The following is a 72089-nucleotide window of genomic DNA, read 5'->3' on the forward strand; positions in this document are numbered from 1 at the left end:
TGCCACCCCGGCTCTTATACCTGATGGAGAATCCTGTAGCCATGGTTTATGAATGGGGCTTTTTAGTAATAGTTTAAGATGATACAAAACAGTTTGGTTTGTACTAAACGTCTAAACAAATGACTTGACAGGAAATAAATGTACGGACACTCCAGGCATGATATCCATATGGTCTACTGCTAGGGACTACCCGAGTTACACACAGAAATTAAGCCTAATGAACCTCTTTCTTTTTTCTTTTAACCAGTTTCCTTCAGCAAAATCCTCGATGAACTATGTGGTAAAGTAAACTTGTACAGAAATATTGCTTTAAGAAACTGTCAACCACAACACCTAACAGAAGAAATATATGCTAACAGAATGTATATTAGAAGAGTAGGGTTCAAATGCCCCCATTTTTTGCGCCTCCATCATGCCTCCACCTTTTAATTTCTAATAACAAATATTCTAAAATTTATATGTCAAAATGAAACCGTTGATCTACATTACTTTCTCTACATGCACATAAAAATATAACTTTTCGATTTTGGTTTTACATAAATTGATAAGTTGAAAAATCAATGTCCAGAATTTATCCACATGGGTGTATTTTTGCAAGTTCTTGATGCTAATCAAAACAAATCAAAATGTCACAATAACGAGTGCATAGAGAAAATGATATAGATCACATGTAACGGTTATATTTTGACATTTAAGTTTTCATTTTAAAGTTATTGTAGTTCTAAATGGAGGCATTTAAACCCTCCTCATATTAGAATAGTTACTCTTTTATTATAAAGTTCAAATTACAAGTATAAAATGCGATAAGAAAGAAAGGACCTCAAAGATAAAGGTGTGATCAGGGGATACATTCATTTCCTTAAGAGCTGTCAGGTAAGGATCAGGAAAGGGTTTCGATCTTTCACATTCTGATCCAATAATCACTACTTGAAAAAAATCTGAGAGGCCAAGCTTGGAAATCATCAACTCAGCATTGATTCTAGGTGCATTGGTCACTGCAGCCCGCTTTAGGCCTCGCTCACGGACCCACTTAATGACATCATAGAGCCCCTTCACTGGCTCCAAATTCTGTGATGCCAGACTTCAAATGAAAAAGAAAAGAAAAAGAAGAAGATAAAAACTACAAAGGCGAATATTTACTTTATAAAATTGAACGAGTCTGGTATGACTGGTATAATTTAAACATGGTGTTGGCCAACTATCCAGGTACCAGGTGCATGATAATAGCTGACCTAATTCGTACAAACATATGGTTTCTGAACATAACAGCCGAAGTACCAATTTTCTGTTCTTCTCTTTTTCCTTTTTTTGAACATGAAAAGTGAAAAGTCCTTTTGTTCTTAAGATGTAATTATGAAGTCATATGCCAAACTGGTATACCCTTAAAGGCCTCAAACCAACAGGTACTCAGTGGTACATGCCAGAACAGGACACAGTTACTGTGATATCAAGATTTGAGATTGATCTTGTTGGAAATTTGCATACACACGATAGCGGACGTCCTTTTTGTTGATGATCTCCAGACCTTTCTCTAGATCCCAATCAGGAAACAAGTTCTTAGCAGCTTCTTCATCACTCCTTCCCGCTATATTGTTGATGAAAAACTCTTCATCTATTGGCACCCCATTGTTATATCCAATCTAAAACATAATATTGTCTTTGTCAAACCATGTCTCTCTCTCGATTAAACACACATACACAGACACACACACGACAACCAAGCCTTTCGTCCCAAACAAGTTGGAATAGACTAGAAATGAAACCCAATCACAATCATAAAATAAAGGCACACACACACAAAAGGGTAAAAACAATCACCTATGTCGACAAGAGAAGTACAAGATATATACATTTATTCTGTGGTTTAATGTTACCAGACTTATGATTGCTATTGGTTCCATAGTGGTCTCTTAGAAAATTGAACAAAAACAAAGAAGAACTGTAAAACATTTATGTATTAATTCAATTATCTTGTCTAATATGCATCTTCATTAGATGCAACCAACAAAATACTTTTAGAAAGGAAAAGAATAACTGCGGTAATAATATGATTTTATTTGCAATGGAGTTGGTACTCCATCGAGGCTAAATTATAAAAAATAAGGAAGGAAAAAACTAATTGACATTAAAACTAGAAAAAAAATATTGAAAGTTTGTTTGATAATAATTTTGGCACCTCTGAAAGAACATCCTGATAAGCTATATGATGGAGAGGGTCTGAATCGCAAAGCGTGCCATCTATGTCAAAGAAAATAGCCTCAAGAGGTACGAGCTTAGTAAGAGATCTACAAGAAGAAAAAGAAAAAGAAATCTGACTCATCATTCCTTGCATTTTCATTATTAAAAACCAAGCCTATCTTGCATGTTCTCGCAAGAAAAGACCTGTTCAGTGTGCATGTTTCCTTATTGTAATGGCATGCATTTGAGTTTGTAAAGCTAACTTTTGAAAAATTGCAATTTATCATCAGTAGGAGTTGCAATTCACAAATCAGGGCAATAAAACTGGATTTACACTTGCAATGCAAATTTGATCAGTCACATTGTAAATACAGTTTAAGTGCACAAAAATTAGATTTTTATCAGGGTCACATTGTACTTTGGATTTGGATAATATTGATTTGAAATCCATAAGCTAGCAGATCTGCTAACAAGATCCATATAGCAGATGCACGTTGGTTATCGTCATCTATATTGTGGATTCATATTATAATTACTAATTCGTTTTCATAAATGGACAAACCTATTAACAACCCTTCTATACAAACTCTAACCAGGCGACAACTACCACTGGCCACTGTTGCTTCACCAAGGATAATTAGTTACATAGTTTTTTTTTTTTGAGAGAAACCCGTAGGTATTAGTTACATAGTTGAAGCTCGATAGCCACATAGTAGTATTGAAAAAAAAAAAATTAACAAATAAAACGAGACTGATCTGTTCAACGACACGATTACCTCTCATAAGACAATGATTACATCAAAGTAATTCCAAAAACCTAGCTTGAAGTCAATTACGCGAACAATAGATACACGAAATATTGAATATCCGAGAAGAAAATAGAAAAGGGAATTCCTGTGCCTACCATTTTGAATCGAAATCGAAATAATTTGAAGTGCAATCTGTACCTTTCAGGGGTTGGATCGCTCGCCATTGTTGTGCCAGATGTCTACTTTGTTTTTTTCTAATTGAATACTTTGTTTTCTCTGCTCTCCCCCACCGAGACTCCCGAGGAATGGGGGCTCTTTTACATTTCTGACCCCACAACGCCAGTTGACGTGGAACGCGAGAACTTACTAGCGGTATCGGATTCGGAGCCTTCACTATGTGTCACTGACAGATTCGGTCAGAAGTAGAGGTGTTAACAAATTTAGGATATAATCCAAGTGCAGGGACGAAAATATTCTTCAAGTTGGCACAACATGGTGGGCCTAAAAGTAAATGTTCTCTTCTTCTTCTTCTCTGTCCCAAACAATAATATAATTGTACACATCGGACTCTAAAATAAATAAATAAGTGAATGTGAAAATGTGCAACCTAAATTATATGTACCAATTTAACCACTTTGCAATCTAAATTCTGTAACAGTTTGCATAGAGCTCAAATTTACATTGCCTTGGAAAAATATAGGTACCAAAGATCTCTTCGCTGATTAATAACTATATGTCTATAGTAAATTAAGCAAATGCAAAATTAGACCTGATTTAATCAAATGTAAAATTAACCACCTTCTTTCTCAGCATTTCAGAGGGAAAAAAAACTTCGAGAATGGAATGGGAATGGGCGATGGAAATTGGAATTAAAGTTGAGCCTCCGAACATTTCATCAGAAAAAAAATACCCATAAATTTATTTTTCCGAGAATTTTAATGGAAACTCCTACCGAATATGTCTTAATAGTTTACTGACTAAAAAATTTAATGGTTTAAAATTGACTAGTTTTTATAAAATACGTAATAAATAGTAAAAAAATTTCAAAAAAATGTAAAATTTGATCTGCAAGCACATTTTATTGTGGAGATCACGGCCATTTTTTTTTAATACCCCCCCAAAAAAAAGAAAATTATAAAAATAACCTCCGATTTTTTTTTTTTTATATATGCCCCGACCGCTGGGCAGTGGGGCGGGCCAAAATTCAAACGAGCCGCCTCATGCTCGGGCAGGCCATGCCAACACCAAACCGCCCCAGAGCCGGGCGGTCCACCCCTATACCAAACTGCCCCAAGGCCGGGCGGTCCACCCCTATACCAAACTGCCCCAAGGCCGGGCGGTCCACCCCTATACCAAACCGCCCACATCCGGCCGTACTTAATCTTTTCCTCTCCACTCCATTCTATCACTTCTCTCCCGCCCACTCTATTCTATACACTCTGGCCTGCGATTTTACTGTTTGAGAGAGGCGAGTTATTTGGCAATTGAAGAGCGATTTTACTGTAGCAACATGTATTTTTTTTCTAGATTCTTTTAATTATTTACTAAATTAGTTATTACTGTTCCATTAACTGTAACTGTAACTGTTGCAATTACTGTACAATTACTGTGACGGTTGCTACCGTGTATTACTGTAACAACAAGTATTCTTTTTTCAAATTATTTTCTAATTAGATTATTGTATCTGTTATAATTTATGTACAATTACTTTAATCTTTATAAAATTATTTTTTAAATGTAGTTTGTTAAGGAAAAGATGTTAGTTGCACTGTATGTGGGCGGCAAGCTACAAAGGGGTGAATATGGCGTGCAGTACACAAAAGAGGCCGCATTTGGCTTCGAGGTTAATGAAAATACCACATTTCAGGAACTTAAGCAACTAATATACGAAAAGACTGCTGTAAACCCTAACAGGTATGAAATAGAATTGGCTACACGGATTGACAACTCACATGGGGTGGGGGCTAGACCTTACTTTGTGAGGTTTCCAATAACATATGCGAATTTGTGGAGAGTTGTGTACACTCAATTTGCGGCCAGTGTACACTCAATTTTCTTTTCCTCTTCTTTTGCGGCGGCGTGAGTCCCTTTTTTTTCACTTCTGCTGCTGCGCTACGGCATGAGGAGGTAGAGAGCGAGAGACATAGGAGTGGAGAGTGGAGCGAGAGACAGAGAGGAGGTGTCACGGGTGGGCTTGGGAGAGGAGTACTCGGTCACGGGTGGGCCTAGAGAGGAATGAGTGGAGTGGTCACGGGTGGGCTTGGGGGGGAGTAATTTAATTTTTATGGCCCGCCCAATGGGGGGGGGGTTTGGTTCAGCTTGGCCCGCCGAGGGGGGAGGCGGTTTGGTGTTGGCATGGCCCGCCTCATGCCCGGGTGGCTCGCTGTTAGTTTGTAATAATCTAGAAGTCAATAATACGATAAATTATCATAAAGCTTTGTTCATGAATTGAATGTTTATTTATATATCATTTTGTTGCCTTGAGTATTATTGAATTTATGGATCATTTCGAGTTCATGACTGAAATTGTGAAACTCCATAATATAGATAATATATACTCTTAAAAAGTCACTGACTAAGGTAATTAGCAGGAACACTAATTACCGCGATAAGGTTAGTATGTGGATTAAAAGATGGTTAAGTTTTACAAACCACCTGACACGAGATGTCATTTTAATCACATAGATATATGTTCTAGAAACATGGTATTTGACAGACCCCGAATGAAACATTAAATAGAATTGTGTTCGTGTCATTTATGTTTTCATTCAGTGTCACGTTCTACAGTATGAGGTATTTATCGTTCCCACTGAGAAATATGTATGTGTGATTGTTATCTACCGCTGTCCGTAAAAAGCAGTCATAACGGTAGCTTTTCCATATGTATAGCTTAGCTGAGGAAGTGATAGTTTACCAAGAATACTATTTGTCCCTCGTATCTCTATACGAGCTATAGCATCACTGGGCCCCTTGATAGAGTAAGATTATCTGCTAGCGGTATAATTACAAGAGTAATTATATTTGATAATCTGCTCAAGATCAAGAAAAGATTCAGTTAGCAAGGATGACACACATCTACCTTGAAACTAATCTGATAGCTATGAGACAGAAGAACAGACACAAGTAAATTGTTTACTGGATCGTGATATTGTACAGTACAGCATCATCTGTGTAATTGGATGGTCATGATGTGTTGCCAGACGCCACCCATGATTATAGAAGTTAAAACAGTTTTAACTCTATTTACCAACATAACACAGATCCTATTGGGTCACACCATATAGGAGCTACTCGGAGAATCTTACTGATTAATTATAAATTGATTATAATTAATATTAAGATGGTTATAATTAATTATACGTGTTATAATTAAATTATAAATGTTATGTAAAAATAACAAGCAAAAACATTGGTTAATTTATAAACGTGTGTGACACGTTGTATAAAAGTTAACCGGTTAATTTATAAATGTGCAGGACACGTTGTATAAATTACCGAAACAACAAACCGCAAGAAAAATATATATATAATTGTTCAGAATAATTATACGAATATTATTTGTGTTCGGGCCGAGGGCATTCGGGTCTTTTCAGATTCGTCCTTATCCGCATGACATGTCATTGATCCTATCCAGATGACATGTCATCAATCCTATCCACAAGGGCAAAATGGTCATTTCACACCTATGCCACCTTGCATGTGTAGAAACATGGAGAAGAGTGTGGAAGGGGTATTTTGGTCATTTCACATATAAAAGGATGAGGTGTCAATGGCATACCTTGTAAATAGGCCGAACTTGGAGGGCATTTTGGTCTTTTGCAACCGACCCTAAACACTATAAATAGGGGTGGAGGGGTAGAGAGAAATTAGCTAATTCATTCGTACCGGTTTCGTGTCGAAACGGATCGGTATTTTCTCTTTCTCGGTTTCTCTCCCAAATAGTGTTTCGGTTGAGAAAAGAAAGTTATACGTACTTGACGTATAATCTTGCGGGTTGTTGTGGAGTATATTTACGGGATCGATGAATAGTGTTTTACCGAATTTAGCGGTATGTCAGTTTTGCATATTGATGAAACTGAGCAACCAAAAATTCGTGTTTACGGGTTTTCGTCTTTTTTCCGTGAATAGTGTTTTTGCAGAATTCCGCGGTTTATGGTATTTCTAGCAGAAGAAATAAACCGCTCTCCGGTTAGTCCTGGTGGATAACCGATAGAGGTATCACACGTGTGATACTCCGAGTCGATTTCTTCCCTGGTGAGGCTCTACTCGCTCGGTCTGCATTCCAACTGTGATTTGGAATCAAGGTATAAATATGTTATATTAATCTATTTAATTTGTAAGTAGATTAAAGTTTTAGAAATCAATCATGGAGTAGATCTGTAAAAGGATTAAATTGGGTTTTGATGCCAAAGGAATACTGAAGGTGGACCGCCTTGGAAAGTTTCCTGACATACCCCGTTTAATCATGAGCTTAAGTTGGCTGTAGAAATTTTTGTTCTACGGTCATTCCGCAACTTAAGCCTAAAAGGGGTTTTGGTTAGCACCGCGAAACCCCAACACTCGCTTGAATTTTGGCCCGCCCCACAGCCCAGCGGTCGGGGCATATATAAAAAAAAATCGGAGGTTATTTGTATAATTTTCTTTTTTTTGGGGTATTAAAAAAATGGCCGTGGAGTTCATGTTGAACAGTTTGGATCGACTATTTGAACTTTGAAAATATAGAAAATGTTTGTGGTAACTTTGTTGTAACTCGATCCCTCCTCATATATGTGTGTCTATACACACACACACACACACACACACACACACATATATATACATATATATATATATATATATATATATATATATATATATATCATATGCTTTCGGTAGCACTCCTACCGAGTCAAATTTAAAAATCTCATGTGAAATTTCGAAATAAGTTGCATAGTAAATTGGTTATATAACATGTAGAATATTAATTTTTACTGTGTTTTTTATGATTTATAAAAGATGACAAAAATGACCTAAAATATTGCCAATTTTCTTTTATTTTTAATCCCTTTTTTTGCCATATTTCATAAATCATAAAAAAATAGTAAAAAATTTTCAACAATAGTAAAATTGAGATTGTACAAGTTCAATATGTAACCAATTTACTGAGATACCTAGTTCGAAGTTTCGAATGCGGTTTTATAAAATTTGGCTTGAAGTACTGCTGAAAGCATATTAGTCAATCTCTCTCTCTATATATATATGGCTTGAAGATTATGCCAATCCATTCTGCAAAAATTATCAAAAGCGATGCTAAATAAATTCCAAAAATACTGGGAAAAGCCGAACGGGATACTAACATTAGCTTGTGTTTTTGATCCTCGACACAAGTTAGAATGGGTGGATTTCTGTTTTGGTATTGCATATGGGGCAGGCACTGATTTGTACAAAGAAAGAATAGAATGTGTGGGGAAGTCTCTTAAAAAATGGTATGAAGATTATGCGACCACAACTGGCCAAGCGACAACTAGTATGTCATTGCAAGTGGAATGTCAAAACGAGAAACAAAAAAAGCTTGAGATCAATTTTCAGGAATTTCGTTCTCAAAACCATCGATCGCGACAAAAGAAATACGAGTTGGATAACTATCTGGAAGATGTCGTGCAATGGTGGATAAAAAATTCAGAATTGTATCTGACTTTGGCAAAGCTGGCAAGGGATTTCTTGACAGTTCAAGTGTCAACCGTTGCATCTGAGTCAGCTTTTAGTACAGCGGGTCGGTTGACAGATCACTTGCGGAGTTCTATGACACCAGAGACAATCGAGGCACTTATTTGCTTAAAAGATTGGTTTGCCTCTATTGATGAGAGCTCCAACTTGGACCAATTCCTTTCATTCATGCCGCATTCTTGATTGAAGTAAAGTGCAGCCACTGAATGCAAACTTAAGGACATTTTTGTCAATTGAAAAAGATTTACCACATGTCATGAGTATCACAAGGATCCCTTGTGATAATGGTGTCTTTTGTATACTTAAATTACATAAATTATTGTCCTTACATAAATCACATTTATTCTTTTTCGTTAGAAATAATTAACTTAAGTAAAAGTTTGCTCTTTTATAAAATGTTATAGGATCAGCGAGTGATATGATATTTTTGAAGTGCTGATTTGGAAAAAGAAAATCACCTGGCAATTGAAAAAGATGACGGTTTTAGCAACTTTAGTTTTTTACGCTTTTGTGGCTGACTTGCAAAAGTTCATGTTCTGCTTTGGCTTGGGATTTCGAATATTTTGTTGTCGTTTGTTGTTTTGGATCATCTTAGGTTAGAGAAGGTGATGTATATTAATTCTGTAATATTTGATCCGAGTTCAAATTGGACATGTTCGTAAGATCTTGGGTTTATGTTTGAAACTTTTAAAAACAAAATGATGATATGTTTGTTTTGGAATGTAACAAATCAATTTGATAGGAAAATCAGATGTGATGGTAGGAAAGAGAATGAAAAAGTTGACAAATTTTATTGACTTCATGGAACATTATTTTTTTTATATATAAATTATTTATAAATGATATAGAAAATTATATGGCATGTAATGAAATTCTGATCCCATAAAAAAAATTCGAATCATTATTCAGTTCAGTAAACCATTTTTTAAGCGCTTGGCCAGTTGTGTAATCTTCTCACACAAATAATTTTATCATTCGAATCAATGTTATCAGAACCGGACTGAACATCGACCCGCTAAAGCTTCAGTTCAACGGTTCACTGGTCGGACTGATGGTTCAACCGGTTCAATTGCTGTTTTTTTTAAAACATATATAACTTAGGGGGAGTTTCATGTATGTTCTCAAAAAACTTCAATATTACATATTTCTTCCTCAAAAGTTTTTAAACTAACAATGCTTAACTGGTTTTGTTAAGCATTGTTACAGGTGTTTCAAAGAGGCAAACTAATTGAGACTGTTATAGGTATTTCAAAGAGGCAAACGAGCATTGTTACAGGTGTTTATAAGAACCTAATTGAGACTGTTACAAACTAACAATGCTTAACTGGTTTTGTTACAGGTGTTTCAAAGAGGCATCAGATGCTATAACTGGTACCATGGCTAAGTGGCTATGAGATTCATCTTTCAAGCACATATATAGAGTTATTATTAGACACACACAAATGCACAATTATTGACAACTTCACCCTCATCTAAAATCTTTTTTTGGCCTGAGCATTTCATCAAACACCTTTGATGCATTCATCTATTGAATAAAATCATCTCAAAAATTCAAGCTTTTCAAGTGCATATTTTACAAATACGAATTAAATGATTAAATGAAATTACTTACAGTATTTGATGCAGATTCTTTGCTGATTTTGTTTCAAGCCTAGACTTTGAATGAGATTGAGCCACTGTGTAATACACCACAGTAGATATAAGAAATGTCACACCTCGAGACAACTCGCCACGTATTTCTACGTAATGCGCATTTGCATCACATACATTACCAATAATAAAATATAACATGGCACAATTGTATTCATTAATTGAGACAATATGAGTCTAAACAAATGGCAAAGACAAGCATGACAAGTAGCACATCTGCTACCATGCTTATTCAGTGTTTCAACAATTCAAAATAAAAACATAAAATCCTAAAATCAATCAAGTGAAATTTCTTTATTCCTTCCCATTTATTCTTCCATTACTCTTTCCTCATCTCTAATTCCTCTTCTGTGTTACCTGGAACCCACATAAAAGTGGAACGGGTGAGAGATTGAACATTCTCTCAGTGCGGGATTTAGTTCCAGTCCGGATGTTTGTAAAATCTTTCCTTTTGATCATATACTAAACAACTTTATTTAATCAACAACCAAAATGCAATCTATATTATCTTATCATGCAATAACTATCATTCATGTAAGCACTTGTTACTTTAAAATCTTATAAATCACTGACCATTACTTTGCTTGTCATACGTTATATCTCAAACCCAACCGCGACTAGCAGTCCCCGCGTATTGGTCCCGACCACGACTAGCAGTCTCCGTGTATCGGCCTTTCCAATATCGAACCTGACTGCGACTAGCAATCCCCGCATATCAGTCCCGACCGTGACTAGCAATCCCCACGTATCGGCCTTCCAAATATCGAACCCGACTTCGACTAGCATTCCCCGCATATCGGTCCCGACCACGACTAGCAATCCCCGTGTATCAACCTTTCCAACATCGAACCCGACTGCGACTAGCATTCCCCGCATATTGGTCCCGATCGTGACTAGTAGCCCCTGCGTATCGGCCTTTCCATTCATTCATCTCACAGCGATCGTTCGTTTTCTTATGCTAATGTTATACTCAATTGATATATTCTATTCATATCATATGTTCCAAACGAAATAATCATATTATTTATTCTCTAAACAAAGCCAAAGGGGTGGTTCGAATCAACATGCACAATTTCATAAGTAAAAATATAATGCACACAAAGAAATAAGTAAATAATTTTACAAAAAGTCCAAAAAACCCGCACCTATTAGTTTAATAGATTCTTGATCGTTACTTGCGTCTCCAAAATTCTTCTCAAAGCCGGATCTAAATATTTGAGCACATATTTTAATTAATAATATTTCATGTTGTGTTCTTATTTCTAAAGTTCCTTAATACGGCTTCATATCAGGACCAAGTTTTATTAATTCTAACTCCTAGACTTTAGTCAGTCTAATCATTTGGTATCTTGGAGGAATTAATCAAAAGAGGAAAATAAAGCGCATCTGAAGGTCAAACGAATCAAAAGCAATATTCGAAACTTTATTAGAGTTATATGTTACGGACTAATTCTAAATCGTTTAGTAAAATGAGTCCGAGACTTTAAATGTTACAGTCATAATATTATTTTAAATATTATTGCAAACAAATCTGAAATTTTCAGTTAGAGATGATATTTTAATATTATTTCATATAAATTCAAGAAGGGTCAACTAAAGAAAACATATATGAAATCTGAGTAAGGTGTATCATGAATCTAAAAATAAATATAATCATTTGTACACATCTATTACATTCTGACTGTATATGGAAATGAATTTAAAATGAGTAACTATGAATAAAGAAATATATCTTTTAATTTATTACTAAAGGTGTTTTCCAAATTGTCGAAAACAAACAACAAAAATTAAATCTACATAATTAAAAATGTAAACTTGATTATGAATATGTTGTTGAAAGAATAGGGTAACTAAACTTCAATAACCAAAACTTAACTTTTATATTATAAAATATGATGATAGAAACAAAAGAAATTTAACATCTTTTAAGAGAACAAATGAAATGCCCGAATTCTATTACATTCAAGTAAATTGAGAAGAGGAGTTTCAAATCAATAAACTATGCAAAATTCTCAGATTTTGATATAATTAATTAAAGAAATTCTTATATATAAATTAGATTTCAGATTATAATATGACTAAAGAAATTCTTACCAACAGTCTAAATTTTCGTATTTTAATTAAAGAAATTCTAAGCATAAATTTCTCAATCTAGGAACAATAATTTATTGTAACTAATATATCTACTTATCATATCCTAATCAATGAAACTTATAGAAAAAAATATCAAAGTTTATAGTACCTTAGTTGTAGAAATTTCCAACACCAAATCGGGGCTTCAATTTGATTTTTACAAGATTATGATTTATTTATTTTTGGAGTTCCCTTGATTGATTGTGAAGGGAGATAGAGAGAGGGAGAGATACGGCAGAGGAGGGGTTAATATATTCAATTAAAAGATGGGGTAGGTTTAGACTCGAATTTGATTAGGGAGGCGTCATCAGGGGTTACATACAAAAGATTTCAACATGGAGGTGGGTTTTTAATTTAGAGGGAGACGGTTTCACACTTCACAGGGGTGGCGCAATTTAATTTAGGAAAACTTTATAATTAAGGTATACACATAATTAGACTTTATTCTATCAATCATGTAAAGAAATTAATTAATTTTATTAATCATGATAAAAGATACTTCCCTCTTTTGATCACCAAATGTAATAAGATTAATAAATAATTTCTAACATTACCGATTAATTTGGATTTCAAATTAATTAACTGTGTCGTGGTTACTAATCAATTAAACTACTGAAATGAAATTTTAAAATAAGTCATACTTATATAAATTTTATATAGCATTACGTTATCTTCTTAAATTTCTTAGATTATTTTATATCAATAATGTTAAATAAATAAATTAAAAAAAAAATTTAACGTGACAGAATGTTACAAGAAATTAGGAGAAAACCAACTTGAAAGAGAAAGGAGAGCCCATTTCTCATTTGTTTACATCTCAGTGTGTGAAGAAAAATGCAGGAAATGAAAAACTTAGCGAAAATAGGAAGTCGCGTGAAATCAGAAGAGTGAGAGATGAAGATTTATCAAATTTAATTTGAACCGCGTTTTACACGGTCTGGTCCAGCGAAATTGTAATAATAACCGGCCGGTTCAATCGGTTTTAACCGTTTCAATTATATAGACGATAATTTAAAAGAACCGAACCGGGCAGGTGACCGGTTCCGGTTTTTTCCGGCTGAACTGGCCAGTCCGGTCCGGTTCTGATAACATTGATTCGAATCATTGTTCAGTAAATCATTTGATATAGGCGGCCTGGTCATGAGGCTTTGGTATTTGAACATTTCAGCGAAAGTCAAAGTTAAGCGAAACCAATAGTATTTCAGCAACTTCAGCTTTTGATCTTGACAGTGCAACATATGAAATATTCATATGTTGCACTCCGACAACGCTCTCCTCGCCGGATCTCATTAGAGACGAGGTAAGATTGTGTTAAAATGTACCGGATCTCCTCGCTGAATCTCGGTGGTGCACCACGCTCTCCTCGCCGGATTTCGACGGTGCACCACGCTCTTCTCACTGGATCTCGACGTTGCATCACGCTCTCCTCGCCGGATCTTGACAGTGCACTATGCTCTCCTCACTGGATCTCGACGTTGCACCACGCTCTCCTCGCTGGATCTCGACGGTGCACCATGCTCTTTTGTGGTCAGCGATGAAGGAACTTTGAGATTGCAGAGGAGAGCGGTGAGGCATCGACTGTCAGAAGTGATGGGGTGGGAGAGACGTGTTCTTTTTTTAAGCTACTTATTTTTTTAGATATGGATAAAATTTGTTAGATAACTGAGTTGGGGCGAGGGACTGTTAGGGGACTAGAAGTAGGGAATAATATCTTTACTCGAACTTTTAAATTAGAGGGTTAAATAATGAAGGTCCATTATATCAAATTAAATTTCCGTGCTACAAACGGCATCAATTGATAATATATATAATATTTTATTTTAAACTATAAAAAATTTAAGGCACAAGTACAATTTTTTTGGAAAGTAAATGCATGTCAAGTGAGAAGTGACCCATTCCATGATTTTGCCTCCGCCACTGTGTCAGAATATCTACATAATTCATTATAAAAAGTTGGTATTAAAAATTTGAGCACACAGTGACAGAGGTAGCGCCGTGCTTTTTAGTTTTTTACTCGCTACTAGGTACTTTTTTATCCTTAAAATTTTTTGTTTACACGAAATAAGAACTTGAACAGGGAAAGAGGGAGGAGACCACCGGAAAGCAAAATTATGGAGAGGTACGCTTTTACCAGTAGATTTGTATTCATCTTTCTTTTATTTTTGTTATCCTACAGAATCCAGATCCATCTACTCGAGATAATTGCTATACAAATACGTTTTTCAATTAGATTGTATGTTTTTATGATTCTTAATGCTTATGTTTAAACCTCGTTATACTCTTCTATAGTGAGATAATTGGAATTAAGCATGTACGTCTGTTAAAAGATAATCAAAACAAAAAACCATATACCAAAAATAGCCTTGAAATATCTTCTTTTCTACCAAAGGAGTGTACTGTTTCTCCTAACTCCCAAGTTTAAATCAACTAGCGGTAACTTTTCCTTTTGAACTTCAATAACAAGTAGAAGTTTCTCTGACTGAGATAATATGCACAGGGATCTGTTAAAAATAGCCCCACTTGGAGCAGTATTGTTTGATATTGATGGAACAATGTGCATTTCCGATCCTTGCCATCACGGCGCTTGGAGTGAAGTACTTCAGAAGGTAGCCTCCCTTTTTCTGTATCATAGTACAACTATTTGCAATTGTTGGAATTAATTATAGCAATCATGAAAAATTGAATAATTTACACAAGCAGCTACTGTTCTGGGTGTACTGAAACCTGTTAGAAGTGAAAATCATTTGTTTTAACAGAGAAAAATCTGATCAACAGGTAGGATTTAATGGTGGTGTACCAATAACAGTCGAATTTAGTATGAAAAACATGACGGGGAAGACGGATGAACAGAATGCTCTGTCACTCTTCCCTGACTGGGATCAAGATCAACTCAGCAAATTAATTCAAGAGAAGAAAGCTTTGTTTGAAAGGTAAATTTAAGCTTTTTAATTTGTTGATGATTAATAATTAGTTGACATCTTAAGCATGAATCAGGCCCTACATTTGATTTACGCAAAAAAATAAATCTGTGTTGGTTCAGAGGTTGCTTGGTACTGGACAGCTTGGTTTTGCTTTAGGAGATGTATTGGTTTATTTTTTCTATTGATTAGCAGTATATCATATATGACTAGTGCTGATTAGTCCAGTATCTCACTTGACATACTTAATCCGGTCCTTAATTGGCAAATAATAGTACTTTTGTCTAATTGAAAACAGATTGGCAAGAAAGCATCTAGAGGAAATAAATGGGCTACACAAGTTTTGCAAGTGGATCGAAGAAAAAGGACTAAAGCATGCTGTGGTGACAAATGCACCCAGATACAATGCTGAACTGATGATCTCCAGCTTGGGCCTTACTGATTTTTTCCCATTAATTGTGACTGGAAAAGAATGCGGGAGAGACAAGCCTTTTCCTGACCCGTATTTGAAAGCTCTTAGAGAACTCAATGCATCTCCGGATCACACACTTGTTTTTGAGGTTGGTTTCTTTACTAGGTTTTCCTTTTCCCGTGTTGTTTTTGATTGGGGCATTAATTGTTGCCTCCTCTTTTTCGCATGCTTAAACAAGTCGTCGACACACTGCCCAATTTTCTAATGTTTTTCCCTTTCTTGATACAACATTCGTTGTTCTTTTGTTATAATATGCTTCAGAACTAATATACTGGTATGTTCTCCTAGACTAATTGAGCACTTATGGCAATGACTTTAGTGACAGTCATTGGGCCATGGGACGGAAGGTAGTGTATTGAAAAGTGTGCTAAGCCATCCCTATAAATTGAAAATTTGTAATTTTGTCCATTGAATTTTATAATTTTTATATTCATTAATACTTTTAGCCTCTCTTATAAAATAAAATTAAACTACACTTGATTTTCTAGCCCCCTAATCTCAATTTTCTAGTTCCACCCTGATTGGGCCTTCTAATAATATTGGTTCTTTTAGGATTCGGTGGTCGGAGTCAAGGCAGGAGTGGCTGCTGGAATGCAAGTAATTGGAGTTGCAGCTGACGGCCAAGAGAAGCTTCTTATTGAAGCTGGAGCTACACTTTGGATCAGAGATTATCAGGATGAAAAGCTTTGGTTAGTGCTAGAAAAACTAGATACAAGGAAATGATAACATGCTTAAAAAATTGGGGATTTACTGCTTTTATTTCATGATTTCTTACACGAATTGTGCCATGCGCCCTTAATGTAAGATGCTACTGAAGTAAAAAAGAATAAATTACACTTAATTATCCTTAAGAGTATTACTTTATCTCGTTTTGGTCTTTCAATTTTTATAGTTCCTTGTTGATTCTAAAGTTCTTCAATTTACCCATATAGCCCTATTATTAGCATTTGTTAAAAAGACAAATAGAAATAATGATAAACATGCCGGCAACAAACAGGAATGCCGAATGTCCACCTAATAGACAATGTAGTGAAGAACAAATTTCAATCGTCGGATGGATGATGATGTGGCTGTGACTTGAGCAATGTCCATGTCATCTATATGGCATGTGCATTCCAGATGAACAAACTCGTGGCTGGGGGTAAAAATATTGTTATAAATATAATTATATTGAAGATTTAGATGGCGATATTAGCTTGCACGCTATCATGCATTCACTAATAAGCATAATTCCGATGATGTAACCATCCATGTCACAACTTAGATGCTTATAATGATACTGCAGATAAATTGGTAAATTTGTCAGTACTGAATGATTATTTCCAGATACCAGCTTGAACCAATTAGGTTTTCAATATCAGACTGCCAGTATCCCGGACACTTACAAATTAACAGATTGGCAATGAAGAATAAAGGAAATAAATGGGCTCCACAAGTTTTGCAATTGGATAACATAACATAAAGAGGCCTAAATCGCACCGGTGCTGCTGCAGTGACAAATGCATTTAGATAGAAACTGTGCGGTCCCATTTGGGTTTGGTAATCCTAAGAAGCAGATCCACGTAAGAAATTAAGACACCTGTGTAAATCCATTAGGCTTGTTGGGTCCAGCCATGAACAACCAAAAGAGAGCCTGGCCCAATTAATTAATTTCATAAATTCACAATGTGAATTTCCAGACATTTGGGGGCGTTCTGTTATTTCCCATAGTTAAATTATCTATTTTGAATTTTTGATGGATGAACATGAACTGAGTCGGTATCGGAAGCGATAATTGTCTCAATAAGATGATAAATAAATATTAGCGAATTAGACGGGGGACAGGCCTCATGCGTCATTTAAGACGTGCCATTTTCTGTGAAATAAATAGAAGAGAAAATTTATGGGACCATGTTTAGGGACGCTTAACAGGGACATCCAAATGCCAATCAATAAGCTGTGGTCGCTAAACGACAAGAGGCCAGACAAAGAATAGCGCAAACCTTTCAGTTGGTCCACCTTAGAAATTTGCATACACCTGTTGTACCAGTAACACTGCAGCAGACTAGCCCCTTATTAGATTAGTCGGTACTCAGTAGGCTAGGTCTAAGGAAGGAAATAATTGGTTAGTGTTGCCCATCCGCATGGCCCCAATGTTTTGGCAAGGTCTACCCTTTCTTGCTTTCTCCACGCTCCTCCGCTCCGGCATATCACACCACCGACCCTTGTCCCACCTCCCTCATCATTTCTATCGTTTCTACATCAAATTCTACGATTTCAATCAACAATTTTTCAAAATTATAATAACATTTCAGCTGAGAATGCATTTTCAAGAGCTTCAAAATTATAATAACATTTGAGCATCTCGTTTAAAATATTACAAATCCAAGTACTGAATGCTTCTGAAATCAACCACTAGACAGTGAATTGATTTTGGAATTTGTTGTCTGCCAAAATAAATACAAAACTTGATTTTTTTTAAATTGCGCACAGTGGAGTTGATATCAACCATATCAACGCCTGATTTTGACATTAAGACATGACCAAATTTTCAATTTCAAATTTTATTTTTGAATAGACCGTTTGCGCACCCTGGAGTTGATATCAACCGTTCATCTTGTTCTCCATATTAATGTATTTGGAGACCAAATTTTATATTTTTTGGAAATTTTTTACTATTTTTTTAGATTTATTGAAAATCGTTGTTTTTCAGAAAAATCTAGATCATAAAAACAACGATTTTTCAATAAATCTAATAAAATAGTAAAAAAATTCCGAAAAATATAAATTTTGGTCTCCAAACACATATTAATATAGAGAACAAGATGAACAGTTTGGATCGGTTATTTGGACTTTGAATCTGGTAATTTATAGTCCAATGTACAAAAATGCTTATGCATTGCAATGTATGGTAGCCTCTGTGTGTGTGTGTGTGTGTGTGTGTGTGTGTGTGTGTATAGAGGTGGGCTACGGTGAGTTGCGAAGTAAAACGCGTTTCTACTTCACACCGTATTTTTATTTTGAAATTTCAAACGACCGATCCGAACCATTAGATGTTTAATCCATATTGAAATGTGCTTGGAGACCAAATTTTACATTTTTTGGAATTTGTTTACTATTTATTAAGCATTTTTGAAAATTGTTGTTTTGCTGTGAACAATAAAAAACAGTAAAATTTTCTGGACCATCAGATCAGCGACTTTCAAAATTGCTTAATAAATAGTAAACAAATTCCAAAAAATGTAAAATTTGGTCTCCAAGCACATTTCAATATGGAGAACAAGATGAACGGTTTGGATCGACATTTTGAACTTTAAAATTGCAAAATATGAGTGTGAAGTAAAATAGTCGCTTTACTTCGCAACTCACCGTAGCCCACCTCTCTCTCTCTCTCTCTCTCTATATATATATATATACTCTCTCTCTCTCTCTCTCTATATATATATATATATATATAGAGAGAGAGAGATGGGCTATGGTGCATTGCAATGCATGGAGGGGTTTATGCATTGGACCATAAATCTAAAATTGAAAATTCAAATTACCGATCCAAACCGTTCATCTTGTTCTCCATATTAATATGTGCTTGGAGACCAAATTTTATATTTTTCTGAATTTTTTTACTATTTATTAAGTATTTTACAAAATTGTTGATCCAACGGTGGCTTAACAAAACAGTAAAAATCAGCAGCCACCGTTGGATCAACAATTTTGTAAAATACTTAATAAATAGTAAAAAAATTCAGAAAAATGTAAAATTTGGTCTCCAAGCACATATTAATATGGAGAACAAGATGAACGGTTTGGATCGGCCATTTGGATTTTGAATTTTAGATTTATGGTCCAATGCACAAACCCCTCCATGCATTGCAATGCACCATAGCCCATCTCTCTCTCTCTCTCTCTATATATATATATATAGAGTTAGGCTGGGGTGCTATGGATAGCATAGTGGCCTCTATGCTACAGCTCAATATTCGAGTTTTCAAAATCCAAACGGTCGATCCGAACCGTTCATCTTATTCTCCATATTAATATCTACTTGGAGACCAAATTTTATAATTTTCTGAATTTTTTTACTATTTATTAAGCCACTTTGAAAATCGCTAATCCAACGGTTTAACTGTTTTGTGCAGCCACCGTTGGATCAACAATTTTGTAAAATACTTAATAAATAGTAAAAAAATTCAGAAAAATGTAAAATTTGGTCTCCAAGCAGATATTAATATGGAGAATAAGATGAACGGTTCGGATCGACCATTTGGATTTTGAAAACTCGAATATTGAGCCGTAGCATAGAGGCCACTATGCTATCCATAGCACCCCAGCCTAACTCTATATATATATATATATATAGAGGTTGGCTAAGATCAAAGTGGTAGTTCCTGAGCTTTGGTGCTACCAATTTGTTTTTCAATTTTCAAAGTTCAAAACGTCGATCCGAACCATTCAAGTTGATCTCTATATTAAAATGTGCTTGGAGACCAAATTTTACATTTTTCTGATTTTTTTTACTATTTATTAAGCCACTTTGAAAATTGCTGATCCAATGGTGGCTTTTGATTTTACTGTTTTGTTAAGCTATCGTTGGATCAACAATTTTCAAAGTGGCTTAATAAATAATAAAAAAACTCAGAAAAATATAAAATTTGGTCTCCAAGCACATTTTTATATAGAGATTAACTTGAACAGTTCGGATTGACGTTTTGAATTGAAAATTGAAAAACGAATCGGTAGCACCAAAGCTCAGGAACTACCACTTTGATCTTAGCCAACCTCTATATATATATATATATATATATATATATATAAAGAGAGAGAGAGAGAGATGGGCTACGGTGAGTTGCGAAGTAAAGCGACTATTTTACTTCACGCTCATATTTTGCGATTTTAAGTTCAAAACGTCGATCCGAACCGTTCATCTTATCCTCCATATTGAAATGTGCTTGGAGACCAAATTTTACATTTTTTGGAATTTTCTTACTATTTATTAAGCAATTTTGAAAGTCGTTGATCTGATGGTCCAGAAAATTTTACTGTTTTTTACTGTTCATAGCAAAACAACAATTTTAAAAAATGCTTAATAAATAGTAAAAAAATTACAAAAAATGTAAAATTTGGTCTCCAAGCACATTTCAATATGGATTAAACATCTAATGGTTCGGATCGGTCGTTTGGACTTTCAAAATAAAAATACGGTGTGAAGTAGAAACGCGTTTTACTTCGCAACTCACCGTAACCCATCAATATATATGCTATGCATAGCATAGAGCCCCTCCATGTAACGCCTTGGATTTTGACTTTTCAAAATCCTAACGGTCGATCCGAACCGTTCATCTTGTTCTCCATATTAATATGTGTTTGGGGACCAAATTTTACATTTTTTGGAATTTTTTTACTATTTCTTTAGATTTATTGAAAATTGCTGTTTTTTTATGGTCTAGATTTGCTAAAAACAACAATTTTCAATAAATCTAAAGAAATAGTAAAAAAAATTTCAAAAAATGTAAAATTTGGTCCCCAAACACATATTAATATGGAGAACAAGATGAATGGTTCGGATCGACCGTTATGATTTTGAAAAGTCGAAATCTAAGACGTTGTATGGAGGGGCTCTATGCTATGCATAGCATGCTAGCATATTCCTATATATATATATATATATGAGGAGGGATCGAATTACACCCTTTTTTGGTGATACCGGATTACACTCTATGTTTACAAAATCCAAACAGTCCATCCAAACCGTTCAACATGATTGATATGATAAAATGTGCTTGCAAATCAAATTTTACATTTTTTTGAATTTTTTTACAATATATTAAGATGGGTACAAAAATTCAACGGTCTGAATATAGCGAATTTGTTAAATACTTAATAAATAGTAAAAAAATTCTAAAAAAATGTAAAATTTGATCTGCAAGCACATTTTAACATATCCATTATGTTGAACGGTTTGGATTGACTGTTTGGAATTTGAAAACTTTGAAAATGGAGAGTGTAATTTGGTGTCACCAAATAAGGGTGTAATTGGAGCCCTCCTTTTTATATATATATATATATATATATATATATATATATATATATATATATATATAGAGAGAGAGAGAGAGAGAGAGCGAGAGCGAGAAAGAGAGAGGGGTTGACTAATATCAAAATGTTTACACTACGGCTCCCATGCAACCAAGTCGTTTTCAGATTTTTAAAGTCCAAATGATCGCTCAAAATAGTTAGATGTGATCTCTATATTAAAATGTGGTTGGAGACCAAGTTTTACATTTTTTGGATTTTTTTTACTATTTATTAAGCCACTTTGAAAATCGCTGATCCAATGGTGGCTTCTGATTTTACTGTTTTGTTAAGTCACAGTTGAATTAGCGATTTTCAAAGTGACTTCATAAATAGTAAAAAAATTCTGAAAAATATAAAATTTGGTCTCCAAACACATTTTAATATAAGGATCACATCTAACGGTTTGGATCGATCATTTAGACTTTAAAAATCCAAAAATTACTTGGTTGCACAGGAGCTGTGGTGGAAACGTTTTGATATTAGCCAACTCCCCCCTCTCTCTCTATATATATATAAAAAGAGAGAGGGGGGGGGGGGGGGGGGGGAGGGGGCTACCATGCTTTGCAAATTAAAATTGGTGTTTTAATTTGCGCTCATATGTCTAGTTTCAAAGTTTAAATAGTCAATCCAAACTTCTCAACATGTTCTTCATATTGAAATGTGCTTGGAGACTAAATTTTACATTTTTTTAATTTTTTTGAATTTTTTTGAAGAACTAGACATATTAGTGCAAATTAAAACACTCATTAGCCTATATATATATAATATGCACGAAATGGATTGTCACGTTTTTCAATCATTCAAGAAGAATGAACCCCACCTGTGATTTGTCCCTTCTAGGGGTGGCAAAAAAGCTCGTAGTTCATGGCTCGATCGTGACTTGCACTTGACTCCCTCGCTAATAACTCGCTCGTTAACAGCTCCTCGTTATTGGACTGAGCTGTTAACGAGCTAGCTCTCTACTAGCTCGGTCTAGAATTAACGAGTTCAAGCTGGGGCCTAGCTTGCTCGCCAGCTCATGAGCTAGCTCGGCTAGACATTAATTTGTGAATGTGTGCATTTTATACTGTCTAACTCCGTTCAGCTAGATCCAAAAAGTTTGTAGAATTTATTTTCTTCTTAAAACAAGATCCAACCAGACCCATTGAGCTAGCTCGTCAACTCGCGAGCTAGCTCGGACTGGCTTGTCATGAGTTCAAGTTGAGGTTTTAGCTCGGATGCCCTAAGTCTAGCTCGTTCGGCTGTAGCTCAGTCCATAATTAACAAGCTGAGTTAGGGCCTAGTCCGAGCTCATTGACACGCCTAGTCCCTTCTCCACAGTCCATACAAAAAAGGAAAAAAAAAAGGAAAAAAAGAAGAAGAGATGAACAGAAGAGTTAATCAATGTTAAGAGCTTACATGTATCCTCTGCATCACTGTAATAGATTCCTTTCACTTTACGGGTTGAGATTTACTCTCATTTGTTTTGGGATTCGGACTAGCGCAATTAAAAAGAACGGTTCATATCTAGTAATTGTATAAGATTCTCTATTATGGTACCGGGGAGGATCTGTATTCATATCACAGACCCTGACATGGATCTAAATCTGTTGCAATCCTTCGTGAGTGAATAGTAATTCTAAAATCTCTGTTTTTTCGAATCTAGTCATTAATTTTTTTTGAGAACGAATCTCGAAGCAACTCTTTTAAAAAAAATTATGTACACGCATCTCGAAATATTTTAACGAGTAGATTTAAAATTACATGAATTTCAGAATTAATGTTGACTGACTGACATTGTAACGGATTTGTATCCCTAAATCTAATTCGCCAGCATGCTACCATTCTATTTTTCTCTCCAAAACAAGTAAATGGGAAGCATTTATTTTATTTATTTTTTTAATTTCCAGAAAAGTCCGTGGGGCAAAATAGTAATGTCGAATCAGTTTAGTTACCCTCAGAAATATATATGTTTTAATTTCTGAATCTGAATATATATCATGAAATAATTAAAATTTTGTGGTCGTTAGAGTTTACGGTGCAGCCAGCATGTGTGTTAAGTGTTAACGTTGTGCAGCACTGGATCCAAATCCGTCGGCATTCACTGAATTGAGAATTGAGATGCTACTACTGTACTATAAAAATTAGATAATTGGGCACGCATGATGATTGTATTAAATGGTGGGACTGTGTAATAGTAATAATAAAAGAATCTCATTCTCCTATGAGATTTATCTAACTAAAATTAATGAAAAGAGAATTTAGTACTATATATGCCGCTGGGTTCACACTTGATTTGTCTTGTCCCAACTAAACAAATACGGCTGGTCTCCATGATGTCTCTCAATTAGGGAGATCGAGTTTTGAATAATAAAACATTACATTAGTGGGTTGTTTAATTAATATTCCATAATACAGCACCTGTTTGCAGAGTCACACAGGATCGTTTGATTTCACACATCAACTGATTTGTAGAAAAGAGAGAATTTAAAAATCAGTAGCTGAAAAGGCTGTTTAGAAATACACATTTTGCACACTGCTTAATTTTGTTATAAAAGCTACTCATGTATCCCAGCTACCTTTTAAATTTGTTGGGAATTATTTTTTTGCTCGGACTTAATTTTTTTTCTTTTCCATCTGACCTATTCAATATACATACTCGAACCAGCATTAATGAGTTTGAGTTTAGCATGGCTCGGCACGAGCTAGCTCGGTCGTTAATGAACTATTTAATATACATAGTTTAATAGTTTAATCGGATCCGTTCACTTCAGATTGGAGATATTATGGTCTATGGATGTTATAGTCAATGTTAAGGTAATTGCACTTTGGACTGTGTTTAAGTTGATTGATAATTTTGTATAGAATATGTGTGAATTAATTATAAGCAATTAAGTTAATTTGTATGAATTTGTTTGATTTGGTATGCATGAATTTATTTTGTGAATATGTTTGTATGAATTTACGATTTTGATATATTTGTATGTATGAATTTGGCTGAAAAGTTAATTTATAGTAGTTGATTTGCTTAATTGCAATTGAATTAAGAGTATTCCTCACTAATTAGTCATATAAATATTATTTTGTTTTAACCATAATTGATAAGATGTGTGATGTCTCGTTATCTGACCTATTATTCCGACCAATTTCTGTACCAAAATCTGTGTTTTAAGCCACCAAATCACGTCTTTTACAGTGAATATCTATAGAAAGTGGTACTGCTGCACTTTTATTCTTATTTTGCAGAAAACAAGCGAAATCAGGGAAAATTGTGAAGTTTGAAGGTCTTCACGCGGGCCGCGTCACTCTCGACACAGGTCGCATCATGCCCTGACGCGACCACAGACGCGACGCTCTTCAGCTCCTTGAGAAGCACAGACACGCGGGTCGTGTCACATCTGACGCGGATCGCATCAGCCTATTCCGGAAACAAAACAGAAAAGGAAACAGAGGCTCATTGAAGGAAAGGTCGGCTAGAATTGCTATATTACGGGATTCTTTGCTGAAAACGATTCCATTCTGCATTCCAGAGAGGAGGGATAGATTCCTAGGGTTTGGACTTGACAGCTAGCTTGAAGACGAAGTCGAGAAGCGAAAAGATGAAAGTTTCTTCACGGATCTTCTCTGTTCTTTGGGTTTTGTCATGAACAATCTTTTTATCAATTGTTTTATTTGCTTTTTGATTATGTCTGAGTAGATTTCTTAGTTTCTAGGGTTATGATGTAGTCTGAAGCTCTGTTTTATTATGCATGTTTGAATCTGTATTGAATTTTTGTGTTTATTTGATTTGAGTATTATTTCAATTGCTTGGTTGAAATTGATTGAATGATTCTTGATTGTCTACTGTTAGATGTTTATAGAATCTCTTCTAGTATTTTGGCCTTGATGTTTCTTTCAACCAGACCAAGTATTTGAGGTAGGTCCTCGAGACCAAATAGTAACTGTAAGGTGAACCTTTCTATTTATCATAAGATAATGAATGCCTTTAGTAAACCAAACAAGTAACTTAGGTTGAATACCAATAAACGCGAGTTTAGGGGTTGGAAACCTAAGAAGGTGAAATTGCATTTTCGTTACCAAATTTATTAAGTCAATAAATGAGAGTTGAGGTTTAGGAATATTAGGTATGGTCAGTAGAGCCTTACACAAGGAACCGACACAGAAACATAGCATGTTGTATTCACTCAAGGGCCACGCGGGCCGCGTCACACGGTTCGCTTCTGAAAAGAAGCGGGTCGCGTGAATGGTGCTGAGAGGCAGAGTGGAAGATGAAATCTGAAACCCTAGAAACGCCTTTTATATCTAATTAAAAAACCAAACTTTATTTTTGTTATTTAATTATTGAATTTAGGAACTTAAACAAACAAACCAACCATTTGCAGAACTTCTAGTACCAAATTAATTTGAGTAATTATCTAGTTAAGAATTGAACCGTCCTGTGGATCGATACCCTGAATATACTGCTCGATAGGATTGTACATTTGCAATCCGATTCGAAAGGTGTAAACAAGGTTAAAAAGTATAGCTTGCTGTACTGAAACTTTGTGCATATTTTTGTGCGAACAATGTGTTATGAATATTTAAGATATAAATAAAGGAAATATACAAATTTATAAATCTGCCAAGCTAGTAACGAGTTAGCTCGGCTCGCTCGGACAACCCACGAGTCGGTTTTGAGCAATAGTTTTAACTCGGGACCTAAATTCAAACTCGCTCGCTCAGCTTGATACCCCTACAAACTGAGTACGAGTGTGACCTAGCTCACTCTTTAACAACTCGTTGCCACCCCTAGTCACATTGTCACAATGGAACTTTTTTTTGAAAAGGTCCCTTCTTGCCACTCGCTGTATAATCAAAAGAAGGGACAAAGTCAAGAAAGGAAAAGATTCACTGGAATAATATCCTTTTTTTATTTTTTAAAAGAGGCATATTTGTCCATTTGCATTAGCAAAAGCAGTCTCATAATTACACGATTACCAACAGCAAAAGAAAACAACATATCCACCCGTATCAACTATAAAAATGACCTCTATATCCTTACCCCATCTTCCTAAAGTAAACCATAGAAAAATACATACTAGCAGCCTTCCAAATCAAAGTTCATATCAGCAGCATAACAAGTGGCTAGGATATTACTTATTACAAGGCAAAACATGACACAAATAAAAGCTAGAGAAAAACATAATAGCAACTAAGCATTCTCATCAGTATGAATGTCCCCATCCAGCACCACAATCTCAGGAGCTTCAGCCCATTCGCGCAACGGAATGTCGTCAGTCTCAGCGGGAGTCCAAATCATCATCTCTTGCACAACTTCTTCCTTGATGTTTCCTGCCCAATAGTGAAGTAAGGACAAAATGAGGAATATCATAGAACGATTAGATTTAGGTGCAACCCCTGTAAAACAAATGTCATTGCGATGTTTCTAAAGCGACCAACAAATTGCACTTATTACTATTAGAGCAGCTATTCTTTTTTTTGGAAGGTAAGGATTGAACATAATCTATAACATCATCAAAAGAGTATCAATTCATAAAAACATCATGGAAATATCCCATCCAAAACCAAAGTTTTGACAAAAGCACATTGAACAAATAAATGGTTCACAGTTTCGGCAGCACCACAAAAATGACACTGATTAGAGCCTATCCAACCTTTTTTAATCAGTCGTTGTTTAGTTAGAATTCTTTTATTGGACAAGAGCCACATAAAAACCCTAATTTTCGGAGGAATGGGTAGTTTCCACCAGATCGCATACTTATTAGCTTTGACTCCTCTAAACACAAGAAAAGCATATAAGGAATGTACTGTAAACTGATTAGAAGAATCTCATTTCCAAGATATTCGATCTTGTGCATGAGTAAAGGCTGTTATACTAATTAATCTTAAAATTTCACTCCATTCAATCGCCAGAATCTCAGACAAGTGTCTTCTAAATTGAACTACATCACCTTGGGAGCTAAGTACTGCACTCACAGAAATATTAGGTTGGAGGCATAAGACATAAAGTTGAGGATAACTAATAGCTAGAGTACACTGGTCAACCCAAATATCATTCCAGAATGAAACTTGACTATCTAAACCTATTTGGTACCAGATACTCATTTGACCAATATAATCTAATTTATGTATTTTTTTTCCACCATGGGACCATCTGAGTATGTTAGGACTAGTATAGTATTTATATAGAACTACTGTTTTTCAAAGACTAATTTCATGAATAATAATCCTACACTCCGTGCAAAATAAAAATTGTACCAAATCAACAATATCTACTTCAATGAAAACAATCTATAGCAAAATATATAATTTAATTAACTAATTTCATGAATATAGTGTATGTTACGTTAGATGTCAAATCATTAAAATTGAAAAGCAACAAAATGTGAGCAGATATCCGTGTCACTTGTTACGCGGAGCTGGAAATATTTTGTCGGTACTACTTGTTTGTCTTGGGATCTATGGCTTGTTACGGTCACATGGCATCTCTTCCTTTTGCCCCATAATTCCTTGGCAAAAGCTTGACACAAACTTGGCTCTTACTACTAATAAATCTACCATCAAATGACAACTAAACCTGTGACATATTTAGATGCCATATATTATCTGTATTAAGAATACTCCAAAAACAGACAATTAATAAACAATAATAAACTTCCATGTAAAAATTGTAAATCTCATGAAGCCAGCTGTCCCTATTAATTTAACAAACCGGGAAGTATACATGGAAGTTGAAGGGGACATGTGTACTTGAAATAACAGTACTCAAGATTTAATAATTTTGAGGACAGTTAAAGTGGGGAACAAAATTTAGTTTTATATTTTTGATACACCAACTTACAACATTTTTATCTAACAATGTGTTACAAATAAGAACGAGAGAGAAGCATACCAAAAGCTACTTTAAAATTTTTAATCACTAGATTTGGTATAGCTGTTGTTGATCTATGAAGACTAGTTTTACCATACACGTCAGACCAATTTGAACTTTTTAGACTTGGAATTTCCAAATGTTATATTTTAATTTCCTGTAAAACAATTTATCTTAAATCATAAGATCAACATCCCCATTCCTCATATTATTAGACTTTTTAATTTGAAGTGATATATTTTTTTTTCAATTTCACGAATGTACAAAATTTTTTATTTAAAAATTATGCCGAAAAGTTTATTAAAAAATATTTATAATAAACTCTACATTGGTGAAATTATTAGTTGAAGTTTCTTTCTCCTACATAAAATTTTCTTTAATCGTTGATGTAGTCTTAATAGATACTCTAATTTCAAAATTTTAAAAATGTGAAGATTTATAAATTAAGAGAGACTTAATTTTTATTTAGTAATTAACAGTTATTTAGAAATCAATTAGAGTTGCTAGGATTGAAATACTCTAAGGTCCTAAAATTTGAAAATTTGAAAATATTCATCAGAACTATTAATTCAGTTGTACGTTCGAAATTAAGCACATATCACTGTAGATATTTAAGTCAAGAATTTTCATCCCATTTGATGCTAATTAAATAAAGAGAAATGTTCTGGTACCCCGAGCTATCATACCTGAGTGTGTCTCTCAAGTAATTTAACAGAAAAAAATTTCAATGTTGTCTAACTTTCATTTCCAACGCTAATATCAAAACATTTAAAACTATATTTATAACATTTTACAATGCTACTGGTAAGTATGTAAACTCTTAACTACTTTTGTCTTCAAGCCAAAAATGAAAAGATTCCTTTCACACACTTTTTTTTATTTTTTCTCTGATCATTATAATTTATTTTCCCGATAATCCGTGATGAATTTTATGAATCTAAAAATACGAACGTTTTCTATTCGATTTTATCTTTCAAATAAGATCCATGAAGAAATACTTTTGAGTAATTTTAAAGTCATTTGTTTTTTTTAAAATAAAACTCATGAGCACTTTAAATTTTCAAGTTTTTAAATCTCAGTTTACAACCATTAAAAATTTTAAGGCTTTGTACACGAGGTTTATATGCTTTGTAAATGCAGTGTTATTGTTGAGATTTATTTGTTTTGTAAATGTAGTGTTATTGTTGAGGTTTATATGTTTTGAAATATTATTGTTGAGGTTTTAATTTTTTGCACATGAGGTTTATATGTTTTATTCTAGAGATTTAAAGTGTTATTAATGAGGTTTATATGCTTGTACATGAGGTTTATATGCTTGTGAATAGAGGTTTAAATTATTTTGAAGCAAAATAAAAAAAAACTGAAAGTCACAAAGATTTAAAGTGGTAAAACAAATTATGACACAAATATAACTTGAAAGTTATTCTTCATGGATCTCATTTGAAAGAGAAAATCGAATAAAAAATGTTAATATTTTTAGATTCGCAAAATTCATCACAGATCGTCGAGAAAATAGATGAGAATAATCAGAGAAAAAATAAAAATAAAAGTGGGTGAAAGAAATCTTTTCGTTTTTGGCTTGAAAATAAAAATAGTTAGGAGTTAAAACTATATAGATTTAGAATTTTAATGCTTGTAGACAGAGGTTTAAATGATTGCGAGTGACATTGTAAAATGTTATAAACAGAGCTTTAAATGTTTGGATATTAGCGCTGGAAATGGAAGTTAGATAACATTGGAAGTTTTTTCTGTTAAACTACTTGGAAGAAACGCTCGGGAATTTTTTTTGGAGTAAAATTATGAGGCTCCTTAAATGAAAGACTTTTGAAGTGCAAACTAAACCTAAAAAAGGAAAGAGGAGAGTTCAAATACCTTTTTTTTCCCTTTAATTTGCCTTCAATTTTTAATTTTGTAATAATAATTTTTTTTTTAAATTTGTATATAAGTTAAACTGTTAGATGTAATCTATAATAGTTTATCACATTTGATTTTGATTTTATATGAATCAATAAGATGAAAAAATCAACGTCTCAAATTTATCTACATCGGTGTATTTTACAAGCTCTTGATACCAGTCAAAACAAAACCGAAACCTCATTATCTTTTATGTGTGCATAGAGAAAATAACATAGACCATATTTAACCGTTTTATTTAAATATTAAAATTTTAAATTTTAAATTATTGTAGTTGAAAAAATAAAAGACAAAACACAGATAAAAAAAATTAAGAAATTTAAACTCTCCTTCGAACGGAACAAAAAGCAAAGAAATTACTTTATCGTTCTCATAGCATCCCAAACTGATGTGCTTTAGGTGGATGGTTATAGTGCTGATATATATGTTGTAACTCTGTAAGGTCCTGTTCGCGTGTGTTACTGTTTGAGTGAGAAAAAAAAAATCTCAACGGGAACAATAACATATACTTTATTTTGATCCATATTTCAAATCCATTTCCAATCTCTCTCGTGTGTCCGTCGAACAGGACCTAAGGCTGTAACTGGTATATGTGGTGCTCGAGGGTAGGTGGGGTGTTCAGTATGGGCTCCTGCTTTTTTTTGGGATAATATAACACACTGTTTACTAGCTTGATCTCTTTTGAGTTAGTCTGTGATGTATTCAACTAATTAACGTGCTCATCAACTTGCTTACTCGCCTGTGAACTTCTGCAATGGAACCCAATCCATGCATCTAATACAGTACCTTCTTTTTTTAGAAAAATAAATAAATCAATAGCTATGCAAAGTTCACTGAAAAAGTGATATTATAGAAACAAAGATGTAGGACTTTTTTTTTTTTTTTTTCCATCCACTAAATTAAAAAAAAATATATATATATATTTATAAAACGAGTCTCACACGAAAAGAAAAAACAAAATCCATCCACGCTGGCACAGTCCAGCATGTCTGAAAACAAAAATATGGTGCAACATGGGGTGCCACATGCGCATTATTGCAATTGTCTAGACTAGAGGCATCACTCCGTAGACCATAACCACCCTACAAATTGACACTCCCTCCCGGACCCGCAATCAAGCCATACATCTTTTCTCTTCTCTCAATATATATAAATAATATATTGTAGCATAACATAACACAACATAACATACCCTTCAGATGAAGGCCTTCACTTGTATAAAAACATAAACCCCCTCTCCCTCCATTTATCTCTCCAACTCTAAACCCAATCAAAACTCTAGAACTAGAATGGGGTTCCCTGTAGGCTACTCAGAGCTACCCAAGCTCTTGCTACACCTCCTTATACTCCTCTCTCACCTCCGCCGTCTTGCCACGTGGCTCCTTTCTATCCTCGGCTTAGAACCCTCCGCCCCTCTTTACTACCCCGATTTCGTCCCCTATTCCTCCCCCCACGAATCCGACGGTTCCGATTTTGTCACTAACCCAGATTACTACTCGTGCTTCTCTCTTGATCTACTCAACGAACGCTTACCTGTTATGAGTTTTGCTGAGCTGGCAAGGGAGCTCGGCTGCGGGGTCCACCTGCCAGAGGGATGCGCTGTTTGTTTACATGAGTTTGAGGGTCCTGCAGAGGTGAGGCGGCCAATCGGGTGTCGCCACGTGTTTCACCGTGGCTGCCTCGACCGCTGGGCCGCTCACGGTCGGCGCACTTGCCCCTTGTGTAGAGCTGCGCTCGTTCCGGATGAGTGCCACGTGGCCTAATTCCATTTGTGATGGTTGTTTGCTCTGGATTTCAGTGAAGGGGTTAATTTTTTTAATTTGGTCCCTAATTTTTGTTGGTGTTCTGAATTGGGCAAAATTTACACCAGTCCAGCCCAAATGACTAATACGAGTATTGGAGGGTTTACTTGTAAAAACGACAACTGTCGCCTTGACTGACGCCTTGTCCAGTTGTCCGATTTGGGCTGCACTGAAGCTGTTAGCCTGTTAGCCTGTTAGCCTGTTACTACATATGACAGTATGGGGTGGAATTACGAATACCAACATGGCGAGAGGCGAGGTTTCTAATATCCACGAATAAAGGGATATGAGTGTAATATACAAGTTTTATGAGAGCCCCAAGGGTTTGGGACAATGGGAGTAAAGAAAGAAAAGCAAGGGGACCACTTGTTTCTGTTCTTTCTTGCTCAAATTTTGGATTTGGAGGAAGTGCAACTCGAAGAGCAAGCTCCCCAAATTTAAGTTTAGAATTACCAAAATAGGTAAAGGTGTTGGTTAGAGTACATACAAAACACTTAGTTTTATGGGTTGGGTTTGGTTTTTTTTTTTTGTTTTTTTTTTTTCCTTTTCTCTTGCTTATCTTCTCCTTTTTGAATTGTTCATATTATTAGTCGGTACTTAATTAGATTCTGGAAATTCTAGTGGGTATTCATAATGTTTTTAAATAATTTTCAGCCGTGTTGATTCAAGGTATCGTTTTCATTTATTACGTATTTCTCTCTAAATTTTATAATATCATATTTATCATTTTAAACTTTAAAAACTCACAAATTTATTCATTTATTGTCTGTTATAACTCATTTTAAATTTATAAAATACTCATTTTATGCTTATTGAAAAAAAAAATGTAACATATTTAAGAAGAATGACAGTCAAATAATTAGTCAGTTTTTGAGGCAAATTGTTAATTTGTCAACTTATATATAATAACATTTACGTATATGTTTGTATATGTGTCAAAAGGAGAAATAAGTCATTTGTTCTTAGAAAATTGGTTAATTAGAAGACTAACATGAGTAATTTATAAATTTAAAATAAGTTTTTGATAGAAAAAACAATAAAATGTGTAAATTTGTGAATTACTGAAATCTAAAAAGGTAAATATGTTATTATAAGGGGGAAATACGTAATTTTGAATGTTTTGAGGGGTATACATGAAATTTCTTTTTTTTGAACTTGGAGATGGAGCCACTTAATTATTTAATATCGTAAGAAAATCTTTCATATGGATTTCAAACATGCAATCTCTTACACGAAAGATAATTAATTTTGCACTAGATCAATGACTGATTCTTGAATTATTATTATTTTTTTTATCTTTTGTTTTTCTTGCCTTTTAAAAAGAATGAGGAAAATGTGCTCTACTGCTACATGCCAAGTTGCCAACATCCCTATCTACTTGATATAAGATGCTTTTTTTTTAGAACGAGGCTCAATAAGATGCATATTTTGACACTTAAGTTAATAATATTATAAAATATTTCGTCTAGTTTAAATTTATAATAATAATTTAGCTTTTTAGTGGTTTACCCATTTGATTAACCAAAGAAGTAGGAAAAAAAATGGAGATATCTCATAAAAGGGTATATACTTGAGTTGAATTTCTTTTTCTTACTTTCTAAAAAGTAAACAGATCCCAAAAAAAAGGGGACGCGAGCTTTTGCCACTTGACGCATTGACGTGAAATGAATTAATTGGTTTTGGACTAAGCAAACCTGAACCACCTATATTGCGTTCTTCGTTCTTATTTTATTTTTTTAACGTGGAAGATGCACCTGTACATAAAACAAACCCAAAACGACATCTGCACTTATTACACCTCTTATTTATTTATTTTTAATTGTAGCACCATGCCAAATATATGTTAAAAAATATATAGATATAAATATAGGAACACCATAAAAGCGATGAATAATGAAATACCTCATTTCCGAATCAGAACTAAATAACCAGACCCGGCCCAATAAATTGATGGGCCTAGTTATCACCACGTGGCCCACGTGTGATGTGGCGGGTTGCACTGGCACGGTACACTTCCCCCTTCTCTCCTCCTATCCAGTATCGATCCACCGTTGCTGATTTTGTCTCTTTGCATTTTCGTTCACAAATCTATCACCGCAAAAACGAACAAAATTGACATTGCGAATTTTTCTCCTCTCCCCTCTCCCCTCTCACTGTTCCTCCCTAGCCTTCCTTAGTAGGAAGCCAATATACATACAATACAAGATTACTCTAAGCTGAGAAAATAGAAAGTAATAAAATAAAGATAAAAATGGTTTGTTTATCTCCTGTGCATCCATCACGAGCTCGGATCCGGTGCTGTGAAGACACGCTGGGTCGCCAGCACACCCGCAGGTGGAATCCCACTTCACCCGAGCTCCAATTCCCGGAATTACTTTATCGGGCTTCTATGCCCCTGCCTCCACCCCGGCCCCGCCGCATCATTCTGGTAATTGCTAATATTACAGAGAATGGTTAATTAATTGCTAGGATATCACAATGTCCCCCTCCACCCATGGCCTGTAATTTATCAATTGCACCTGTTTAACGTTTATCTCATATTCGATAAGACAGGATAAGACAGGTATGGGGTAATTTTTTTTTTTTTTTTCGTTTAGCTTATCAGGTATGGTAATGGTAAGGGTAATTTTTTTTTGTTTTGTTAAGATAACTGATAATTGGTAAGGGTATGGGTAAAACTATTCTCTACCCGTTATCCTGTACGGTAATAATTAAAAATAAAAAATAAAAAAAATTATAATATAGATATATATTTATACACAGATGATGAATGATCGATATGATATAATTTATTTCACGACTCATATATATCTATTAAATGACACCCTTTTACCGTTTACCCAACCCGTACCGTATTTGATAAGACCAGTATGGGTAAGATTTTTTTTTCATTAGCTTATCGGGTAGGATAAGGGTGAAGTTTTTTTTTATTAACATGATGGATAAGGGTATGAAAATGCTTCCACCTGACCAATTGACACCCCTGTCTGGCTGCCTGTAAGGATGTAATAGTAACTTTTGCTACAAGCCAAAAAATTAATAATATTCAACTATAGTCCAGTATATTCCAAAAATAATATACAAATATGCTTTGTCATGTACCAGTATATTTCAAAAGAAAAACAAAAAGAAGAAGAAAAAATCAATAATATTAAACTATTGTCCATATATAACTTTATGCTAGAGGGCAGATGATACAACATTGTACTATTAACTCTATAAGCAAGCATTCTAATGGTACAGTACTATTTAGATCACTATTTCAACTAGTTTCTATTGGTCGAATCTGGAACAAGATATATTTTTTTTTCATTTTCTGGTCTTCACATGTCATTATTTTGTAATTTTTTTTTAATTTTTTAATCAGTTTCTTGCCTAAATTAATGGTGCTGACTGCAGGTACGTCATGGCCAGAGTGAAGGCAATGTGGATGAGGGGGCCTACACTCGCGTGCCAGACCCGCGCATAGGCCTCACAAGCCAAGGATGGGAGGAGGCTGACGCTTGTGGTCACCGAATCCGAGAGCTTGTTTCGACAGGACCTGACGATTGGAAAGTTTATTTTTATGTTTCGCCGTACCGAAGAACGCTTGAGACTCTTAGAGGTCTTGGAAAGGCGTTTGAACCTGAGAGAATTGCTGGCGTAAGAGAAGAGCCACGGATTAGAGAGCAAGATTTTGGTGAGAAAATTTTCTTTTACATTTTGGAAAATTTGTATGTAAATATGAGTATCGTAATTTTATCATTTTCTCGTGGCTGTTACATATGCATAATAGGAAATTTCCAGGATAGGGAGAAAATGAGAGTAGAGAAAGCGACTCGGCGCCGGTATGGCCGGTTCTTCTACCGTTTTCCAAATGGTGAATCTGCTGCTGATGTCTACGACCGCATTACAGGTCCGTTTCTAGACACTTTTGGATTAAAATTCTGTCTAATACCAAGGCCATATTTGTCTGATTTCTCAAAACAACCTTAGAAATAAAAATGAAGACTAATTCATGTACAAATGAGGGTGGCATAGTTTAAAATACATCAAACACCCTTAAATGTACTTGTTTATTCATGCAGTGTTACTCCTACAGGCTTCAGGGAAACTCTAAGAGCTGACATTGACATAGGTCGGTTCCAGCCGCCTGGTCAGAGAAGTCCCAACATGAATATCGTGTTGGTTTCTCATGGGCTCACACTTCGCGTCTTTTTGATGCGGTGGTACAAATGGACTGTGGAGCAATTTGAAGGCCTTAATAATTTTGACAATGGAGGGATGCTTGTTATGCAAACCGGAGATGGTGGGAGGTACTCTTGAATTCCCTTTATGACTTAGTTTGCATGTGCTGTCTATAAATTATTACTTTTACATATTTAGGTTAATTGTTAAATTGAATATAGATATAGTCTGCTCGTGCATCACACAGAAGAGGAACTCGAAGCTTTTGGTCTGACTGACGATATGCTCAAAGATCAATTGTGGTACATTTTCTTCATTATATACATAATTTAAACCTTTTGCGGGGGCTATAATAAGTAAAAAGTACTACAATTCATTGAGGAATGATAAGAGAAGTGAAGTTTCTGAATTGTTGGCTGGAATTTCAGGCAAAAGACGGCAAAGCCGGGAGAGCTGAACTACAATTTCATGCGGAATGGACAATCCTTCTTTACACACTTTGTCTAGCAACATTGTGTACTTTATTTCTCTGTAGTTAGCTGTATATGTACCTTGCATAAGTCGTAAAGTGACTTGTATACACTAAATATTACGTAGTTGTAGTTAATGGCTTCTTTGTTGGCGTTGTTCTGGTGATAGCAGTAGCACGCATACTGGTTTACGTAGTCGATGTGAGTGCAAGAGAGAGGAAACTAGGGGTGTCAATGGATACGGTAAGGGTCGAATAAAAGTATTTGAGAAAAACTAGGGTGTGATGTGCTCACCAAGAAGGGTTGGTGAGCACACCTCCAAATGACTATCGGAATGACTTTAAACTATGAATCCAAACAGTTGAAATCCAAGTACTTCGTGTGTGATGTATGTACATGTAAAATTTTTCAAGTTTCGAATTTTTTTAGCACATGGTCAAGCGGTCAAAACAATGAATATTTTATAAGTTAACTATTTAATTGTTTTATGTATTAATTTTTCACTATTTTTTGACCGCTTGATCATATACTAAATGAATTTGAAACTTTAAAATTTTTATATGCACATACATCACTTGTGAAGTACTTGGATTTCAACTGTTTAAATTCGTAGTTCGAAGTCAATTCGATAGTGTTTTGGAAATATGCTCACCAATCTTTTTTGGTGAGCACATCACATCCTAGTTTTGCTCAAAGTATTTTCATATCCGTATCTGTTATAAATTGTCTTTATTTATACTATATTCTTATCCGTTATGGTTGTTGGATAGCAAAACGGTAGCGGATAAATAATGGGTAACACTAATATAATAATTATTTTTATTATTTATTAAATAAAACATTAATGCATATATATTCATTTCACACATGTATAGTACTTTATTGAAAAAAATTCGATCATTCTAAGCGCAAGTAAACCAATTAAAGTAATTTTTCAATGCTTATTAATATATATAATTTTTTTATAATTATCCGATCGGGTAACGGGTACGAAATAGGCTTTATTCGTACTCTTATCCGTTTAGATAATAGATTTTTTTTATCCGTACATGTACCCGATAAGCTTACGGAAAAAAAAAAATCTTACTCGATCGTACCTGTCTTATCAAATACGGTACGGATCGGATAAACGATAAAAAGGGTACCATATATATTGACACCCCTAGGGGAAACCTTTAATTTGTTTTATTTTTTCATACGTAGACTAACTATATGCATGGTCGAAGCAAAAGATATGTATTCTTTCTATACAAGTGTTAAATATTATAGCTAACTCAACAACGATAGTATCCGTATAAAGAGCCCAGGGAACTGGTCTTTTAGGCCAAGTCATGAAGCAACTGATCAGCATCTGTCAAGTTTCTGTAAGGTAGACCGTCTACATCCCCTAAAATAGCAAAATGACCATGTTGTCCTTCATCAAAGTTATCATCCCTAGAGATCAGAAGAAGACTTTCTCGGTGAGGTGATTGCATCACTGCAATAGATGTCGGGTCATGACCATTCTGCTGTAAACCAAGTGTAAGCGAGACATTGCCGCCTCCAGCAGCTACATTGTGGGCCCCGGTGCTGACATTTGCAGTTGATGAGTAGTAGCCATGTATTGGCTTTTGGTCAACAGCATGGATTTGGTGATTAGATTCTGGGTTTTGGTCATCTTTCATCTTACTTTCTTCTTTGTACATCTCTTCTATCATTGGCTTCCAAAGCCTAACTCTTGCGTTTATGAACCAATTTGAGACCTGTAAAATTCAATCAATTGTTTCGTCATGCTTCCATTTTGCTGTTGCAGCCCTGGATTACTCATTCATTGTCAGATGGGAAAGTAATTCATTTGTAAGTGAATAATTAATTAATAAATTAATAATCTCCTCTACTTCTTCAAATTTTTTCTCTTAAATTTTGAATTATTAGAGCAAGTGGTCCTAAGTTCCAATCTTGCGAGGCTTATAGGCTCATTAATCTTATTTGGAAAATATTTTTGCTCGGGTTAATTTGTCCACATCACTAGCAATGCTAGTGGTTGGTTATTTTAGCAAGCGTGCACCATACTTTGTGTAAAGTCTGTGCCAATTATAAAAAAAATGAAATATATAACCAGCCACTGATAATTTGCCAGAGATATATAATCACTTTCTCACACACTGTGTGTGTGTGTGAGAGAAAGAGAGAGAGAGAGAGAGAGAGAGAGAGAGAGAAACCTGGCTTCTTGATAGCCCTGTTTGCCTTGCGAGTATATGCTTATCCACATCTTTTGGATACCTAATGAGTGTAACAAATAATTAACAAAATATTTTTGCTTAATATGAATTATGAGTATATGGCTGATGTGGTCAGATATGCAAAGGTTCCTACAACTAAGAAAAGTGCTTGACTTAATTGTATATATGCTTTGTATATGATGAGAAAGACACCTAGATAGCACAATTTCCTGTTTCCAGTTGTTATTTTCATGTATATTATGGAATTCGGACATTAATTGATAATCATGTACTCGGCATGTTTGCTTAACGTGCACATCCAAACTTCGCAAAGATATAACAAAATTGTAATAGGGGAAATATGTGGCTGTTTTCAAAATAAGCTCTGCTTAAATTCTTTGCATACGCATTTTTGCAACTCTATTAATCAATAACACAAAATGCTGTGAGATATATATTTCATCAACCCCAATTATATAAGTTGGTTCAATCTTGATTTTTTTGGTTACCCTCATATGATAAAACACAATGAATATTAATTAATTTAAAGTATGAGAACACAATGAATATTAATTTAGAACCAATGATATCTACTATTAAGTATTAACGAAATAATAGTATGAGAAAGAGCTCTAACGGATTAAGAAAGTGCTCAAAAAGCCATGCTCTAAGTATCGACACCGCCTTGTTGGGGAGACCTCTCTGTGGACGCCAAGGGTTGCTATCTAACATAACTCCATGCTGAAATAAATTTTGTTGTCTCAACCTTTGTTCAAGCAATTTTAGCCTAGGTGTCTCGCCTTTTGTTGCACCAGATACTGTAGGGAGTGCATTATCTTCCCCCATTGCCTTTTGAGTTGCATGGAGTTGAGTTACAATTGCATCCTTTAGATGACGAAAGTGCCTTGACATTGCCTCTGATGCAAGTTTCGTATAGATTTGTGCGGTATCCTCACCGGTTATGTACTCAAATGAAGAGGTTATAGAACTCATTTGTTGACAGTACCTTCTATATCTTTTGTTAACCTGGATGATCCAATAAAATTTTGGAATTTATAATGCTACTTTTTTCCAAAAAGAAAAGGACCCATGCACATACCAATATAGCCACAAAACTAGTAGTAGATCACTATATATAGGCAAAACCACTACATTTTACGTAAGAATAAGTGCCTATTATGATAATTAATAGCATGACTTTCATTTGATGCAATCCTATTATTCAAAAAAGAATACAAAATCCAGTAGGCCATATATGTGTACTTAAAAAAATGTTCGTATTAATTTGATATATTTATGGAGTCATGTGGACCAAGGTTATATAATCTAATTTAGGTATGCAGTCATTCTCCTTGATGATATTTGCTATGGGACATAAAATCAACAACTTAATGCTTTGTAAAGAGTAAAGACCGGGACCATAGGAAATCTTATCAAGTTTGATTTGCAGGATGTTTTTGGCTTTAATTTCTTGGATTGTTTTATTTGAACAATTAGGATTTAATTAATCACTGGAGTGCCGGCCGGGGATGCATAAATAGCTTCATGATCTGGTCATATTTCTAGAATTAATACATGTTATGATCAAACTTTGGATATAAAAAAAATGAATTTAAGTTGCACAGGACCTATGTATAAATACTTGTTCATAAGAATTTTGGAAACTTAATTAATTTACTTATATATTGCAATTAAAAAAATCCGTGAAATTATAACATTAATGGTGGTTTCACCCCAACAGAATGGCCTGAATACATGGTTTAACCAGGCACATTCTGTTATTGAACTGCAATTGTGTTTGCATGCATGTGCTGTAGAGCTATAATGAGATAGTAAGAATATACTTTGTAAATTATTAGTTCGAGTAAAAAACTATCTGACCATTTAACAAGTTATAAATTATGATAGAGTGCTTCGGATTTCGGTGTTCAATTTCAATAAAACCTTGATTCTGTACTCTTTTTTTTTCCCCATTTCATATTGTAGCATGTGTAAATGTGAAAATTATTTGAGGGCGCTATCCTCATGTTTTTCTCTGAAAAAGAAAAAATTCTAGGTGAAAGATGTTTAGTCTAACATTTATAACCAATAGTCTGTATAATATAGGTGAAAGATAGCTTAAATCATACCTCTTCTAGAAGGGATAATAGTTTTGTTTTCCTCCTGTGGAGTTCCAAGGGTTCCATGGAACAAAGGTATTGATTAATCCATGAGTTAGTAGCATTCTCTTCTTGTTTACCTCCTGATGGCTTTCTTCTTTGTACCATCTCCCCTTGTGGATTGCAAAACTCACTTAACAGTTCCCCACAAGGCTTCATGTACTTGCAATTATTAAATTGATAGGGCTGTAACTGTTGCATGTAGTCTTCTGATACCGTCCTCTGATCGGTATTGTATAGAGACATCACAAAAGCCTTGCTCCTATTGGGGTTTCCTTTGTTAAGGGTTTCATCTTCACATAAGAATCCTGATCTCCATGAATTATTAGTTGGAAGTTGGTGATCATAATTACTTGTATGGAGATTGAAAATTTCATGGTTCACCGTAGCCGGATAGAAGAGTTGAGAAAGATTAGACTCATGGGCCATGCTAACTATCTTATAGATTTAGGGTTTTATCTTGATGATTAAGCTCTATGATATGATGATTTTGACCTATAACTAAGATAAAATTGCAAAATTCAGCTAGAAGAGCGCTGATTAATGTTTGCTTATGTAGTTCTGTTCCTGCAAATATATAGAAATTGTGTTAACTAATTAAAAGGCTAAACATAGATATTGGTGTGGTTTAATTAATTCTACAGTAATGATAAAAGAGAAAAGAGAAACAAAAAAAATGGGGCATTAATTAATCATGTTCACGCCCGCCTTTAGAAATTTATTTTTCGAAACAAGTGATAGCAAGTATCACTAGTTTATTGGATATAATCCATAAACAGTTTATATAATCAGCCCTGAGAAATTGAGAATTTGGTTTCAATTTATATTCATTGTATAGCTTCAATTTATTTGTATTATAGTGAAGATAATCTGCCCTGAGAAATTGAGAATTTGGTTTCAATTAATCAATTAATCAACTGTTGCTACATTGCCATCTTTACCTAAAGGGGAAAGCTAGCTTTTGATTACTTACAGTATTGCTTCATAGTAATGGTTCTTCAAAGTGATCTCCATCTCTTTCTTTCTTTTCCTTTTCTGTGGGCTCTCTAATGCCTCCTCTTGTCTTCTCTTCTTCTACTTGAAAGAAAATATACGCGCCACGTGATAGTTTCTAACTCCGGCTTGATGTATCTAAAATGATTTTTGGATAAAATAATCCAAATTAAGAAGAAGATGAAATGAAAAAGCAATTAGGAGTGGATGTCATAGTACTGTTTTGTCCAACTAATATCTCTATTAATAAAGGGACAATCTATATATGAGCGTATCGTTTCGGTTTTAATTAATTTATTGGAAAGCAACTTGTAGAATTTTGGGTTTTTAATTAATTAATTTAATGGTTAGGTGTATTGCTACATTGCTGTTAAAAGAATGACGCACAACTTCTGGGGTACATGTCAAAGTTGTTAATGGAAAATTAATTAGCAGAATGGTTGGTTATAATCTTTATTTCAATTACTGAAAAGCGCAAACAAACAAACAAACCTACAGCTTAATCTGCGTACCTTTCTCTCTTCATACCCCATTTGTATTATTGGCCCCAATGATATGATCTATCCCGATGGGAGCAAATTAAAGTTGTTGTTCGATTACATATTTTAATTTATTTAATATCGCAAATCCGGAGAGGAAAGCAATAATCTATTATGCACAAAATATCCAAGGGGCACTAGAGAGAACGAGAATAATACAGCTTATCTACCAAGAATTGAGCACAGTTATTGGTTGATAGGGAGGCCCCACTCTGTTTTAGACTGCCTATATTATTTGAGAAAATGTTTCTGTCCACTGGGTTTTGTCCACCATTTGTCCACAACCTTATCCACTCTCATCTAACTGTCTTTTTACAGTATACAAGATTCAATTGAAAATTTACAGTATTATTTGAAAATTTTACAGTGTACGAGATTCAATTTTACAGTATATATTTTACAGTATGCAAGATTCAATTGAAAATTCTACTGTATACAAGATTTAATTTTTACAGTATACAAGATTCAATTGAAAGTTCTACTGTATACAAGATTTAATTTTACAGTTCTGCTGATTCAATTTTACAGTATACAAGATTCAATTATAAATTTTACTGTGTAGAAGATTCAATTTTATAATATATAAGATTCAATTGAAAATTTTACTGTATACAAGATTCAATTTTACAGTATACAATATTCAATTTTACAGTATACAAGATTCAATCCACTGCGGACGCTAATAATTAACTCTAACTGCCAATAACCGCTAATAACTAACTCTAACTGCCAATAACTTCCTATAACTGTAATTTCCAAAAGTACAGTTTGAAAGTACATTTATTTTGTCATGTTGTGCAAGTTGCAAACTTTTTTCTAACTATCATGGGACCACTTCAAATAGTTGCTGGATGTTTGAGATTAACTGATATATTTGATGTGATATATTGTATAATTATACAGCATGTAGAAGTAATTTTACAGTATTCGCACAAGTCAAAGCTGTGGACAAATGGTGGACAAAAAGCTGTGGACAATTAGACGCTTCCCTCCCAGCTCCAATATTGTCATTGACACTGTATATATGTGTCATTATTTGTGCATCAGGCATAGCAATAATTCCCGATTTTGTTAAGTGCAGGATTTAAAAAAAATAATAATCTATGATATAATTTTCTGAAAAATATCAATTTAGCAACAAAAATGCTAGCATGCTAGTGTTTGTAAGGGGTCCAAATAGGGGTGTTAATGGGTACAAAACAGACCGGGTGATAGCATTTTCATACTTCTACCTGTTATATATGTTAATAAAAAGAAAACTTCATTATTATCTGTATCCAATAAGGTAAATGAAAACATCATACTAATTATTGTTGGTGTCACCAAGACAACATATTGTTATATTATAGTATGATATACAAAAATAATCATCACACATAATATAAGTAAACATCATACTAAACAACAAGTCTGGAAGAAAAAAAAAAGAAAAAAAAGAAGAAAAAAAAGAAAAAAAAGAAAAAAAAAAGAAAAAAAAGAAAAACACTCTATGTAGAGTAAGACTTGGGTGCTATGGATAGCATAAGGTTATCCATACTACGGACTAAAAAATCTATCGTATAAACTTTAAACTTCGATTTAAGTAGCTCAATAAATTGGTTATATAATAAACTTGTATAATACTAATTTTTATTATTTTTTATGATTTATGAAAAGTAACAAAATTTGGCCTAAAATATTGACAATTTTCTTTTATTTTTAGGTCATTTTGACCATCTTTCATAAATTATAAAAAATAGTAAAAATTAGTATTCTACACTATGAGATGGCCTATTTTTGTCAATATTTTAGACAATAAAATTTCTTTTATTGTCAATATTTTAGGCTAAATTCAAAAATTAGCCTAAAATATTGATAATTTATAGAGCAACAAACCTCTGCACTATGAGATGTGTTAGAATCATCCTCATTGGTAATTAACATATGTTCTCGGGGCATCTCCACCGGAAGCACGAGCACCATATGTACTTACTCTGTTCTTACCGTACTATTATTTGCGTAAATAATATTTAGTTACTACCAATTTGTTTCATACATATTCCGAAATTCTAATTCTAATTGGCACGTAACAATTTAAAACAGTGTTCTAAATAGTACGCTATAGCGACATAATTGCGGCACTTTAGTGTTTTGGGACCTCAAACGCTACGCTATGAGATAAAAATGCGTTATTTCAGCTACGGTCGCTATAGCGGTAATAGCGGTCTGCTATTTGCGCTGCTCGCTATGCTACATAGGCTTTATATAAAAATCTAAACTGAAAATTAATTTTAAAGATCAATTTTTTCAAGGTCCAGATTGATTTTGCTTTTAAATAAAAAAAGAAGATAGATAGTTTATTCCATGATGCCTATGTTTTTTTAAATAGAAAAAATATATAGTTTATGCCGTGATGCTTAGGTTATTTTGAATGGAAAAAGAAAGACAATTTATGATATTATTACGGATATTTTGAATAGCAATTTGGACTTTGTACTGGTTTAATATGAATATTCTAATTTCTTAATCAATTTTGTATTACTTATTGCTCTATGAGACTTTAGATAATGTTGATAATTAGTAGAAATATAAAATATAAATTTTTAAACAAAAAATGATATGTAAGATAGCTTTCGCTATAACTACGCTATTCGCAATAGCTTTTTTTTTTAAGTCTTTTCGCTATGACGCCATAAACACTATTTAAAACCTTGATATAAAATACTCTAATTTCACTAACAAATAAGTAATATCCTAAACCCTAATATAGTTTTGGTCTTTCCAATTCTAATTTTACAAATTTACAACATATAAATTAAAATTACGAGAATAAAATTTTAATTTAAACTCCAACCTGTTCAAAAGAATTAAATTGGTCAATTAAGTAAATCGGGAGAGGGGAGACATGTTCGGATTTGAATTTGAAAATGCGATAGGATCAAATTATGGAGAGCGATGCCTATGAAATAAAAATCTCGAAAGTTTGCATAGTTGGCGTTTCACAGAGCTGAAAAAGCTAGCAATTTTACACTTTTGCAATGAAATGATATTTATCGGAGATGATGTCATAGGATGATTTATTATTTTTTATTTTTAACAAATGGGCAACGACTCTTGTGTTTCACGTGGGGTACCTCATGAGATTTATTTATTTATTATTATAATAACTAGTTATATTGATACTATACTATCTAGTAATTTTTTCTCAGAAAGAAAACGATGTAATGCAAGGCTGAAATAAATGACGCTTCGTACATGTTAAAATCCGATCTATAGAGGTATATATAAGCATGCATATATGTACCGGGTGGCCGTATAATCCATATATAACTGGTTAATTACCTTGAGAGGTGCAGTGGTCGTAGCTAGGACCCACCATTCAGCGTTGCATTGCCTAGCCTGGTTATACGCCACGGTGACATTGGTAAATTAAGATGGTGACATGTATTTTGTCCTTGTCAGGCATTGATTTGAGTGGCTTTAATCCAACCACGTTTAGGCCTAAAGAAAAACCTAATTGCCATTGCCATTGCCACCAATCCACCATCTAGCTGTTCCTGTTCCATAAGGCAAAGGACAAATCAACTTTTTTATCAAGTCCCATGTTAAAGGGCCCGTGATTAAAGCCCTGATGTTGAAGGTGTACCTACGAGTTAATTAATTAATTAATTTAGTTGTATAGTCTACACTTGACTACAACTGATCATATTCCACTAATTACTAGGTGATTATAGCTCTTCACCGGAATTAAAAAAAAACGAGCTGGTTGTTCAAATGATATATTCCACGGTATATATATATTTATAAATTTAATATGCAGTATAATGTCAATTAATATATGGAATTTAATTTCTTATAACATCCTAGCTACGACTCCTTTTTATCTCTTGGTACGTATAAACAGAACAAGCACCTACGTACCTTTCTTACGATCGATAATAGAACTCAATTAATATATGGGCCTAGTTGGCCCAATAAGCCACCGACAAAAAATAAGGCTGGTCAGTGGCCGCTAGCTCCATTCCAGTCTCAATGTATACTACTGTTCTCTAATAATTTTTAAAGGAAACACTACAAAATCCACATCAGAATTTTATGTTGTCTGACAATCCAATCAGTGTTCATTTTGTTGTCGCCATTAAAATATGTAGAATAGAGACAATAAATACAATAGGAGAACAACATCACTCGATAAGTTAAAAGAATATAAAGAAATATATATAGTTATTTTGATATTATAGATAGTTGTGCATCAATTATCATTCCATTTTAATTATTTTATAATGCATCACATTTGGTTAAATATGAATTGATTCTTCTGTATTTCATGAAGATAATGATCTAAAGGGAAAGAGAAGATAGAAAAGTGAATCAATTAGATCTAAACTTGTTTTATTTCACAGCAATAGTTACAATGTACATTCTCATCTATATATAAGAAAACATATTCTCTAACAACAGCTCACTTAGTTCCTATAACTAACTAACTGACTAAGCTTGTGTAACTGCTTCTGTTGAGATGTTGTTGACTTCAGTTATCGTGGAACCTTCCAGTGTACTCTTATTAGCCCCCCCCCCGCAAGCGTAAGGGGAGTCAATCACCGTAAGCTTGGTCTTGAGATAAGCAAACCAAGTGACCGCTAAGGGTTTGGTGAGAAGATCGGCTAGTTGCTCATGGGTGGAAATGAATCGGATTAGTAATGACTTGTTAGCGACCTTTTCACGAATGAAGTGGAAATCAATTTCCACATGCTTCGTACGAGCATGAAACATTGGATTCGAGGCTTAGAATGTCGCCCCAACATTATCACACCAAAGGTGTGGAGGACCCGAAAGAGTAACATGTAGCTCGGCCAAAAGAAATTATAACCACACGACCTTGGCACATGTATTCGCTAGACTCCTATATTCTGATTCGGTGCTTGAGCGAGCAACCGTGTGTTGTTTCTTTGAACTCCAAGAAATAAGATTCGGGCCTAAAAATATGCAAAATCTCGAAGTGGAGCGTTTATCATCAATTGAGCCGGCCCAATCGGAATCACTATATAAGTGTAGAGAGAAGGAAGTAGCCGGTTTGAGTGAAAGACCATGTGTAATGGAGCCATTTAAGTACCGAAGAATCCGTTTAACGACAGCCCATTGTTCAGTGGTAGGGGCTTGCATGAATTAGGACACTTTGTTTACCGCAAAAGAAATTTCGGGTCTTGTCAAGGTAGCATATTGCAAAGCGCCTACAATGGATCGATATAAAGTCGAGTTGTCAAAGGGATCACCCTCATGGGCAGAGAGATGAGTAGATGGCACCATTGGAGATGGAGAAGGCTTAGAAAGGGTCATGTTAGCCCGAGCTAAAAGATCACGGATATACCTCCCTTAAGACAAATGAATGCCGGTTTTCATATAGGAAACTTCAATACCAAGGAAGTAATGAAGTGGGACAAGATCCTTTAGTGCAAAAGAGGCTTGAAGAGATGTAACAAGGTTTTGGATGAGAGAAAGGTTAGTGCCCGTGACGATGATATCATCAACATAAACCAACACGATGAGAGTGCTAGTTGATGTATGGAAAATGAAGAGCGAAGGGTCATAATTAGAGGCACGAAACCCATTAGTGAGAAGAGCTTGACTAAGCGTGTTAAACCATGCCCTTGGCGATTGTTTAAGTCGGTGCTTTGGACAGCCGTCACACATGATACAGTTTGGTGGGATCTACAAAAACAGGTGGTTGTGCCATGAAGATCGTTTCTTGTAAATCCCCATGTAAGAAAGCATTAGAGACGTCCAATTGTCGAAGTGGCCAGCCATGAGATAGCACAAGGGTAAGAACAACTCTAATAGTCGTGGGGCGTACGACTGGGCTAAAGGTCTCAAAGAAATCCACTCCTTCCTCTTGATGAAACCCCCTAGCCACCAATCGGGATTTATAGCACTCAAGCGTGCCATCCACATGTCGTTTAATCTTAAACACCCATTTACAGCCAATGATGTTCTGATTGGGCATAGGTGGAACAAGGGTCCAGGTTTTATTCACGCGAAGAGCATCAAATTTGAAAGTCCAGCTTGGTTATAAGACTTTCGTTCTGTCTGAATATCAGAGGATAAAGGAACAAAATCTAGCAGTAGGGGTTGGACCCGAAGTGTTGGAGGAAAAACGGGTGGGATCAGCTGCAACAAAGGGTGTATCCGATGGGTTGGAGGGAGGGGAGGTCGAATCTGCTGCAGATAGTGAAGCACCCGACGAGTTGGAGGGAAGTAATAGAGGATCCGCTCCAACAGAGGATGTAGCCGCAGGTGTGTGGGAAGAAGGAAAAGGGAAAATAGGCTAAGAAGCGGGCCTGGAGGCCTGAGTAGAAATAGAAGGTAGAAAGGCCTGTGTCGGTTGGGAAAGTTGGGCAACAACAGGTAGAGGAAGCCAGGAGACAGAGAGATCTGCGCCTCGTGCTTGTAAATCACCTGTAGACGAAATAGATTTAAAAGGAAAATTAAATTCATCAAATTGCACATGCCTAGACACAAAAAGATGATTAGTGTCTAAATCCAAACACCGATAGCCTTTTTGATTTTCCGGATAGCCAATAAAAACGCACAGTTTTGCCCGAAATTGGAGTTTATGCTCATTGTAAGGCCGAACATACGGGAAGCACAAGTAGCCGAGCACCCGAAGACATCCATAATCAAGTGCTTTACTAAAAAGAGAGAAATAGGAAGAAGAAGAATTGTTGCAAGAAGGAAGTCTATTAATCAAATAGACGGTACTTGAAAAAATGTCATCCCAAAACCAGCTTGGTATAGAGGCATGGTTCATAGAAGCGAGGGAGAGCTCGACAATGTGCCGATGCTTTTATTCGGAAACACCATATTGCTCGGGTGTGTAAGGACAAGTCGTTTGATGCACAATAGAAGGAAATAACCGAGTGATCGGTTTGAATTCGGTGCCCCCATCGGATCTTAATGTCTTGATAGAACAAGAAAGAAAATTCTCAATTTTAGCTTTGAATAGAGAGAATACATGAACAACCTCCATTTTTGCCTTCAAAAAATAAATCCATGTAAAACGGGTAAAATCATCTATGAATACAACATAGTACCGAAACCCATTATTCGAGATGATGGGAGAGGGACCCCAAACATCCGAATGAACTAGCTCTAAAGGAGAAGAGGTAGAAGAAGAACTAGGTAAAAATGGGAGTCTATATGCCTTAGAAACACAACAATCATGACACATGCTCATCTTATTTGTTGTGCATGGTAAAATAAAGGAATGTAAAATTCTTGAGGTTGTAGAAGGCGAAGGATGACCCAATCTTGAATGCCATAAATCGGCCGAAGCTTTCACACTAAGATGAGCACTTGGAGAAGAAGAGGGAAGAAGGTAGAGCCCATTAAGAAGTGTAGCTTGAAGATGCACCCTCATTGTGCGGCGCTCCTTAATGAGACAAAAAGAAGAGCAAAATTCAATTACTATCGAGTTATCCCATAAGAGCTTAGAAAGACTCAATAGATTCTTGGTGAAAGAAGGCACATGAGGTACATCTTTTAAGAAAAATGTACAATTAGCAAGAGATAAGTAAGTGGAACCAATATTACTAATTTTCATACCGGTACCGTTACCAATTTGCAATGCATCAAAACCTTCGTAAGGCATGTAGGAAGAAAGGTTATTGAGGTTGCTAGTCACGTGATGAATAGCCCCGGATTCCAAATACCAATCCGCACCAAAAGTCTGACCTGGAGGTTGAGCACTATATGCCTCAAAACTGGAATTTTCGGTTGACACCTGATTCTCAGTTTGAACTAAATTGGACTGGTATTTGGGCTGAAAATGAGATAGGGGCTGGGAAGCTAGGTAGTCAGAGAAATGCCAACAATTCTTGGCTGTGTGACCTTTCTTGACATAAATTTGGCAAATTTCATTTCTGTCTGGGTTAAAAGGTTTATTAGGCTGAGTGCTATAGTGAGGCCGGGAGTGTATTGTGGCCTGGGAGCAATAGAGTTGGAATTGTTCTGAGGGAAATTGGGATGATAGGGTTGGGAATTAGCGGGTCTGGGTGTAAAAGAGTTAGAGGGGCGTGAGTATGAAGAGCGGTGATTGCTTGGTCTTGGATTGGTGAATAAAACAGTCGAGTTTTGTAAAGAAGGGAGAGAGGAGGAGATCAAACCCGATTGAGATGTCATGAGTGATTCATGGGAGAGCAAGAAGGCGTGGAGATCAGTGAGGTTAAGAGGATCGGATCTGGTAGTGATGGCGACAACAAAAGAGTTGTAATTTGAGCCAAGGCCAGCTTGGATATGCCGTACCAGCTCCGAGTCAGGGACTGGATCGCCTGATGCTGTGAGTTGATCAGCAATCCCATGCATCTTCTCAAAGAAATAATTACAGGACAAGCCTCCTTTGGTTGTGGATTGCAAGAGACGGCAAAGTTCCATTACCCGATGATACGGATCAAGTCCCGGAGGACGAGACTGTAGTGTTTTGGTGGTTTCGGGAGTTTAACTCGTCTCGACTTAGGAAGTCCGGTTCGAGTCGCGCTGAAGTGACTTAGGGTAATTGTAGAAGGCAAAAAATAAGAGACTAACCCGCCTTAGAAGGCAAAAAATAAGAGACTCGAGTGGGGCCAACTAGTACAATTATGTGGGGCTAACCCGCCCTCATATGGACTCTGACAAGCCTGACATCAGTATTCATCAGTATTCGCCATATTGACTTTATTGGGGACGAGGGTCTTATTCTTAGTCCTGGCCAGACCCTCTAAAGGGTTCGGGACCGGGTTATTCATGAACCAAATCCATTCTTCTAATGCTCTTGTTTACATGGGCCTATCACCCGAGAAGACGAAATCGTAGCATAGACTTGGTGAAGATCATGCCAGAGGGAGGCCGAAGTCTGACACTTCACATACTGAGTAAGCACTTCGCCAGAGATGGTAGAGCGGAGCTAGCCAAGAAGCAATCGGTTTTGCTTATGCCAAGGTGGGAAAGCCGGGTTGTTGATCAATTGACCGTTTGCTCCTGGTTGTCGAATCTGGCGTGGTGGTGCTGGTGTTGCTGCATCAAGAAAATCAGTAAGTCCAAACCCGTCTACAATCAGTTCTATTTGAGATCTCCATGTGAGAAAATTCTGACGATCAAGCTTGATTGAAACAGGAATGGTGATTTGCACAATTGGATCATGGAAGCTCGTGGTAGTGGTGACCTCTGAATCTACTGTAGGCAGAGGGTTAGCAGACTCCATTTTTTTTATTTTGGATAGAGGATCATGTGTGCTCTGATACCATAAAGGGAAAGAGAAGATAGAAAAGTGAATCAAGATCTAAACTTGTTTTATTTCACAGCAACAGTTACAATGTACATTCTTATCTATATATAGGAAAACATATTCTCTAACAACAGCTCACTTAGTTCCTATAACTAACTAACTGACTAAGCTTGTGTAACTGCTTCTGTTGAGATGTTGTTGACTTCGGTTATCCTGGAACCTTCCAGTGTACTCCTATTATGATCTTCATTTGCTTTGTACAATACTTCATTAATTTGGATTCTCACCAAAGTCATTTGTTCTGTGTGACTAGCATCAGGAGTGCAATCAAGAATCACAGAAAAGTATTTAGCTTCTTTAATTTTATTTATTATTGCATTCTTGACACTTGATGCCAACATGCCAATTAATTTATTTTGTATTTTATGACTAAGATAATGATAATGAATCTATTTATTTTGAATGAGTCGAAAATGATATTGATCATAGTCAGCAATAGATTCCAAAAAGCTTAAAAATTTCCATTAGAGTCCTCATTAATCTTTTCATTTGTCCCACGAAATGTCAAATTATTCATTGCAAGACGCTTAACAACAAAAATTATTCTAATCATAACTTGTTTCCAATGTTCTATATCTTTCTTGATTTGTTATTGTAATTCTTTATCGATAGTTTGATTTGTTCCTAATCTAATGTTCACTACTATCTTCATGTAGTTTAAATTTTCACTTAAATGTTTTCAATCATCAATACCTATAGTTGCTATTTGACTTTTAGAGCGAACATGTCTTACAACTTTACAACAAAAATAAAACACTTTATTTAAATCTTTTGAGTAAACCAACCATTTCTCATCAATAAGTTCCCCATTTCTTATTTTTTGATCAAAATAATACATCAAGAACCCCCTATTGTAATTATCCTTAGGAAAATTAATATTAGAATCTCTAATAGGACCATTCTCAACAAGCAAGTCTCTCAGTTTAGAATCTAAACCATCTCACACTCTAGGATCATATATATTTATAGATAACGAAGAATCTAAGCATTTAGGCACATGATTAATTTTTTTCACTATTTTCACTAGTCTCATTTTCAAACACATTTGTTATTTCTTCATTTACCTCATTTTCATTTTCAGACACATTTGTTGTTTCTTGATTTACCTCATCTTCATTTATCTCATTTTGATTTTGGTTTTTAGATGCATTTCTTGTTTCTTCGTGCACTTCACTTTCAATTTGGTTTTCTAAAGACTCATTATGTGGTTTAATTTTCTTCCAAAGTTTTTAAATATAACCTTTTTGGAGTTTTATTTTTTCTTCTCCCTCTCTTTTTCTGTTTCTTTTTTCGCTACCTGATGCATATTTTCTAGGAAGTATTGTTTTAAATGAAAAATAACACAAAGTAATAGAAGGATAAAACCTAGGTAATTTAGCAGAGGCAATCCAATTCAAAGAGTGTGGTCTGCAAAGCCCAGTCCAGTCGGTGCTGTGCTACCGCTGCCATCTTAATTTTTTTTTCCCTCGTTTATTAATTTGTAGAGAAGAAGGACGGAACTAGATTTTAAATTGTTTTTCTTCTACGGCGGAACTAGCTAGGTTTTCAAGAATTGATTTACAGAGATTTTTCTTCTTACAGCGGAACTAGATTTCCAATATTTTGCTGTTGGCTGTTGCGTTGCTTTTGATTTGGTAAGTTAGTCAAAACAATAAACGTTTTGGGTGAAGATACGAAGAAATGAAAAAAAAGGAAATAACGAAATAATTGTAAACCTTTCTTAATTTTGGGCGAGATTGAAGAAATGACAAAAAACAAATATATTTTTTTTGAGCCGTCGACTGTTCGTTAAACTAGATTTCCTTTCTACCTTTTAAGTTTTTAACATATATATATATATTTTTATTTATTTCGGGGCCCTTTGAAATTTGGGGCCCAGGCCCAAGGCCAGGGCCGGCACTATCTACTAGGTAAGTAGATGAACATGTGCTGATCACCAAACAAGTGAAATTGTGTGATCCAGTTGCACGGCTGCATATAGATTATCACTCACCTTTAAAGTGAAATTGTGTATTCCAATCATTCACATAATAGACAATCTTCAAAAACCTTACATATTGTTTCTAAGCACATTAAAATATAAGCTTACATATCATTCCTAACACAGAAAAAAAGGTTAAGAAAATACCAGCAAGACTGGTACTAAGGAAAAAAGATAAAAAAAATACCAGCAAGACTGGTACCAAAGGACGCATATCCCTGTTACAACAAATAAATATAAAACTAACTACTACTATTCCCTCTATGTGACAAAATATGAAACATTATTCTGTACAAGATAGCCTACTGTAAAAGAGACCCCTCTCATCTATAGTGCCCTTTTGTTTATACCCTCTAAAACATTATTTTGTCCAATTCCATATGTACCCCGGCCTTCTATGTGTTGTTGTTGTTGTGTCAGTCCCTTATAATTAACTGAATGCGATCATATTAGTGAATTTGGGTTTAGATCATGATAAATTTACCTGGGCCTCTGATAGAAGGTCATTTTAGACAGAACATGACTAAAAAAAGAATTCAGTACCACAGTAATCAATATTTTTTCTTTACAAACAGGTCCGATACATATATGAATTGGCTATCAGAAAAACTCTTTTGCACCATACTGAGTTGAAGATTAGTTTAGTTCTTTACATAGCGCAAAGATTAAAGTAGATCAGCTAAATAATCTAAAAAAAAATGACCCAACTAAAAAGAAAACTCTTTTGTGTACTTTTTTTAATTGGAAATATAGCCATGTTCTGGAAACCTTATTTAAGTTCATCTTTCTCCTATTATCTATCTCGTAGAAAATTGGAACAGAAAATTCTTTCAAGAAAACGGACAAAAGAAAACAGTAAAGGAGGTCAATTGAAATATCTTACCTTAAAACAATCCTTGATGACTAGTTTAACTTCAATTGATGTAATTTGAAGCAAAATATATCCATAATTATTCTTATTCTAAAAAATATATAACAGCTTAGGAACATTGTCTTGTATTTTGCACCAATATTAATTGAAGTTAATATAGTACTACTTTAAGACACATTATTTTTCTAATTTTGTTCAGCTTATTTATCACATACCATCACTGAATAGCAAGAAAAAACGTAAAACATAAAATAATTGCATAAAACATGAAATTATAATTTGTATACTGTATGTGGTATTTTCGGAGGAGACCGAATCGTCTGCCCCCCGGGGGGCAGGAATTTCCTGCCCCCAGAGTCTCTGCGGGTGGGACCCCATTTAAAAACAGTAACAAAAATTAAACCCTTAAACAGTAATGGTCCCACCCCGGTCCCACTGCGCAGAGACTCTGGGGGCAGGAGATTCCTGCCCCCCGGGGGGCAGAGGATTTGATTTCTTTTCGGAGGGCAATGTAATGAAGAAATTTGTATATTATATTTACTATCATATGAGGAATTATAAATTAAAGTCTACAAGAAAGGAGGGTAATTAATATTGAGAGAGAGTGGGAGAGAGTAACGTAGAGAGAGGGGAGGAGAAGGAAAGGAAAGTTTGGGGTCTACAAGGCCATTTTGTCAAGAAATTTAGTGAGAAGATATTTTGTTTGATCTTTTCTAAAAGATGGGAAGTTTGTAAAATTTCCCTTCTATTCGTTATATTTTGTTTTATAGTAAGCTTGAATTTTATAGTAGAGACTTTCTAGTTTATTATACAAGTTTTTTTTTATATATTAATAAAAAATAGAGTAATTATAATTTTCCCCACCTATTCATCCCCAACTAACTTTCTATTTTAACTATAACTATAACTACTATTTTTAACAATCTTTATTTCTTTTCTCTTTCTCTTCCACCTCTATTTTTCTCTTTCACCTCCATCTTCTTCTCCCACCTCCGCCTCCATCTCCCTCTCCCACCTCTGCCTCCCACCTCCCTCTCTCACCTTCGCCTCCCACACCTCATCTCACCTTCGCCTCTACCTCCCTCTCGCACCTCCTCCTCCGCCTCCGTTTTTCCATCGAAAAGCTCCCTTCCCTCTCCCACCTCCCACCCTCTCCCACCTTGAAATGGTAAATACAATAAGCTCCCTCCCTCTTACACTTTCGCCTCGGTTTTTTTCCTCTATGCCTGCTGCTCCCGCTCCAACGAACGTTCTACCGGAGATCATCCGTCACTCCATTCCAATCAAGCACGCCTTTGCCAGGAATGAATACTTCAACGTGTATGAATGAATACTTCAATGTGTATGAATGAATACTAGAGCACGTCTGTACCAGGTCAGATCCGTCACTATTGATCGTAGAAAAATAATTTTGTATATGTATATGCAATTAATCCCTTTCATGTTTATGTTCCCCTTCCTCATAGAGTAGCAAGTTTTGCAAAGAAAAAAACTTTATTAATGATGAATTAGGCCACTGCATATTCAATAAATGACATAAAAACAAATTTTGAAAAAAAAAATAGAGATATATGAATGAATACTTCAATGTGTATAAATGAATATTTAATATCTTAGGTATGAATATTTGCGTGACAAGATTTTAATACTTGTGCAACGGACAACTCGAAAGTATGTCATCATGGATCTCATTTGAAAGATAAAATTGTGTAGAAAACGTCTGTGATTTTAGATTTGCAAAATTCTTCACAGATCGTCAGAAATATTGGTTAGATTGAACGGAGAAAAAAAAACCCACCTCTAAATATGTGTAAAAGATGGATGAGTGATGTGTCCAGTTTTTATATTTGCACTTACACGACGAGGATTAATACTTTCTCAATAAGAGATGAATACTTGTGCAATGGACAACTCGAAAGTATGTCATCATGGATCTCATTTGAAAGATAAAATTGTGTAGAAAACATTCTTGGTTTTAGATTTGCAAAATTCTTCACAGATCGTCAGAAATATTTGTTAGATTGAATGGAGAAAAAAAATCACCTCTAAAAATGTGTAAAAAATGGATGAGTGATGTATCCAGTTTTTATATTTGCACTTGCACGACGAGGATGAATACTTTCTCGATAAGGATGAATACTTGTACAACAGACAACTCAAAAGTATATCATCATGGATCTCATTTTAAAGATAAAATTATGTAAAAAACATTCGTGGTTTTAGATTTGCAAAATTCCTCACCGATCGTCAGAAATATTGATTAAATTGAACGAACAAAAAAAATCCCACCTCTAAAAACGTGTTAGTTTTTTTTAAAAAAAATACTTGATATATTAGGTATGAATACTTGATGTGTTATAGATGAATACTTGATGCATTATAGATGAATACTTGAGCGCGCCAGTTGTAAAATCTTTCAAATATTATGTGGTTCCCAAATAGTAAGTGGCCCCCCTAGGTAGTTAGTAGTTATCGAAGTAGTTAATGATTGAGGGATGAAATGAGGGATTGTTACGGAGGGATAGCTAGGTGCTCTCTAAAAAATAAATGAAAAATATATAAATAGAAAGTAAATTCTAATGGAACTAATATTTTAAAATGCAGTTTTGTTCATGCATGCGGAAAGTTACTACATATTGCATATGCAGTATGCAGCTGAATATATATGCGGATTTTAAATGAGAATTCATAAATGAGGGATTCAATTACACTATTGTATGGTGACACAAATTGACACCATTTGTTTATAAGTCATTTTTGTGATTTCAAAGTCCAAATATTTGATCCCAACCATTCAACATGATCTCCATATTAAAATGTGCTTGGATACCAAATTTTTTTTTTTTTTTTGGAATTGTTTGACTATTTATTAAGATATGTACAAAATTGTTATTTTCAGACAATTCTAAACCATTGAAAAACATTGATTTTGAAAAAGTCTAAATAAATAGTAAATAACATATGGTGTCAAGATGTGTCACCATAAAATGATGTAATTGGATCTCCCTCTTCATATATATATGCATATTCATATGCATGTATTAAATTTATTTGCACATAAACAACATAAAGTGTGTCTTATTATATATGAAAATACAATAAATTTTGCATAACAATCAAACCTACTAACTGCTTCACAACAATAATTAAACCAGCTTTCTGCATAAACAACAAATTTTGTATGCAACAATTATAAATTCGCACAATGCATATTAAATTTGAGATTTGAGTTGGGTCCACATAATACATATTAACTTTTGGTTCCGTGTAGATTCAATTAGCAAAATATCTCAAATATGCTTGATCGTGAGACATATAATTGTCACTGTAAATCAGAATTGTGATTCCAACAGTAGTAATAATTGTTAACATAATTGAGATAAGTGAATCAATCAAATATCCAAATTCTAAAGAAAAATCCTTATTAATGGTTCAAGAACATAAGTATTGATAAATCAAACTCCCGTTTATTTATTGAATAGAAAAATTCAAGAAAAATATCATAGTTATTATTAAAAAGAAAATACTTGGAAAAGCCCATATACAACAAATATTTTTTATTGTTGTCGGAATAAGTAAAAGTCCAGGCCCTATAGATATCGGAACTGGAAATGAAAAAAAGATATTATCCATGCATATTGATATATATATTCCATAAGATATTAAGAAGATTAATTGTTAATTCATATTTTTTTCATTTCCTGAAATTTTGATTCACCTATTCTTATTCTTTATTATAAAAATATTTTAAGTTCAAAAATAATGTAAAAAATAAATAAGAAATCAGACAATAAGACTTTAAGTCAAATATAAAAATTCAAAATTTTTTAATTTATTATTATCAATTATTAATAAGGTAATAAAGATATATTAAGGTAATGAATTTCTCAAATAATGAATTTAATTTTTTTGATTAGATTTAAATTTAATAGAATTGAACCTTTTTTTTTAGGAAATGAAATATAGGAAAAGAGATTAAGATAAGGTAAAAAAATAAAAAAGGACTAAAAATTTAGATTTTTTTTTATTTAGAATTGAGAATTCTAAGACTTTGAAATCGTTCGAAGTATTTATTATTGTCGAGCCATAGTAACTGCACCTCTCAAGGAAACTAAGAGAATTATAGAAATGAGTTCAAAGGAAAGAAAAAAAATATGTTGCTAAATGAATCCCAATTTGTTGAACGTTATTTATGAGGTCCTGTTCTATAATTTGGTTTGATCTTGTAGTCCAAATGTTACATCTGCAAAAAAAAAAAAAAAAAAAAAAAAAAAAATTTCGTAAAACGTTACGTAACGTTTTTCACTGTAAAACTTGATTAAAAATGGTAATTTTATGAAGGCTGGATTCAATTAAAACGTCATAACGTTTTCAGAAAATGTTATAACGTTTTATACACCAAAGTATGCGTTTTATACACTATTTCCTGCGTTTTTCACCAGCTGAATCGTCATAACGATTTACTAAAACGTTGTAACGTTTTATCCGACAGTGTGAGGGTCTATTTAGCAAAATTCCTGTTGTCTCTCCTTCTTTCTCTCCATCCTTTCCCCTTTTCCCTTGTGTGTTCCGTCCAGAAGAAAGAAAAAGAGAGAGAGACCCTCTTCTCCCTCTAAAATCCATCAAAACAAGTGAGAAATTAAAGTGAGGGATTTGAAATCGGTTGAATATCTCTCCCTAGTCCCCATCTAGCTCTCCCGTTGGTAAGTTCTTCCTCTTCTCTTCTCTCAAAATCTGAGTTCATCTCCATTGCTAGGGTTTTTGCTCAAATTCGAAATTGTTGTGTAAATGGTGAATAATCCATCTCCATTGAGCTTCCATGTGATTAATTTGGTAATTTCTTTCTCGATTCCATCCAAACCTTGATTTTCCATCTAGGGTTGGTCCAAATCCGAAAATTTGCAAAGAATTGTGATTTATCTAGTTTGATCCAACAAATAGAGGTGTTAACCTACAAGTTTTTCTCCCTTCCAAAATCTGAAATTATTTTGGGTTAAATCGAATTAGGGTTTGTGGAGTTAGAGAAATGAATAATTAAATGGGTATTTGTGCAATTGTTCCGATGTGTGGAAAATGTATATGGGTTATAGGACCCAATGGTAAATTGTATGAGATTATAATTTGTCAAGGAAAGTATGATTTAAACTAATATGACTCGAGTAAACATAGTGATAGTCGAACAAATATTAAACCACGTATGTATATGTTAATATAGGCGTAGGCTCGATTGAGCACGATTTCGCGGGACCTCTCAAGACGTCTGAACCTTAAGTGCGCGATACGCTCTTCGTAATCAGGTGCGGGATTCTTGGACTTGTTTGATACTTTATTTTCAGGAATTAAACTGTGTATTCGTTTGTCATGTTGAATATCATTGATTGCATCATTGAATTGTGTAAAACATTTGCATAGCCCAATCAAATTAAACTCGAATTGATGTGACTTGAATGATTTGCATGCTGGTATGGTTATAGGTTGTGTCGATCTATTATGATCTGATCTTGATTGAAAGTCACCACGATTTGATTTGATATGTATGTGAATGGATTTACGAAGTTAAGCACTTGGATCCAATGAATTTGTCAAGTCGGGCTGTATGCTGACTTGGATTCCCAGGATCCTAATGGCCTTAGGTGAACGGCCCTCGATGTTCCCAGTACCGGTTGGGACGAGGGAGGGTGATTATGTTATGAGATGTGATTGGAAATCGTGGGTGACTTGTGTAACGTCTATGGCTCGGTGGCATTCTCCTACGTGTTAATGCATTTGGAAGGTCAATTGAATATTGCGAATATTGGAAACGACATCTCAAGAGAATTTTCTTTATGTGACTTGAACCAGACCTTAATAACTGTTAAGCCAAGCAATTGCAGATGGGTGTCAGATAAAGGGTCCAGCTCGGTGGGCCATCTGTAGGTGTCAGTAACCCTACAGATGTGAGTTTGATAAAGGGTCCAGCTCGAAAGAACATCTGTAATTGCTACAAGCCCTATTGAATTGAGTTAAGCCAAAATATATGTTGTGTTTGAAATTCATCTTGGAAATTCCGTTAACTGTGATTCATCTGATAAACTGTTGTCGAGCATTGGCATTCTGTTATTTATGATTATATATATATCTGTTTGCATTGTTATTGTTTGGGTTTCATTTTTGAATATGGAGTTTGATTGCAAGTCCAATAATATAACTGTGGCAAAATTCGTACTGAGAATTTATTCTCACCCCCTCTCCCCGATTATTTTCAGGTTCATTACACGGACGCAGCAAATGAGGATATTGGTAATACATATAAAAGATCCACTGCCTCGCGTGTATATGTGACACTAGATAAATACACGCGGCAGGCTGTCAGACCCGGTGGATTTGGGGTGTGACACCAAAGAATCCCGTACCATGATGTATTTGGGACAGTAGTCATTAGTGAAAAAAAGAATAGTTGTACAAACCAGTGAAGTAACCGCATCTCCATTGGTCCAAAGATAGGAACCTTTGGAATATTCTGAACCATTCATGAACGTTACAACAAATAAGATCAATACATTCATGACTCCGACATAAATAAGGAGCTGTGTGGCAGCTAAAAAATAAGAGTTCAATGAAATATAGAATAAAGATATAGAAATAAGAACCAATCCCAACGAAAAGGCAGAATAAATTAGATTGGTAAGTAATACTACCCCTAGACCCCCTAATACAAGAAATGATCCCAGAAGTATCACAATAATATCATGTATTGATCCAGGTAAATCCATTATGTATATAAAAAAAGAACAAAGAACTTAAAATATATCATAACCGTACTAAAAGGTCCATGAAAGGAAAAGAGGTTACAATCTTTTCTTCTTGTATATAATATATATAGTTTATGATCCATTTGTCATAGAATGAAATGGGAATATGGATTAATGTAAATTGAATCTTTATCCAAAGAAGACTAGTTTGCATAGTGGTTCAAATTGTATATTTCGAAATCATCCCATTACGAAAAATAGATTCTCAGTTTCAATACTTTCGACAAGCAATAGTTATTAGTTTTTTTTTGTAGTTATTGACTAACCAAAAAAAAATCTTAGTAATTAGTAATCATTCTTGAATCAAAGGAATTCTCTGTCTCTTTGGATTTGAGTTGAATTCATAACAATTTGAATTGTGTAATCTCCAATAATGGAGATTGGTAACTGACTTACAACAATTTAATTATAATTCAATTCATGATGATTATAAATAGAGAGTTCATATTCTTCAGTCATTGATAAAAAAACAATACTCAACACAATTATCGCAAATATACAAACCCCGAAATCAATACTATAATTAAGCAATTGTTTATTTTTAATATCTCTTTCCAATCTCCAATCTCCAATCAACAACGGGTAGATTTATCGGGCATACATGAACACATACTTCACAAGCAATACATTTATCAAATTCATAATGGATTTGACCATGGAAACGCTCTGACATGATCGATTTTTCATAAGGATATTGAATAGTGACATGTAAACAATATGTGTAGGATAAGGTAATTATGAAATTTTGAACAATGTACCTTGCAACTCGTATTATTTGTTGACCGTAATTCATGAACCCAGTTACCATAGGGAACATATTGTAAATATTAATGAGAAAATTAGAGTTTCTTTCTCTTGTTTGAGAGAGATTATGAATCGAGAATCTTGTTATCGTATTTTGTTATTTATAGTGAGAAAAGTTGTTAATAACATATTACCTAGAGAAATAGGTAAAAGAACTTTCCATCCAAGATTTAATAACTGGTCTATTCTCATTCTAGGTAAAGTCCAACTTGTTGTGATAGAAATTAAGAAAAAAAAAGATGCCTTAGCTAATGTAACAAAGATACCAATTGTCACTCCAAAAATTCCAACCATTTTATTTTTTTTGAAAAGTTCAGGAATAGATATGTATGGAATAGAGAAATTTCATCCATTTAAGTAAAGAATTGTGACAAACAATGAAGAAACTAATAGATTTAGGTAAGAAGCAAGATAAAAGAGAGCATATTTGATACTCGAATATTTGGTTTGATAACCTGTTACTAATTCCTCCTCTGCTTCTGGTAAATCAAAGGGCAATCTCTCACATTTGGCTAGGGAAGAAATTAGAAAAACTAGAAAGCCTATAGCCTGATGCCACATATTCGACCCCCAAAAATAATATTTGGACTGTGCTTCAACTATATCAACTATGATTGAATTATTAGATAATCATAGTTGAAAATAACATCGTTATTTCAAAACCGTATATGAAACCTTAGGTTCATACAGGTCCTCTATGGCCACAAAAAATGTAAGGACTAGTTTGGTATTATCAACATCTTTCTTTGGGGTAGACAGAATAAAGATACATCTTTCTTTGTCTGCTGGAATAATAAAAAAGTTACTTCCGAATTGATCTTATAATGAGAATCTCTCTTTGTTCGGTAATAACTGAATCTTTAAATAAAATACTCGTTATATCAATAAATAGAAAGAATTAGGCATTAGTTCATGAATCATGATAAGAATTGTATATGTATGAATATGGAAGAAAGAATAAAGAAATATTTTTTTATTATTCATTCCATATATGACATTCCATTTCTTTCTTTTTTCTCTTCTTTTTCCTCAAGGGAAGGTACTTCAGAAAAAAAAAGAGATTAATTCGTTCTTGATAGTTATTTCTTTAATAAATGAAGTAGAGCATACTCTAGATCGGCATCGTAGGGAAGTGTTATACTAAATGCACCGCTAATTGCTCCAAAATTGAAAATAAATGCGATTGAAAGTAAATAGATGAGTTTAGAGAAATTTGACATGCGGGATGTTAACGGAGTTCGGCAAAACAAAGGCCTACGTCTCCAGGGCTTGTAACCTCTTCTAGGTGCGCCTTTCTATTATCCAATACAAAAGGATTACAACTTGTGAACTGTTTAGCCCTTACAATCCAAGCGGGAAGTCAACCGGCCAACTAGAGATGAGAACAAGGTCTCAAAGTTTTAAAAACTCAAGAGAAACACTCAATAGATCACTCTAACCTAATCTAACTCAAGATTAGTGAAGTGAGTTTGAGGGATTTTGAAGTTTTAAGCTCTCACACCAATGGACTAACTAAAGCTCTCGGAAAATTGTGTTTTAGAAAATTAGGGTCGGCTTAGATGCTTTGGGAAAAAAGCCCAAAGCCCTATTTATAGAGACAGCTGTTTAATGAGCTGTTTGACTTAAAATGTTACCAATGTTTTAGTTCAAACTGTGATTTAGGTTTTGATTTCCTGAGACTTTAGCTAAATCGTTACCAATGATTGTAAAATGTTATGTAACATTTTGCACTGTAGAAACTTGATCAAAAACATGAATTTCTGATACTCAGATTTAATTAAAACGTTACAACTTTTGTCAAACGTTGCAACGCTGATTTAATTAAATCGTTGTAACGATTGACAAACGTTACCAATGTTTGTGATTAAATTTGAATTTGATACAGCTGTACTTCAGTATTTCTGACATTCTTAAAACGTTATAATGTTTTATAAACGTTACCAACATTTTACGATCTTTTTGAGTTTGATCAAGCTGTTACTTTAGCGTTTCTGATAAGCTGAAAATATTACAACGTTTTACAAACATTACCAACGTTTGTTCCCAGTTTAAACAACCTCAAACTTACTTTACCAAGTTTATAATTTTACAATTTGTATTCTTGATAAGTGTCTTCATGATTTCATCAGTCCAAGTATTCCATATTGCAATTTCATTTGACTTGAACCTGTGGATCTTTCAAAAATAGAAGAAATCATAAAATTCAATAATTGTATGTTTTTGCAAATTAGTCAAATAGACAAAAAAGATTATTGCTAGAACAACAATCTCCCCCTTTTGACGATTTGCAAAAACATACAATGCGAGTAAGTGCACAAATCATATTTTTTTCCCAATTTGGTTTACCCAATTGTTATTTTGTATGTCTAGGAATTTCTCCCCCTTTTGGAAATCGACGAAAGAGATAAAAATTAGCACAAATTCAAAGTGCTCTCCCTCAAAATATGCACTCCTCCTTAATTTACAATTTAATACCAATAAATCACAAATGACATAAAATTGAGGGATTAATCTCACATGTTATGATAAACACAATTGACAATTTCATTTCAATTCGCAATTTTAATCAAGGATTGTTAATCGAAAATCCTCACAATGCATGTCACAATTCATATATAACAATTAAATTCATGCATTTCAACATCTCATACCACTTGTAACGGTTTCAAGATATACAAGTTTACGCATTTAACAATTTTGCAATTTAACCCTTGACAAGTTAACAATTCATGCAATTCATAGAATTTTCTACATCTCTTGCATATCAACAACAATTACCAAATATCCAAGATATAGCAATTTAAGCAATTAACAAATTTGCATTTAAACCCCTAAATAATCCATAATGCATAAAATCTACAATTCAATAAATTCAAACAACACATAGCAATTAAAACAATTAAACTACAATTCAAGCTAATTAAAGTTCAAATTAAACATGCAACTAAGAGAAAAGTTCATGCATAGCAACCAAATTAGCAAATTTTAGTTTGAAATTAATTTAAATTTAAAAAAAAAAAATTAAAGATAGCTACTCGTCGTCCATGTTGTCATCACGCGCATCTTCCGCCTCTTCTTCTTCATTTTCCTCCTCTTCTACTTCATCTTCCGCCTCTTCTTCTTCATTTTCTTCTTCATCCTCGAGAATTTCATCTTCTACAATATTCACACATTATCGAGCCGGGCCCAAGGCACCATATTGCTTGACGAATCGGTTTGAGAGGGTTGATTGAGCCTCCTCAAGTGCGTTAAGGGCCTTGGCGTGTTGTAGCAATTGTTTTTGTATTCTTATTTGCCCCTTCTTGAGGTCTTGGAACCCTTTTTACATTGCTAGGTATTGTTGTTGGGTTTCAAGACAGTGATCATTCATTTGTAAGGGTTGATCGGTTGAAATCATGTCTTTGAATTTAAAACTACTTTTGGTTTGTTTACCTTGAACACATGCATCACATAGTCCTTCAAGTTCCAACTTATGGATTGGTAACCCGCGTACAAGGTCTAATTTAACCAATTTTCTAATGGTATCAATTGAAATATGACTTAATCTACGATGCCATTGATATGACACTTAGGCATGTCTCTCCGAAATCAAAATGGGTAAAATACAAGTAATAAATATTTTTCTTTCTTTTTACCCGAGTATATTAAAGCATCATCCAAAGACCTAACTATGTGACAAAAATCAATATCAAATTTAGCATAATATCCGGAGTCACATACCTTAGTAACACTAAGTTATAGTCTAACCCATCAACAAGGTATACATTGGATATGGTAAAGTGTTGGTTGCCAATTGAGCCTACTCCAATAATATAGTTCTTTCTTTGATCATTACCAAAGGTAACCATGCCTCCATCATGTAGTTCTAAAGATTTAAAAATAGATTTATCACCGGCCATATGGTGTGAGCATCCACTATTAATGATCTAAGCACGTTCCTTTTGAGTAGTAATCAAACACACCTACAAAGTATATATTAGTTATTGTTGAGTTAGTAACTAGCATATATCTTGTTTTAATCTCCCCCTTTGTTTTTGGCAATTTGACTAGTGTAGGAAAGATTAAGTGTGAATCTAAGCTAGTTTAGTTTTAGAAACCCAAACAACATTTAGGTTGTTGTTTGCATTCCTAAATCTACACTCTAAAGAGGTGTGACCAATTTTGCAACAATAGTTACACAATGTAATTGATTGTTTTTGAGTGGTAGAACCTTGTTTGAAAGTGGATTGGTATTGGTACTTAACTTCATGCAAACTACTCTTAAGACTACCACACGACCTATTTGCAACTCTAGATGAGACACTTGTGGTTTTGATAGACTCAATTCTATTGTGATGTTGGGGAACATCTCTTATTAAATCATTTCTTTGAGTTTGATTTTGTAAAATATTTTTATTATTGAGTTCATAAAATCATCCATCGGGTCCTTTAAAATAAGTTTTGTTTGACCCTTTTGGATTAAAAGTGTTCCTATCACTATTTTGAAAATTATTTTTGTTCTTATAATTTTTATTGTTGTACTTGTACCTAAATGCATAATTTTTGGTGACTTTTGATCTTGTTTAGCATTTGAGGTATGAGAAAACTTTACTTCGAGTGACTCCTTGTTCAAGGAGTTTTACCATTTTTGGTAAAAAATTGATAAGTTGAATATTGATCACAATTAAACTTAAGTTTCAATTTTTTGTGTTTAAAGTTTGAGTATGTCCCCCATTTTCTTTTGGGCCTTGTATGTGGTTAGATTCAAATGAGTATTGACCCTTCTCGAATCCAAGACCAATTTTATCCATTTTGCGATAAGATTGGCCATTGATCAAACTATTCACATAGTAAGGATCAAGACTAGTAACATTTGAAAATTCTCTAGGAGATCTTAATGCCCTATTTTCGGTCTCTAAGATTTGAATTTTAACTTTCAATATGCCAATTTTACCTAAGTGCGATGTTCTTAAATTCCTAGTTCATATTCTAACATGTTATTTTTAGCAATTAATTTTTGAATAATACCTTCATTTTTAACCAAGGTTATATTGGATTCATCAAGAAGAGATTGCCACCTAGGTTCATCATCATACCGTGTTAGAATCTCATTTGTGAAATTGCTTGTCTCATTGATAATTATCCAATTGGCATCATCAATTATTCCACTAAATTCTTCACCACCCTCATTTTCATTTTCCAATTCAAGTTTGATTTCATAACTGTAACATTCTGAAAAATTAAGTAATTATTATTTGTTTACAAGACATTTTTATAATATATAAAGATTTTAGTTTTTGTTAGAAGAAGAATGAAATAATAAAATTTCCATTTACGTTTTATTCTTAAAACTTAGATTTGCGCTACAAGCTTCTATGTTTACTTTATTTCCTTAATTATAAATCTAATCAAGCTTATTTCTAAATTATGAAAAAAAAGTTAATGAGACGCGTCTCATGCTCCCCAAAATCCCGCCCCCTCCCTGACCGACCTTCTAAACCATCTGTATATATTAAATACGCTGCCATATAGATCATTGTGAATCATAACCTAACCGTCTCTTTTTAATTATTCTTTGCCGCAAATTACACTCCCATCTATTCTGACTTACACCACCAAATTCAAATGATTTGATTAAACTCATATGAATTCGCTCTCCTCTTTTCTGTTTGGATCCGACCCTCTCTATTTTTGATAAATAGAGATATATATAGAAGAAATATTTTGTTGATGTTTTGATATCAATTATTGAATGCCCGATTCGAACCCGACTACGTCGCAGTGATTTTGATCTATTGTTGCAATTCGATTGGAAATTCTGAATATCTCGCTATCAGGTAACCGGACTTCTCTATAACTGTGTTTTCGTTTTGTATGGTTGATTTGAATATTGGTATTGCATATTGAATTATGATGGCATATTTAATGGGATAGCGGGTCTGAGGTTGGAATTTGATATGTGATTGTAGCCTCTCACTGTTGGATGGATTTCCCAGTGGGTTGGCGGCCTTCCAATGTTGGATGGATTTCCCATTGGATTGGCGGATTAAAGGAATTGTGTTATGAGAATGTGGGAATCGCCTGTGACAGGGATTACACATGTGTGAATATGATATGACTGGTTTTATGAATAACCTAGACCGACGTGCTATTGCTAGTTAAATATGCGTGCATAATTTGATGTGTATTTGTGTGGATTAATCCGGTCTATTTGAATGGTTGTTAAATTAAGTCTATTATAGAGAAGCGCGTCGTTAAATAACCGGTTACTGAGCTTTGTAGCTGACTCCGTTTTGTTATTTTTGTTTTCACTTCTGTTGGCGACGTAGGTTGACAGGCCAAGGAAGGTGTGAAGATGCTTATATAATCACGCTCCGGATAGTAAAAATCTGGGGTGTGACAATAACCATCAAGACTAAGATTTGAATGTACCTCGTTAGCAGAGTTTGTTGAGGTTTTGACTTCATTATCTATCTTCTTGGTGTTTCTTGATTTAGCAAGATCCATGAGAAAGTTGATAGTGGTCTCATCGGTGATATTCTTGCTTGCAATAATTGAGACCATGTCGATTGTTGAGGGACCTTCATCTACAGTTGCTATCAATGCAAGGTTGATCTCTTGTTAATTTTCTGACTCCGTGTTGGATTGATCCTCCTCGCTCTCATCGGAAAACAAGGCTTGCATTTCTTTGGCCTTCTTTTTGCCTTTGAACCCTTCATACTTTTGCCTTGGCCTTCTATATTGTTGCCCTTCACCATCCGTGTTCTTCAATTGTGGAAATAGTTTGAAGCATGTTTGGATAGTGTGCCCTTCTCTATGCCAAGCAAAGCACATTACTCTTTTACTTTTCTCTTCTCATTCCTTGTTGAATTTCTTTTCAAAATCAAGCATTCCTTGGAAAATTTTGGATAAGAGAATGGCATCTTTGGATGATTCATGGTCAATTTTATTGATGAATTGGTCATTTTATTGACGGGCATTTGAGGAGCTAGGGAAGTTACGATTTTGTACCGGGAAAGCTACGGTTTTTTATTTTGAGTTTTGCTTTAATTCTCCAGATTGTCGAAGTTTCTCTTCAAAGCTCCGGAAGTGTTCACAGAGGTCATCCGGTGTGAATGAGTCATGTGTGCTTTGGATTGCTTCAAGGGCACTCACCAATCCGGACCATCTATGTAACACCATGTAAATTTAAATTAAAGTACAACTTAGACCATAGTCCAATTGATTCTCTGCAGTCCATATTTTCTAATTTATCTTCAGCCCAATTTAATTAATTAATATTATAAAGCCCATATTTCCTTAAATAAATCCCAGCCCATATTCGAAAATCAATCCTTTACTGGCCGAATCCAATTTTCTTTGCTGTCCTTATCTTTTCCTAAGCAGCATTTTTACTGGCACCATTTCATATTGAACCTTTTAAACAGCCAAAGGGTGCAATTGCATCTATTCATGAAGACTAGTCATTAATTATATTAACATGCAGTCTCTCTCTCTCCACAAAACACACTCACCCTCTTCTCTTGACTCGTGAATAGTAACTCGTGTAAACAGTAACCGTGAACAACAATTTCCCTCTGTTTTGATCCGGTCTGACCTCTCGTTCTTCATTACTTCTATAGGTATGTGATATTTATCTATTATTATCTATTTCTGTATATTCATCGTAATCTGCTAATTTTAAATATAAAACTTATGTTCAACATTGTTTACATTAAAATATATGAAGTATCTAAACCTCTCCAGAAATTACTTTTCACTTGTAAACTATAGTCACTGTCACAATTCATTTCACACTCTCTATCATATATTTTCGTATTTCACACTCTCTATCTTTACAATCTGAATATTTTAATCTTTAAATAATTACTTATTATAAATATTTATTATTTGGAAACGAAAATAATTTATGTTAGTAACTGAATAACTTAGGTTCATATCTAGAGATTGAGGAACGTGTCGAATGTGAAGAGTATGTTCCAGGAGCCCACGGAATTTCAGGTGCGGTGTATTTCCTGGATAGTTGTTAAATTACTTTACCGTTTGGTTAAATATTTATTCTATAGTTATGTGATGAATGATGCATTGGAATCTAAGGAAAGATGCCATGATTTTTATTGTAATGGATTTTTGAAATGAACATGCTATATATGAATAGAAAAGACTAGGATACGATCAGTGAACATGGGCTGATATGTTTTACATATTGGAATGTATACATTGGGTCTGGTGTTTGACTAGACCCCTCGTTAACGTGACTGTAGGCAAAAGCGGTCCTGTCACGGGTCAAAACTTAGCGGAAAGCCGGATGCACCGTCTATAGGGGTGTTCAAACGGTCGGTTCGGTTTAAACCGAACTAAAATAATCAAACCAAACTTAAAACCGAAGTTTGAAAATCCAACCGAACCGACCGAACTAAAATAGCAAACCGAATTAAAACCGAACCATTTAAACCGATTTAAACTTCGGTTTGTTCGGTTGAACCGAACTTTCTCAAAAATCAAAACTCAATACATCTATAATACTCAATTTAAACTTTGGTTTTGATTAATGAACCAATTTAAACTTCGGTTTTGATTAATGAACCAAAATAATACTAGAAGTCTTGACCCTATCAATAAAATCGGTCGGTTCGGTTTAATCGGTTTTGAGAAATCAAAATCGAACCGAACCATTTAAACCGAACTAAGTCACAAAATCAACCGAACTGAACCAATTCAACCGAACAACCGAACCATTTAAACCGAATCTTACCGGTTCGGTTCAAAACCAAATAAACCGAACCATTTGAACACCCCTAACCGTCTAATGAGATAGTCAAGACCTAGCGGAAAGCCAGATGCACCACCTAGTGAGACAACTAAGACTTAGCGGAAAGCTGGATGCACCGCTTAGTCAGGCGAAAGAAATGTGAATTAAAAAGGGAAAATAGATGTTTTTGATTACATAACTAAATTGGTGCATCATTTGATAGATTTCATTAATTGAATTTGAATGAGAAATTTATATTTGATATATAAAGTTAATTTCACAAAGATCCGGGCTGGAACTAAAAATCCGCACGGAGAGTTTTTGTTTGAGCTCTCATTCGTACCACTTTATTTATGTGGGTTCCAGGTGACGAAGACAACGTGACTAGGCGAGGTGAGGAATAAAATGAGAAGGCAAAGCGAGGATAACTATTTTATTGCCACTTAGATTGTTTATTTTGTTTGTTTGAATACATATAATGAACATAGTTATGAGACATTTATATAATAACCATGTCCATTTATGTTCTTTGTATCAAAATACTTGTGTGATTTATATATATATTTGTGGCAGTATATATATTTTATTAAAATTTTATTGATGATGTGTGTAACATGCTCACGCCTTACGTATAAATACGTGACGAGTTGTCATGGGGTGTGAC

General features: G+C 34.4%; 4 protein-coding genes and 1 pseudogene across 4 annotated transcripts in view; 3 read left to right on the plus strand and 2 right to left on the minus strand.

Annotated features, from left to right (window-relative positions):
• Window positions 1–3258, minus strand: part of LOC144567520 (haloacid dehalogenase-like hydrolase domain-containing protein Sgpp) — a 3760-nt gene extending 502 nt beyond the window's left edge. The window contains exons 1-5 of the mRNA XM_078317669.1: window positions 3126–3258; window positions 2177–2285; window positions 1486–1640; window positions 820–1081; window positions 1–33 (exon numbers count right to left, since the gene is read on the minus strand). The exon at window positions 1–33 is cut by the window's left edge and continues 502 nt beyond it. Of these exons, the coding sequence (XP_078173795.1) occupies window positions 1–33; window positions 820–1081; window positions 1486–1640; window positions 2177–2285; window positions 3126–3151 (585 nt within the window). The 5' untranslated portion in view covers window positions 3152–3258. The remainder of the gene's footprint in view (window positions 34–819; window positions 1082–1485; window positions 1641–2176; window positions 2286–3125) is intronic.
• Window positions 3259–14357: 11099 nt separating this feature from the next.
• Window positions 14358–16656, plus strand: LOC144567304 (haloacid dehalogenase-like hydrolase domain-containing protein Sgpp). The gene is made up of 5 exons (XM_078317405.1): window positions 14358–14535; window positions 14914–15022; window positions 15192–15346; window positions 15633–15894; window positions 16359–16656. The coding sequence occupies exons 1-5, from the start codon at window positions 14528–14530 to the stop codon at window positions 16527–16529; spliced, it is 705 nt and encodes a 234-aa protein (XP_078173531.1). The 5' UTR covers window positions 14358–14527; the 3' UTR covers window positions 16530–16656.
• Window positions 16657–31816: 15160 nt separating this feature from the next.
• LOC144567825 (brassinosteroid-responsive RING protein 1 pseudogene) lies at window positions 31817–33082 on the plus strand (annotated as a pseudogene).
• Window positions 33083–34466: 1384 nt separating this feature from the next.
• LOC144567303 (phosphoglycerate mutase-like protein AT74H) lies at window positions 34467–37204 on the plus strand. The gene is made up of 6 exons (XM_078317404.1): window positions 34467–34851; window positions 35823–36102; window positions 36199–36318; window positions 36505–36718; window positions 36812–36892; window positions 37019–37204. Exons 1-6 carry the CDS (start codon window positions 34675–34677, stop codon window positions 37095–37097), a joined length of 951 nt encoding a protein of 316 aa, XP_078173530.1. The 5' UTR covers window positions 34467–34674; the 3' UTR covers window positions 37098–37204.
• A 1073-nt stretch (window positions 37205–38277) lies between these two features.
• On the minus strand, window positions 38278–42839 carry LOC144567536 (homeobox protein BEL1 homolog). Its single transcript, XM_078317700.1, has 5 exons — window positions 42394–42839; window positions 41391–41987; window positions 39899–40287; window positions 39262–39322; window positions 38278–38802 (listed from the first exon to the last, which is right to left on the minus strand). Exons 2-5 carry the CDS (start codon window positions 41847–41849, stop codon window positions 38380–38382), a joined length of 1332 nt encoding a protein of 443 aa, XP_078173826.1. The 5' UTR covers window positions 41850–41987; window positions 42394–42839; the 3' UTR covers window positions 38278–38379.
• Window positions 42840–72089: the final 29250 nt, after the last annotated feature.

The sequence above is a fragment of the Carex rostrata genome, chromosome 16 (assembly GCF_964058835.1).
Source record: "Carex rostrata chromosome 16, lpCarRost1.2, whole genome shotgun sequence".
NCBI classification, from domain to species: Eukaryota; Viridiplantae; Streptophyta; class Magnoliopsida; order Poales; family Cyperaceae; genus Carex; species Carex rostrata.

Bases quoted from the DNA above. Each gene is read 5' to 3' on its own strand.
- LOC144567303 (XM_078317404.1), top strand. From the start codon at position 34,675: ATGGTTTGTTTATCTCCTGTGCATCCATCACGAGCTCGGATCCGGTGC. The intron at 36,319-36,504 runs GTCCGTTTCTAG...TTACTCCTACAG, and splicing joins TGTCTACGACCGCATTACAG to GCTTCAGGGAAACTCTAAGA. The intron at 36,893-37,018 runs GTACATTTTCTT...CTGGAATTTCAG, and splicing joins ATGCTCAAAGATCAATTGTG to GCAAAAGACGGCAAAGCCGG.
- LOC144567536 (XM_078317700.1), bottom strand. From the start codon at position 41,849: ATGGCCCATGAGTCTAATCTTTCTCAACTCTTCTATCCGGCTACGGTG. The intron at 39,323-39,898 runs GTTAGAGCTCTT...TACACTCATTAG, and splicing joins TTTGAGCACTTTCTTAATCC to GTATCCAAAAGATGTGGATA. The intron at 38,803-39,261 runs GTTTCTCTCTCT...TGAATTTTACAG, and splicing joins CAGGGCTATCAAGAAGCCAG to GTCTCAAATTGGTTCATAAA.
- LOC144567304 (XM_078317405.1), top strand. The intron at 15,023-15,191 runs GTAGCCTCCCTT...TCTGATCAACAG, and splicing joins GGAGTGAAGTACTTCAGAAG to GTAGGATTTAATGGTGGTGT. The intron at 15,895-16,358 runs GTTGGTTTCTTT...TGGTTCTTTTAG, and splicing joins ATCACACACTTGTTTTTGAG to GATTCGGTGGTCGGAGTCAA.